Below are 72,089 nucleotides of genomic sequence, written 5' to 3'. Positions count from 1 at the left end.
CCATTTGTTCGGCCATTCATTTATAATACATCAGTATGGTCCCCATTGTCTACACTACGCATTATGTATTACCCTATTGACTGATGTATGTTACTTGTGTGCATACTTACACTCGTGGTATCAGTACAATTGACTATTTTTGCTCTTTAGTGTAACATCACCTCCGTGTGTGGCACTAGTGTCGCCTTTTCATTTTTTTCATTGCATCTTCTTACTTGGTTTCTATTCATATTTTTTGTACTTTTTATATGGTTCTTTAAAAAAATTGTTAAATTTTAAGCTCTAGTGTCCATTTCTCTCTCGGTTGTCTATCATACGTATTATGGCGGAGCATTTACCTCCGGTGCCCTTTTTGTAGGTTTATTGCGTGATGTTGATGCGTTTTTTTCTGGCGCTAGGATTGCTTTATGATGAACCAAATTCCGTGGATCAGGCAGAGAAAATCTTGCTGGCTCTGTGTCAGGGTCAGGATGAGGTAGAGATATATTGTCAGAAGTTTAGAAAGTGGTCTGTACTCACTCAGTGGAATGAATGTGCCCTGGCGGCAATTTTCAGAAAGGGTCTTTCTGAAGCCTTTAAGGATGTCATGGTGGGATTTCCCACGCCTGCTGGTCTGAATGAGTCTATGTCATTGGCCATTCAGATCGATCGGCGCTTGCGTGAGCGCAAAGCTGTGCACCATCTGGCGGGTATTCTCTGAGAATAGGCCTGAGGCTATGCAGTGTGATAGGACTTTGACCAGAGCTGAAAGGCAAGAACACAGACTTCGGAATAGGCTATGTTTTTACTGTGGTGATTCCACTCATGCTATCTCCGATTGTCCTAAGCGCACTAAGCGGTTCGCTAGGTCGGCCACCATTGGTACGGTACAGTCTAAATTTCTTTTGTCCGTTACTCTGATTTGCTCTCTGTCGTCATATTCTGTTATGGCATTTGTGGATTCAGGCGCTGCCCTGAATTTGATGGACTTGGAGTTTGCCAGGCGCTGTGGTTTTTTCTTGGAGCCCTTGCAGTATCCTATTCCATTGAGAGGAATTGATGCTACGTCTTTGGCCAAGAATAAGCCTCAGTACTGGACCCAATTGACCATGTGCATGGCTCCTGCACATCAGGAGGATATTCGCTTTTTGGTGTTGCATAATCTGCATGATGTGGTCGTTTTGGGGTTACCATGGCTACAGGTCCATAATCTAGTGTTGGATTGGAAATCTATGTCTGTGTCCGGCTGGGGTTGTCAAGGGGTACATGGTGATGTTCCATTGTTGTCAATTTCGCCTTCCACTCCTTCTGAAGTCCCTGAATTTTTATCAGATTACCGGGATGTATTTGAGGAGCCTAAATCCGGTGCCCTATCTCCTCATAGGGATTGCGACTGTGCTATTAATTTGATTCCTGGTAGTAAGTTTCCTAAGGGCCGTCTGTTTAATTTATCTGTGCCAGAGCACACCGCTATGCGGAGTTATATAAAGGAATCCTTGGAGAAGGGTCATATTCGCCCGTCGTCGTCACCATTGGGAGCAGGGTTCTTTTTTGTGGCCAAGAAGGATGGCTCTTTGAGACCTTGTATTGATTACCGCCTCCTTAATAAGATCACGGTCAAATTTCAGTACCCTTTGCCGTTGATGTCTGATCTGTTTGCTCGGATTAAGGGGGCTAGTTGGTTCACCTAGATAGATCTTCGAGGGGCGTATAATCTGGTGCGAATTAAACAGGGCGATGAATGGAAAACGGCATTTAATACGCCCGAGGGCCATTTTGAGTACCTGGTTATGCCATTCGGGCTTTCTAATGCTCCATCTGTGTTTCAGTCCTTTATGCATGACATCTTCCGAGAGTACCTGGATAGATTCATGATTGTATATTTGGATGACATTTTGGTCTTTTCGGATGATTGGGAGTCTCATGTGAAGCAGGTCAGAATGGTGTTCCAGGTTCTTCGTGCGAATTCCTTGTTTGTGAAGGGGTCAAAGTGTCTCTTTGGAGTTCAGAAGGTTTCATTTTTGGGTTTCATTTTTTCCCCTTCTACTATCGAGATGGACCCTGTTAAAGTTCAGGCCATTTACGATTGGACTCAGCCGACATCTGTGAAGAGCTTGCAGAAGTTCCTGGGCTTTGCTAATTTTTATCGTCGCTTCATCGCTAATTTTTCCAGTATTGCTAAACCGTTGACTGATTTGACCAAGAAAGGTGCTGATGTGGTCAATTGGTCCTCTGCGGCTGTAGAGGCTTTTCAGGAGTTTAAACGACGTTTTGCTTCTGCCCCTGTGTTGTGCCAGCCAGATGTTTCGCTCCCTTTTCAGGTTGAGGTTGATGCTTCTGAAATTGGAGCAGGGGCTGTTTTGTCGCAAAGAAGTTCTGATGGCTCAGTGATGAAACCCTGTGCCTTCTTTTCTAGAAAATTCCCGCCTGCTGAGCGCAATTATGATGTGGGCAATCGGGAGTTGTTGGCCATGAAGTGGGCATTCGAGGAGTGGCGACATTGGCTTGAAGGAGCTAAACATCGCGTGGTGGTCTTGACGGATCACAAGAATTTAACTTATCTCGAGTCTGCCAAACGGTTGAATCCTAGGCTGGCTTGGTGGTCGCTCTTTTTCTCCCGTTTTGATTTTGTGGTTTCATACCTTCCGGGATCTAAGAATGTGAAGGCTGACACCCTGTCAAGGAGTTTTGTGCCTGACTCTCCGGGTGTTCCGGAGCCGGCGGGTATTCTTAAAGAGAGGGTAATTTTGTCTGCCATTTCCCCTGATTTGCGGCGTATGCTGCAAAAGTTTCAGGCTGATAGACCTGACCGTTGTCCTACGGGGAAACTGTTTGTCCCTGATAGATGGACTAGTAGAGTTATCTCTGAGATTCATTGTTCAGTGTTGGCTGGTCATCCTGGAATCTTTGGTACCAGAGATTTGGTGGCTAGATCCTTTTGGTGGCCTTCTTTGTCACGGGATGTGCGTTCTTTTGTGCAGTCCTGTGGGACTTGTGCTCGGGCTAAGCCCTGCTGTTCTCGTGCCAGTGGGTTGCTTTTGCCCTTGCCGATCCCGAAGAGACCCTGGACACATATTTCTATGGATTTTATTTCAGATCTCCCTGTTTCTCAAAGGATGTCGGTCATTTGGGTGGTTTGTGATCGCTTCTCTAAGATGGTCCATTTGGTACCCTTATCTAAATTGCCTTCCTCCTCTGATTTGGTGCCATTGTTTTTCCAGCATGTGGTTCGTTTGCATGGCATTTCAGAGAACATCGTTTCGGACAGAGGTTCCCAGTTTGTTTCGAGGTTTTGGCGGTCCTTTTGCGCTACGATGGGCATTGATTTGTCTTTTTCTTCGGCTTTCCATCCTCAGACTAATGGCCAAACCGAACGAACTAATCAGACTTTGGAGACATATCTGAGATGCTTTGTTTCTGCTGATCAGGATGATTGGGTGTCCTTCTTGCCTTTGGCTGAGTTCGCCCTCAATAATCGGGCCAGCTCGGCTACTTTAGTTTCTCCTTTTTTCTGTAATTCTGGTTTCCATCCTCGTTTCTCTTCAGGGCAGGTTGAGCCTTCGGACTGTCCTGGTGTGGATGCGGTGGTGGACAGGTTGCAGCAGATTTGGACTCATGTGGTGGACAATTTGACATTGTCCCAGGAGAAGGCTCAACGTTTCGCTAACCACCGGCGTTGTGTTGGTCCCCGACTTCGTGTTGGGGATTTGGTTTGGTTGTCATCTCGTCACGTTCCTATGAAGGTTTCCTCTCCTAAGTTTAAGCCTCGTTTCATTGGGCCTTATAAGATTTCCGAAGTTCTTAATCCTGTGTCATTTCGTTTGGACCTTCCAGCTTCTTTTGCCATCCATAATGTGTTCCATAGGTCGTTGTTGCGGAGATAAGTGGCGCCTATGGTTCCCTCCGTTGATTCCCCTGCCCCGGTGTTGGTTGAGGGGGAGTTGGAGTATGTGGTGGAGAGGATTTTGGATTCTCGTGTTTCGAGACGGAAACTTCAGTACCTGGTCAAGTGGAAGGGTTATGGTCAGGAAGATAATTCCTGGGTTTTTGCCTCTGATGTTCATGCTGCCGATCTTGTTCGTGCCTTTCATCTGGCTCATCCTGATCGGCCTGGGGGCTCTGGTGAGGGTTCGGTGACCCCTCCTCAAGGGGGGGGTACTGTTGTGAATTCTGTTGTCGAGCTCCCTCCTGTGGTCGTGAATGGTACTTCGGCGAGTTCTGTCTATGGGCTCCCTCTGGTGGCTATGAGTGAAGCTGCGGCTTCTGAGGTTCCTTACACAGGTGACGTGGTTTGTTCTTTGGTTGGCTGCTCTATTTAACTCTTCTCAGATCGTTACTCCATGCCAGCTGTCAATGTTTTAGCATTGGTTCAGTTCGCTCCTGGATCTGTCTGGTGTCCTGTCTTCTCCTGCAGAAGCTAAGTTCCTGATTATTATTTTTGCTCATTGTTTCTTGTCCAGCTGGTTATCATGATTTTGTTTTGCTAGCTGGAAGCTCTGGGATGCATAGTGGCCCCGCCGCACTTTGAGCCGGTGCGGAGGTCTTTTTTGCACACTCTGCGTGGTCTTTGTAGGTTTTTGTGCTGACCGCAAAGTTACCTTTCCTATTCTCTGTCTATTTAGTAAGTCTGGCCTCCATTTGCTGAACCTGTCTCATTTCTGAGTTTGTGACTTTCATCTTTACTCACAGTCAATATATGTGGGGGGCTTCCTTTACCTTTGGGGAATTTCTCTGAGGCAAGGTAGGCTTTATTTTCCATCTCTAGGGCTAGATAGTTCTTAGGCTGTGACTTCGGCGAGTTCTGTCCATGGACTCCCTCTGGTGGCTGTGAGTAGAGCTGCTGCTTCTGAGGTTCCTTCCACAGGTGACGTAGTTTATTCTTTGGCTGGCTGCTCTATTTAACTCCACTCAGATCGTTACTCCATGCCAGCTGTCAATGTTCTTGTACTGGTTCAGTTCGCTCTTCAGTTCGGATGTTTCTGGTGACCTGTCTACTCCAGCAGAAGCTAAGTCCCTGCGAGTTAATTATTTGTTCATTGTTTCCTTGTCCAGCTTGCTATTATGATTTCGCCTTGCTAGCTGGAAGCTCTGGGATGCAGAGTGGCACCTCCGCACCGTGAGTCGGTGCGGAGGTCTTTTTGCACACTCTGCGTGGTCTTTTTGTAGTTTTTTGTGCTGACCGCAAAGATACCTTTCCTATCCTCAGTCTGTTTAGTAAGTCTGGCCTCCCTTTGCTGAAACCTGTTTCATTTCTGTGTTTGTGACTTTCATCTTTACTCACAGTCAATATATGTGGGGGGCTGCCTTTTCCTTTGGGGAATTTCTCTGAGGCAAGGTAGGCTTTATTTTCTGTCTCTAGGGCTAGTTAGCTCTTAGGCTGTGAAGAGGCGTCTAGGCATTGTTAGGTACGCTCCACGGCTATTTCTAGTTGTGTGATAGGATTAGGGGTTGTGGTCAGCAGAGCTCCCACATCCCAGAGCTTGTCCTGTGTGAGTTTAACCATTAGGTCGTTCCCGGTGCTCCTAACCACCAGGTCCATAACAGGACTCATAAGGACTGTGCGGGATAACTGCGGGTGAACCCTGCAGGGAATGGACTCATAAGGATGGTGCGGGATAACTGCAGGTAAATCCTGCAGGGAATGGACTCATAAGGCCTGTGCGGCATAACTACAGGTGAACCCTGCAGGGAATGGACTCATAAGGCCTGTGCGGCATAACTACAGGTGAACCCTGCAGGGAGTGGACTCATAAGGACTGTGCGGGATAACTGCAGGTGAACCCTGCAGGGAATGGACTCATAAGGACTGCAGGATAACTGCGGGTGAACCCTGCAGGGAATGGACTCATAAGGATTGTGCAGGATAACTGCGGGTGAACCCTGCAGGGAATGGACTCATAAGGACTGCAGGATAATTGCGGTTGAACCCTGCAGGGAATGGACTCATAAGGACTGTGCAGGATAACTGCGGGTGAACCCTGCAGGGAATGGACTCATAAGGACTGTGCAGGATAACTGCGGGTGAACCCTGCAGGGAGTGGACTCATAAGGACTGTGCGGGATAACTGCAGATGAACCCTGCAGGGAATGGACTCATAAGGACTGTGCAGGATAACTGCGGGTGAACCCTGCAGGGAATGGACTCATAAGGACTGTGCAGGATAACTGTGGGTGAACCCTGCAGGGAATGGACTCATAAGGACTGTGCAGGATAACTGCGGGTGAACCCTGCAGGGAATGGACTGTGTTTTGCTTGTGTTACTGTTGTACCAGCAAGGCTCTGTTCATTTTGCTGAACTCTGCTAAGGTTTCTATCATCCCCAATAAACCAGCAGTTGATTTTCTACCAGAACGGTTCCTGTGTGTACCTGAGGAAGTAGCTAAGTGTATCGACCCCTCACAACACATACAGTGTTTGGTATTGCCGAGTTCAGAGTCGCCCAATCTATCAATATAAAAAAAACTGATCAAGAAACAGCGTAACAAGAAAAAATTTAAAAATGCCAGAGTTACGGTTTTTTTTGGTGACCACTACATTGCAATAAAATGCAATCATAAGATCTTATCTGCACCAAAATGGTAATGTTAAAAACATCAGCTCTGCAAGAAAAAAATAAGCCCTCACCCAACCTGAGATCACGAAAAGTCTCAGAAAATGGCTCCAGGTTGTTTCAGTTGATTTTCAGGACTGAATACAAAGTGGCATGACAGGAATAGAAAAGTGTATTTTTACCACCTAAATGTCGCTATGGCCGGCAGACTCCAAGGCCGCTGATTGGCCGTGAATTGTGATAGCAAACGCCAGGACCTCACAATCAGGGGGCCGATGGGGATAAAGAGGAAGCCCCCACACTCTGTTAACCATTAATATGATGTAGTCACTATTGACAGATATGGATGGTGACAACACTGATCGTGGCTGATGCAGCAAGTTGTCAGCTATCGTGAACAGCCGACTGCTACTGGATTGTCACCTGAGGAGCAGCACTTTTAGACCTAATACTATCTAATAGACCTGACAGAATAACAAATCTGCAGGTGGTTGGGCATTTAGGAAATAGCGACCACAATATTGTACAGTTTCACCTGTCTTTCACTAGGGGGACTTGTCAGGGAGTCACAAAAACACTGAACTTTAGGAAGGCAAAGTTTGACCAGCTTAGAGATGCCCTTAATCTGGTAGACTGGGACAATATCCTCAGAAATGAGAATACAGATAATAAATGGGAAATGTTTAAGAACATCCTAAATAGGCAGTGTAAGCGGTTTATACCTTGTGGGAATAAAAGGACTAGAAATAGGAAAAACCCAATGTGGCTAAACAAAGAAGTAAGACAGGCAATTAACAGTAAAAAGAAAGCATTTGCACTACTAAAGCAGGATGGCACCATTGAAGCTCTAAAAAACTATAGGGAGAAAAATACTTTATCTAAAAAACTAATTAAAGCTGCCAAAAAGGAAACAGAGAAGCACATTGCTAAGGAGAGTAAAACTAATCCCAAACTGTTCTTCAACTATATCAATAGTAAAAGAATAAAAACTGAAAATGTAGGCCCCTTAAAAAATAGTGAGGAAAGAATGGTTGTAGATGACGAGGAAAAAGCTAACATATTAAACACCTTCTTCTCCACGGTATTCACGGTGGAAAATGAAATGCTAGGTGAAATCCCAAGAATCAATGAAAACCCTATATTAAGGGTCACCAATCTAACCCAAGAAGAGGTGCGAAACCGGCTAAATAAGATTAAAATAGATAAATCTCCGGGTCCGGATGGCATACACCCACGAGTACTAAGAGAACTAAGTAATGTAATAAACCATTATTTCTTATTTTTAGTGACTCTATAGCGACAGGGTCTGTTCCGCAGGACTGGCGCATAGCAAATGTGGTGCCAATATTCAAAAAGGGCTCTAAAAGTGAACCTGGAAATTATAGGCCAGTAAGTCTAACCTCTATTGTTGGTAAAATATTTGAAGGGTTTCTGAGGGATGTTATTCTGGATTATCTCAATGAGAACTGTTTAACTCCATATCAGCATGGGTTTATGAGAAATCGCTCCTGTCAAACCAATCTAATCAGTTTTTATGAAGAGGTAAGCTATAGACTGGACCACGGTGAGTCATTGGACGTGGTATATCTCGATTTTTCCAAAGCGTTTGATACCGTGCCGCACAAGAGGTTGGTACAGAAAATGAGAATGCTTGGTCTGGGGGAAAATGTGTGTAAATGGGTTAGTAACTGGCTTAGTGATAGAAAGCAGAGGGTGGTTATAAATGGTATAGTCTCTAACTGGGTCGCTGTGACCAGTGGGGTACCGCAGGGGTCAGTATTGGGACCTGTTCTCTTCAACATATTCATTAATGATCTGGTAGAAGGTTTACACAGTAAAATATCGATATTTGCAGATGATACAAAACTATGTAAAGCAGTTAATACAAGAGAAGATAGTATTCTGCTACAGATGGATCTGGATAAGTTGGAAACTTGGGCTGAAAGGTGGCAGATGAGGTTTAACAATGATAAATGTAAGGTTATACACATGGGAAGAGGGAATCAATATCACCATTACACACTGAATGGGAAACCACTGGGTAAATCTGATAGGGAGAAGGACTTGGGGATCCTAGTTAATGATAAACTTACCTGGAGCAGCCAGTGCCAGGCAGCAGCTGCCAAGGCAAACAGGATCATGGGGTGCATTAAAAGAGGTCTGGATACACATGATGAGAGCATTATACTGCCTCTGTACAAATCCCTAGTTAGACCGCACATGGAGTACTGTGTCCAGTTTTGGGCACCGGTGCTCAGGAAGGATATAATGGAACTAGAGAGAGTACAAAGGAGGGCAACAAAATTAATAAAGGGGATGGGAGAACTACAATACCCAGATAGATTAGCGAAATTAGGATTATTTAGTCTAGAAAAAAGACGACTGAGGGGCGATCTAATAACCATGTATAAGTATATAAGGGGATAATACAAATATCTCGCTGAGGATCTGTTTATACCAAGGAAGGTGACGGGCACAAGGGGGCATTCTTTGCGTCTGGAGGAGAGAAGGTTTTTCCACCAACATAGAAGAGGATTCTTTACTGTTAGGGCAGTGAGAATCTGGAATTGCTTGCCTGAGGAGGTGGTGATGGCGAACTCAGTCGAGGGGTTCAAGAGAGGCCTGGATGTCTTCCTGGAGCAGAACAATATTGTATCATACAATTATTAGGTTCTGTAGAAGGACGTAGATCTGGGGATTTATTATGATGGAATATAGGCTGAACTGGATGGACAAATGTCTTTTTTCGGCCTTACTAACTATGTTACTATGTTACTATGTTACTATGTATGGGGATGATAGTCTCTTATATCTCAGGTCAGTAAAAAGACGTATTGGCGGTCACGTTTGGTGTCTGAACTCGTAATCACCTGGAGAATCATAATGGCAGGTCAGGTTTAGCATTTAGTGAACATGGTAAAAAAAAACTGTGGAATTGCACTTTTTTGCAATTTCACAACACTTGGAATTGTGTTGCTTTTTTTCAGTACATGATATGTTAAAACCAATGATGTCGTTCAAAACTACAACTCGTCCAGCTAAAAACAAGCCCCCACATGGCCACACTGATGGAAAAATAATAAAGTAATGGCTCTGGGAAGAAGGGGAGCAAATCACAGAAATTCAAAAACTGAAATACCACTGGTCCTTAAGGGGTTACAGTCACCTTCTGTGGATGGAGACATGTTTTGGAAGAGGTCAATCATCCGGTGAATGTCCTTATTGACCACAAAAATAGATATGAGGTTGTCTGCGAGACAGGCACATTGGGCCTTATTTTTCTCCAGGTTTAATTCTATAATTTCTTATCGGCCTGGTTCAAGAAATGGCAAGGCTGATGGTCTGTCCAGGATATTTGCTGAACCTGGACCTCAGGAGAGGTCTAACACTAACTGTACCATTCTACGCCAAAAGCTTTTTTTGGGAATTCTGGACTCCAATGAATTTTTGATGAAAATTAAAGAATACCAAACTGACTTTTTTCTTAACCATCCTTCTAAAGACATTGATCTTTCTTTTAAGGAAGGGTTTTGGATGCAGAACCACCAAATATATGTCCCCGAATCTGCTCGACTTGAAGTCCTCAAACGTGTCCATTAGGGTTGAGGGAAACGGATCGTTCATTTTCAAAAGTCGCTGACTTTTGGCAAAGTCGGGTTTCATGAAACCCGACCCGATCCCTGTGTGGGGTCGGCCATGCGGTACGCGACTTTCGCGCCAAAGTCGCGTTTCGTATGACGCGCTTGGCGCCATTTTTTTCAGCCAATGAAGGAGCGTGGGCAGAGTGATGACATAGGTCTTAGGGGCATGGACGCCTATCGCCATGTTGTCGCTTGTGCGCTGTAGCGATTTGCAATGTGTAACACCAGCTTTTCAGTTCAGGGACGGAGGAGAGAGAGAGAGAGAGAGAGAGAGAAAAAATATTCGCATTGGGTTTCGTGTTTCGGTCGATCCTCAACTTTTCGCCATAATCGGCCGATTTCACTCGACTCGACTTTTGAGATAGTCGGGTTTCGCGAAACCCGACTCGACCCTAAAAAAGTCAAGGTCGCTCAACCCTAGTGTCCATGATTTTAAACTTGTAGGACACCCTGGAGTAATGGAAACCCCAGAACTACTGATTCATTCTTTTTTGTGGCCTAATTGTAGGAGGGATGTGAGAAAATTTGTTTCCTCCTGTTTAAAATGTGAACGGAACCAGACGCCACGATCTTCTCCTCTAGGACTCCTTCAACCTCTTCCAGTTCCATCTAGGCCTTGGGGATCAATCTCACTGGATTTTATCGTGGACCTACCTCCATCTAAAGAAATTACTGCTATCCTGGTTGTGGTGGATCGGCTCACAAAGAAGGCCCATTTTATTCCAACTAAGGCTACTTTCACACATCAGATTTTTGCCGTCAGGCACAATCCGGCGAATTTTGAAAAAAAGGATCCGTTTTTTTTCTCATAGAGTTGTATTATCGCCGGATTGCGACAAATGGCCTAACATTTCATCCGTTTTTGCCAGATACTTCAAAAATTAGTTTTCCGGCGGCCGGAGAAAATGTACAGAGGAATGTTTTTTCTGTCTGGCGGAAAAACGCACAGCGACAGTTCTGGAGATAAACGGATGAAACGTGAGGTGAAATGAGTGAATCCGGCTACCGATTCCGTTTTTTTACACCGACCATGCCCCGTAGCTGCATTTTCTATTCTGGAGTCTCTCTCTCCGGACCAGTTGGTGCCCGGATATCAGCTAGTCGGATCTGGCAAAAAAAAAACAGTTTTTCACAATTTGCAACGGATCTGTTTGTTTTTTTCAAAAGTCGACAGATTCAGCCTAACGGCGAAAACCTGATGTGTGAAAGTAGCCTAAAGGGATTCCTATCGCTGAACAAACCGCAGAATTAGTGATCAAGGAGGTATTTAGGCTGCATGGAATTCCTGACAATGTCGGTTCTGATAGAGATGTTCAGTTTACATCAAGATTTTGGAAAACCTTCTGTACAGAATGAGGAGTTAACGTCAATTTGTCTCCTGCCTTCCACCCAGAATCCAATGGACAGACTGAAAGAACTAACCAAACCTTTCAACAATGCCTGCACTGTTTTGTTTCTTACCTACAGGATGACTGGGTGGACCTTTTACCAGCAGCAGAATTGGCCTATAACAACTCCAAGCCCAGTCCTACATCCCAGAGCCCATTTTTTGCTAACTGTGGCTTGCATCTGGTATATTCCTTATCTTCCATTTAAAACCTCAGTTCCTGCTGTTACAAACAGATTTATACAGTTACAGAAAGCTCAGGAAGAACTAACTGAGATGTTACAACAGGCCCAAGAAGATTACAAAGAAACAGCAGATAAACTTCGCAAAGCCCTTCTACCCTTCAGGTCGGTGACAAGGTTTGGCTTTCTACAAAAAATCTGAAGACAAATGTACCATCTTCTAAATTGGGTCCAAAATTCATAGGGCCTTATCAAATTTATGCACAAATTAAACCCAGTTGCTTTCTGTTTAAAACTTCCTAACAGCCTTAAAATTCACCCTGAGTTCCATGTGTCTTTGCTCAAGATATTCAAAGAGAACCCGTTTCCACGAAGATCTCAGCCACCTCTTCCACCAGAAAAAAGTTCATGGTGAAGAGGAGTACATTGTGGATACAATTCTGGACTCCAGAAAATTTAGAGGAAGATTGCAATATTTGGTGCAATGGAGGGGGTTACAGACCAGAAGATAATTCATGGGAGCTGGAGGGCAACGTCCGTGCACCCAGGCTTACAAGATGTTTTTATCTAAGACATCCAGAGAAGCCAGCACCTAAGATGTCCAGAGGCCATCCTGGAAGAAGGGCAGTACTGTCATCCTGATTGGCTTCACCTTGATCAAACACCTTATTTAAACCTGGCATTGCAGGTAGAAGGAGGGAGGAAGAGAGAGAGGAGGAGGAAGGTAAAGATAGAGAAGGACGGAGGTACAGAGAGATAGAAGAAGAGGAGGAGGTATAGAGAGATTGTGGAGGGAGGTGACACCAGACATGGAGGAGTAGGTTGTGATACCATACATATTGGTGACTCTGATCACACATCGGAAAGTTCTCCACTATGAAGGATGCAGGGAACATTCTGGGATCTTACTTTACTGATGAACAAACATGGTGGCTTCTCCAGCACAAACCACAGGACAGCGACATCAATTGCTATAATCTGGTTTATTCTCATCGAGGTGACACCAGAAATTAGTGACAGAAAAATGTGAAAACTCAATGAGAAGCGTGGCTGGTAGGAGAGATAATGCGCTTCCACCTGGAGACGGTAAGAGGGCTGTGTGAGACTGCAGGCTGAAGGTGTCAGAGGGTGGCTGTGCAATAGGGTGGGCGTGGAAGATGCTGGAGTGTAAACGTCTGATAAGGTGAAGGTGTGGGTCAGTGGTGGAGGATGTGCGGGACAGCATAGGGTGGCTGTGCAATAGGGTGGGTGTGGAAGATGCTTGAGTGTAAACGTCTGATAAGGTGGAGGTGTGGGTCAGTGGTGGAGGATGTGCGGGACAGCATAGGGTGGCTGTGCAATAGGGTGGGTGTGGAAGATGCTGGAGTGTAAACGTCTGATAAGGTGAAGGTGTGGGTCAGTGGTGGAGGATGTGCGGGACAGCATAGGGTGGCTGTGCAATAGGGTGGGTGTGGAAGATGCTTGAGTGTAAACGTCTGATAAGGTGGAGGTGTGGGTCAGTGGTGGAGGATGTGCGGGACAGCATAGGGTGGCTGTGCAATAGGGTGGGTGTGGAAGATGCTTGAGTGTAAACGTCTGATAAGGTGGAGGTGTGGGTCACTGGTGGAGGAGGTGCGAGACACCATAGGGTGGCTCTGCAATAGGGTGGACGTGGAAGATGCTGGAGTGTGAACGCATGATAGGGTGGAGATGTGGGTCACTGGTGGAGGAGGTGCGAGACACCATAGGGTTGCTCTGCAATAGGGTGGACGTGGAAGATGCTGGAGTGTGAACGCATGATAGGGTGGAGATGTGGAGGAGGTGCGAGAACGTGGAGGTGAGAGATGCCAGAGATGTGCTGGACACTGGGTGTGCAAGAGCGTGGATCTGAGAGATACTAAAGGGTGGATGTGCAATATACCAAAGCATTGAGGGTGACATCATTCCAGATTCAGACTTGCATATGTCATTTTCTGTATACAGACTTTATGGTCTCCCAATCTGAACTTACAGACTCGCACGTTAGTCCGGGCATGCCTGTCCATAAACAAACCATGAAATATGTCAGTCTGAAAATAGCCTACAGCTGAACTCCATCCTATTTGAATATTCAGGCATTAGCGTTAATCCCCCACCCTCTTCTTCAGGTGACACGGACAGTGGTCTCAGAAGTGAAGAGGTGGGCTGCTGCATGTTGGCAGTCATTGATGATGTTAGCTCCTTGACGGTCGGGATTGTGGCCCAAGAGTCATTTAGAGGAGTTACTTCAATCCTTCAATGAACCCAGCATGCAGCAGCCTAGATCTCAGTTTCTTGGACAGTTTTTTTATTTGGGGGAATAAGTGTACTATATCATGTGGTTGGGATGGTCTGTACGGAACTGTTCTAGTATTGGTCCACTCTTACATCTCATTGACAGCCCCCAGAAAACAATGACACCTCCTGCCCATATTCCTTGCTCAGGATGGCTTGCAGCTCTGGGATGGTCTTGGTCACCACATCGAAGGGACTTGTATTGCGGCCCAGTCTTCCTTCCACCCTCCGACTTCCATCTGACTTCATACAACAGAAGGCGCTCCAGTAGAAGGTGGGCACATTGACGCGCTCCCGAAGCCACTTGCCTTCCCAGGGGTAGGATCCAGAGATGATGACCCCACTTAGGACATGGGTTTGTTGACAGGAGGAGAGAATCTTGTCTTTCAGGAAGGTCTCGTACTGGTTCCAGGTTCCGCTGTTAAATGTGGAGTCCTGGGGTGCCATGTTGGTGTAGGTAAAAGTGGAGAGCTGGGATGCACTACTGTGGTGCCCGCTAGGATTCACGTGACCGCGGCTGTAACCAGAGTTCCTATAGTCATCATTAACCCCTTGACTTTCCAGCACGTCCTCCATGTTCAGCTGCATGACACTATTTGAGGGCTGCAGCATATCTTTCTGGGGGACTCCACCCAACTAGACAGAAGACAATAAAATTAGTGAGATCTCCATCATCCTGATCAATGCCATACACACCATCAATGGAGCACACGATGCCGAGCATCCAATGAAGAGTTTAATGGCACAGATGTTTCCTGTGCAGCAGGGGGCATCACTGTGCAGGGAACAGTGCAGAAAATGCAGTGCTGCAGCCCCTTCATTCTCAACACCAAGGGGCCACAGGGGTCAGACCTCCAGGGCTTTTCTTACCAATACATCACAGAGCCTTGAAATAGTCTTCATACCCCATGAACTTTTCCACATTTTTTCGCATTACACCCACAAAAGTAAATGTATTTTATTGGGATTTTATGTAATACAAGCACAAAGTAGACAGTATTTTTGATGTGTACAGGAAATTATACAAGGCTTTCTAAATACTTCAAAAATATAAATCTGAAAATTGTGAAGTGCATTTTTATTCAGCCCCCTGAAGTCTGATGCCCCTAAATAAAATCCTGAGTGACCAATTACCCCCAGAAATCACATAATTCGACATTGTGGCCACCTGGGTGTATTTTTTTTAGTATAACTAAAGCTGTTCTGTGAAAGCCTCAGAGGTTTGAGTGAGAACAGTAGGGATCAAACAGCATCATAAAAGCCGAAGAGCTCACCAGACAGGTCAGGGATAAAGTTGTGAAGAGGACTAGGGCAGAGTTAGGTTATAAAAGATAGTCACAGAGCACTGATCAATCCACCATCCAAAAATGGAAGGATTGTGGAGCGCCCCATGGGCAGTGGGGTACTTGGTACCGGGTCCTTCGGTTCTCGTGGGGGATGTCACGGTGGCTGACCCGGTCCGTGGCCCTCGGGAGGTCCATTGTAAAGGGGTAAGGTCTTTAAAGGGGAAATGTTCGTGACACCAACTGTGGTATTTGGTCAGGGTGACCGACGCAGCTTAGGGGTCCGCTGGGGTGATGTTATGGCAGCTAGATGGTATACCTTCCCCCAGGTAAAGTGTGTCCCCAGGGCTTCCCAGAGTGTAGATGGTGGATGGTGCAAGGCGCAGTGAAGAACGAGGACACAAGGGTGCAGTCTCTTTACCTTTCTACTGAAGACTTCAGCATCCACAGTCCAGATCACCAGATCACAGGGCAGGCAGAGTCCGGCCGGTTTGGAGGCAAATCCAGAGTCCCCTTATCCAGGTGGAAATTAGTAGCCTTCCTCTAGCGCCTGGGTGTTGTAGTACCTTACTGCTGAGCCTCTCATAAGGCCTCTTTCACACTTCAGTTATTTGGCGTCAGTCTAAAACCGCCATTTTCCTCAAATAACGGATCCGTCATTTTTTTTGACGGATCCGTTATTTTCCCATAGACTTGCATTAGTGACGGATTGTGACGGATGGTCGTCCGTTCCATCCGCCATGCGACGGATCCGTCGACATTTGGCGGACGTTTTCTGAAAATAGACGGACATTGGAACGTTTTTTGTCAACGCCGAAATGGCGGATCGCGACGGATCCGTCACGTCCGCCATTCCATAGAATGGGCGCCTATGGGCGACGGATCCGCCGCAACCGTTTTTTCGGCGGATCCGTCGCCCCAATCCGTTTTTTCAATTGCGCATGCTCCAAAAAGTAGATACTTCTCCCAGACAACCCCCAAGTAACGGATCCGTCAAAAAAACCGATCCGTTAGAACCGTTTTCGCAACAATTGTGACGGATCCGTCAATCCGTCACTATGTCGGTAGTGACTGACGCCAAAAGACTGAAGTGTGAAAGAGGCCTAAGGTGCTCACAACTGTTGTAGATGTTCTAGATGTTATGTCTCTGTCCCCCAGATGGATAGGACAAACCCTTATGACTGGTGGCTTGAGGCTTTTTACAGGGACTCTAGCAAGCCCCGGACCCCGAGGGGTGCCACAGTGTCTCCTGGGTGTAGGGCGGATCAGTAACTTGCAATTAGCTGTCCTGCCGGTCTCTGGAGCAAGGCATAAAGGACTGTTGCTCCCTCGGTGTTCCGGCTACCGGATCCTGAGCCTCAGAAGGAGGCAGCGTGTACAGGGCAGAACTCCTTCTGGTTTCCTCTCCTTTTGCTATGACTTCTTCTCACTCTCTATAATACAGTTCTCTTTCAATGTCTCTTCCTTAGGAAGCTGCCGCACGTGGGGTAGGCGCAGCTCCGTGGCCTTCTGTCTAGGCCTCTGACAGGATCACACCCCTGTCAGGGACCCACTACAATCTGAGCAAAGCTCAGATTGCTTCTGCCTAACTTCCTATCCAGACCACCAGTTTTACCTAATTGTGAAGAGTGCCCTAGTAAATAGCTCCCCCTGGTGGACTGGAGTGTGAAATGTGTTGTGTGTTGAAGTTGGATCGCCCCCACGTTAGGGCAATGGGGTACTCGGTACTGGGCCCTTCTGTTCTCAGTAGGGATGTCATGGTGGCTGACCCGTTCCGTGGCCCTTTGAGGGGTGTCCAATAAAAGGACAAAAGTTTATAGGATAATGTTCATGACGCCACCTGTGGTATTCGGTCAGGGTGACCGACGCTGCTTAGGGGTCCTTTGGGGTGATGTTATGGCAGCTAGATGGTATACCTTCCCACAGGTGAAGTGTGTCCCCAGGGCTTCCCAGAGTGTAGATGGTGGATGATGTAAGGCGCAGTGAATAACGAGGACACGAGTTTGCAGTCTCTTTACCACAGGGTAGGCAGAGTCTGGCCGGTCTGAAGGCAAATCCAGAGTCCCCTTATCCAGGTGGAATTCAATAGCCTTCCTCTAGCGCCTGAGTGTTGTAGTACCTCCCTGCTGAGCTCCTTGGTGAGGTCCTCACAACTATCGTAGGTGTTAAGTCTCTTTCTCTCTGTCCCCCTGATGAATAGGACAAACCCATATGACTGATGGCCTGAGGCTTTTTACAGGGGCCCTAGAGACGCCCCAGCCTCCACAAGTTGCCACCGTGCCTCCTGGGTATATGGTCGGGCAGCCAACGTGGAATGAACTGTCCTGCCAGTCTCTGAAGTAAAGCATAGAGTTCCTTACTCCTTCGGTGTTCTGGCTACCGGTACTGCGCTTCAGAAGGAGGCAGCCTACTTCTAGCTGGTCTCCCCCTGATGTTCCTCTCCTTTTGCTATGACTTCGTTTCTCACTCACTGCAACACAATTCCTTTCAATCTGTCTTTCTTTGGATGCTGCCGCACGTGGGGCAGGCGCAGCTCCGTAACCCTCGTTCTCCCACAGACCTTCCGTCTACTCTCCTCTCGTCCTTCTAACGTTCTGCCCAGACTACCAGTTTTACCTAATTGTGAGAAGTGCCCTAATAGATAGAAGCATGGCTCCCCCTGGTGGCCTGGAGTGTGAAGTGTGTATTTGTGGTTGTGATACCAGGACAGAAGATCTCCCTCATTGCCTTCAGACGTAACATCACTCCCTCTGGTGGAAGAATAACATTACTGCAATGACCAGGACTCTGGGGCGCTGCACCCCCCGTTAAATCCAGTACTCCCGGACTGGGAAAAAGAAAGCAACAACACATCAGCAAAAGACATGCAAAATTTTTGAAATGCTATAAAACAAGTTAATATGTACTAAGCTTCCCTTTATTATGGGAGGTGGACACTTGAACGTTACAAACAGTAACATATTTACATTGCGCGCGCGACTTTTTAAAGGCAAAGGGAAACCAATTACTATCTAACTATAAAACACAATTACCCGTACAGGTATTCTATCTACTTAGTGCTAGTACTCTCTAAGGGTATACTATCATTAACCCTTAAAGTGCAAATCAACATTTTCTTTATCTCTCTTCTACACATACTATCTGTCTACCCCCACGGGCCTACTGCATTTCTTTTCCTAAAACCTATCATTTTTATCTAAAGTACATCATTTAACATTTTATTCTCAAAGTACATCAAATGTGCTACTAGGAGCTATAGACTCTCACACCTGTTCAGCTATTCTCCTTACGTACCAGTTCCGCCTAGCTGATATTCCATGACAAGCTCCATTTATTTTATTCAAAAGTGCCTTATCAAACATTTTACTATTATCTAACTTCCTAGCTACAGTGGGGCAAAAAAGTATTTAGTCAGTCAGCAATAGTGCAAGTTCCACCACTTAAAAAGATGAGAGGCGTCTGTAATTTACATCATAGGTAGACCTCAACTATGGGAGACAAACTGTGAAAAAAAAATCCAGAAAATCACATTGTCTGTTTTTTTATCATTTTTTTTGCATATTATGGTGGAAAATAAGTATTTGGTCAGAAACAAACAATCAAGATTTCTGGCTCTCACAGACCTGTAACTTCTTCTTTAAGAGTCTCCTCTTTCCTCCTCTCATTACCTGTAGTAATGGCACCTGTTTAAACTTGTTATCAGTATAACAAGACACCTGTGCACACCCTCAAACAGTCTGACTCCAAACTCCGCTATGGTGAAGACCAAAGAGCTGTCAAAGGACACCAGAAACAAAATTGTAGCCCTGCACCAGGCTGGGAAGACTGAATCTGCAATAGCCAACCAGCTTGGAGTGAAGAAATCAACAGTGGGAGCAATAATTAGAAAATGGAAGACATACAAGACCACTGATAATCTCCCTCGATCTGGGGCTCCACGCAAAATCCCACCCCGTGGGGTCAGAATGATCATAGGAACGGTGAGCAAAAATCCCAGAACCACGCGGGGGGACCTAGTGAATGAACTGCAGAGAGCTGGGACCAATGTAACAAGGCCTACCATAAGTAACACACTACGCCACCATGGACTCAGATCTTGCAGTGCCAGACGTGTCCCACTGCTTAAGCCAGTACATGTCCTGGCCCGTCTGAAGTTTGCTAGAGAGCATTTGGATGATCCAGAGGAGTTTTGGGAGAATGTCCTATGGTCTGATGAAACCAAACTGGAACTGTTTGGTAGAAACACAACTTGTCGTGTTTGGAGGAAAAAGAATACTGAGTTGCATCCATCAAACACCATACCTACTGTAAAGCATAGTGGTGGAAACATCATGCTTTGGGGCTGTTTCTCTGCAAAGGGGCCAGGACGACTGATCCGGGTACATGAAAGAATGAATGGGGCCATCTATCGTGAGATTTTGAGTGCAAACCTTCTTCCATCAGCAAGGGCATTGAAGATGAAACGTGGCTGGGTCTTTCAACATGACAATGATCCAAAGCACACCGCCAGGGCAACGAAGGAGTGGCTTCGTAAGAAGCATTTCAAGGTCCTGGAGTGGCCTAGCCAGTCTCCAGATCTCAACCCTATAGAAAACCTTTGGAGGGAGTTGAAAGTCCGTGTTGCCAAGCGAAAAGCCAAAAACATCACTGCTCTAGAGGAGATCTGCATGGAGGAATGGGCCAACATACCAACAACAGTGTGTGGCAACCTTGTGAAGACTTACAGAAAACGTTTGACCTCTGTCATTGCCAACAAAGGATATATTACAAAGTATTGAGATGAAATTTTGTTTCTGACCAAATACTTATTTTCCACCATAATATGCAAATAAAATGTTGAAAAAACAGACAATGTGATTTTCTGGATTTTTTTTTCTCAGTTTGTCTCCCATAGTTGAGGTCTACCTATGATGTAAATTACAGACGCCTCTCATCTTTTTAAGTGGTGGAACTTGCACTATTGCTGACTGACTAAATACTTTTTTGCCCCACTGTACATACTATCGGCTATGCAAACATTATTACTATCTAACTCGGGGGTGGGCAATTAATTTTGTCATGGGGCCGCATGAGAAATTGGGATGGTTTTAGAGGGCCGGACTAATATAATTACTGTATTTTTCGGACTATAAGACGCACCCCAAATTTGGAGTGAAAATTGCAGAAAAAAAGATTTTTATAAGATGGGGGTCTGTCTTATTGTCTGAATTTACAGTATCTTACCTGAGGGCTGGCAGTGGCAGAGCAGGGTCACAGGAGGCATGGTGTTGGCAGAGGTGGGGTGATGCGTTGTGGCATGCACCTGAGCAGGGTCCCTTCCTGCTTAGGTGGGTGACGCCACGGCCTGCTGTCCATGGGGGGGTTGTAGCAGTGGTAGTGCGGCAGCAGAGGTGCGGTATGGCGTGCGCAGGGTCCCTTCTACCGGTGAGGTGACGCAGCGGCCCGGAATGCAATGTGAGCAGCAGAGCCGGGTTGAATATCGGTGGCGGCGGCCATCTTCCCGAGGCCGCGCGTGCGCAGATGGAGTGTTCTGCTTCACGGGGCTTCAGGAAAATGGCCGCGGGAGGCCGCACGTGCAAAGGTGGAGATCGCGGCGGCCATTTTCCTGAAGCCGAGATCTAAATCTGCAAACTCTGTTTTAGGAAAATGGCCGCCGGGATCTCCATCTGCGCACGTGCGGCCTCCCGCGGCCATTTTCCTGAAGCCCCGTGAAGCAGAGCACTCCATCTGCGCACGCGCTGCCTCTGGAAGATGGCCGCCGCCGCCACCGATAAACTGTTTAAACTGATCATAAACAGGTGATCAACCCGGCTCTGCTGCTCACATTGCGCGGGCAGTTTAAAATCAGGCGGGCCGGATGTGGCCCGCGGGCCGCATCTTGCCCAGGTCTGATCTAACTCCTTAAAGCAACATTATCAAAATGCAACAGGTAAACATTCCCTTTAAGGGTAAACTCGAGTTTCTTCTGAGGTAGTGCAATGTATCAACAAGTCAATTATCAACGGTGAAGCAAGAACTTTCACGCTGTCATCAGGAACAGTCTCTTCGAAAAGCTCTTCTTGTAAAACCAGTAGAGAGCACCTTTAAGAAGGTGCAAACTATATACAAGCAGTTTGTGATCATGCACAGTTCATGATTCTGCAGTTCTTTGGTGTAAAACAATGATGAAACTTGTGCAAAACTGAGGATCCCTTTAACGCGGGACCCCTTTAACAAATAACCCTAGACGGGTTTTAAAGCAGCAAAAACATGGAAATGTTTTTAAGAACTATATACATTCAGCCAGTGTTCCAAGGCTTTATTTGGATAACTGTAAGGGTTTCACCTGGCACACAACCCTTCTTGGCCTGGGAAGGGCAGGATCCAGGGCCACAATGGAGGTCCGAGTAGCCTGGTCGAGTGTGGCGGCCACAACGGGGGCCGCAGTTACTGTTGCGGCTACGGGTTCGGTTTCCGGGGCCCTGGGTGTCGCAAGAGCTGCACATCTCCGGACATCCCTAGCCCACCAACCGTTTCCCTGTTGGTATCAGATGTAAGTTACAGCATCCCCGGGGCACAGCCTTGGGCCCGCATCGTCCTCTCCGAAGCAGGGCTCCACTTCATCCTGTGTGACGTGAACCATCACTGGCAGCCCGATTTCTTGGATGAACCCCTTTCCCTTCTGAGGGTGGAAAGTCACGACAACACCCCATTTTGGTGGATAGTCATCCTGCAAGTCGTCCTGAACCTCTCGTTCGGCTTCCTCCCTCCACTTGGCTATTAGGTGTCGCCGGTACTCTCCCCAAGGGAGGACCCTAAGGTCATGCTCTCGTGGCTTGGTGGCGGGGAAATGGGATTTCCAGCGGTCGTAGCAGGGGAATAAGCAGGCACGGGGGACACGCGGATCCCCGGGGTGCGCCCATGGCTGGTACCTGCACATGGGCAGGCTCCACAGCTGTCGGTCCACTCAGCGGATGAAAGCACCATAGCCAGTGGCGGTGCGGGCCGCGTCCCCTTTGGAGCGATCCTCCTGCAGAAGGCCAGCCTCCGAGACTCGGCCGCTGCCATCCAGTAGCCCAGAGGCTGGCCGTTAGGCCCCTCCACGAACGACTCCGAGAAGGCCATATTCCCCAGCGATGGTAGGTATAGGTACTCCTCCGGTAATGGGGTCTGTACCGGGTCGGAGCATTTCCACGTGGGGACCTGGGGGTCGCCATGTTTGTTCCTTTCTTGTCCTTTTCCCGCTCTCTCCTCCGTGGGTGGTTTCTGCTTCTTTGTCTTCGCCCGCCATTGAGGATCAGGAGGCGGATCTCAGCTGCTGATGGGCACGGCCTCAAGGTGCAGAGATATTTGGACTGGGCAGCCATTATTTTTCACGCTTCTCAGTTCGTTCACGCCCACAACTCCACCCCCTTCTTCTCCTGCGCTCCTTGTGGCGCGGTAATGGCGGCAGTTTTGGTGGGAATTTTGGCAGTAAATGGCAATACACAGTCTTTAAGCAATTCACAGTTCAACTACGATTCTGGCACAGTTCTTAGGCGCACATGACCCAATTTCCAGGCTTAAGTACATCCTGTTCGTGACGCCAAAGTTGGATCACCCCCACATTAGGGCAATGGGATACTCGGTACTGGGCCCTTCTGTTCTCAGTAGGGATGTCACGGTGGCTGACCCAGTCCGTGGCCCTTTGAGGGGCGTCCAATAAAAGGATAAAAGTTTATAGGATAATGTTCGTGACGCCACCTGTGGTCAGGGTGACCGACGCTGCTTAGGGGTCCTTTGGGGTGATGTTATGGCAGCTAGATGGTATACCTTCCCACAGGTGACGTATGTCCCCAGGGCTTCCCAGAGGTGTAGATGGTGGATGATATAAGGCGCAGTGAATAACGAGGACACGAGGTTGCAGTCTCTTTACCTTTACTGAAGGCTTCAGCATCCACAGTCCAGGGTAGGGACCACAGGGTAGGCAGAGTCCGGCCGGTCTGAAGGCGAATCCAGAGTCCCCTTATCCAGGTGGAATTCAGTAGCCTTCCTCTAGCGCCTGAGTGTTGTAGTCCCTCCCTGCTGAGCTCCTCGGTGAGGTCCTCACAACTATCGTAGGTGTTAAGTCTCTTTCTCTCTGTCCCCCTGATGAATAGGACAAACCCATATGACTGATGGCCTGAGGCTTTTTACAGGGACCCTAGAGATGCCCTAGTCCCCACAAGTTGCCACCGTGCCTCCTGGGATATGGTCAGGCAGCCAACGTGGAATGAACTGTCCTGCCAGTCTCTGAAGTAAAGCATAGAGTTCCTTACTCCTTCGGTGTTCTGGCTACCGGTACTGCGCTTCAGAAGGAGGCAGCCTACTTCTAGCTGGTCTCCCCTGATGTTCCTCTCCTTTTGCTATTACTTCGTTTCTCACTCACTGCAACACAATTCCTTTCAATGTCTCTTTCTTTGGATGCTGCCGCACGTGGGGCAGGCGCAGCTCCGTAACCCTCGTTCTCCCACAGACCTTCCGTCTGCTCTCCTCCTTGTAACCTTCTGCCCAGACTACCAGTTTTACCTAATTGTGAGGAGTGCCCTAATAGATAGAAGCATGGCTCCCCCTGGCGGCCTGGAGTGTGAAGAGTGTATTTGTGGTTGTGATACCTGGACAGAAGATCTCCTTCATTTCCTTCAGACGTAACATCACTCCCCCTGGTGGAAGAATAACATTACTGCAACGACCAGGACTCTGGGGCGCTACAGTGTTACCTTGTAAAGAGATCTCCTTTATTGCCTCCAAACGTAGCATCACTCCCCCCTTAGAGGAGAATGATATTACTGCAACGGCCAGGACCCTGGGGCGCTGCAATGGCACAACTGCAAAACTATCAAAACATGGACGTACCCCTAAACTGACATCCCAAGCAAGGAGAGCAATAATTACAGAAGCAGCCAAGAGTCCAAAGGTCACTTTGGAGGATCTTCAGAGATCCACAGATTAGGGGAGAGAATCTGTTCACAGGACAACTATTAGTTGTGTATGCGACAAATATGGCCTTTAGAGATACAAGAAGAAAGCCATGTTTTAAGACAAGCCACAAAACATCCCATTTGCAGTTTGGAAAAAGCCATTTAGGGGAGAAAGCGAGCATGTGGATGAAGGAGCTCTGGTCAGATGAGATCAAAGGAAAACTAAAATAACACTGCACACCCCCTGAAAACACCATCCCCACCGTCACACATGGTGGTAACAGCATCCTGCTTTGCGGAGGCTTTTCTACAGCGAAAGCTGAAGAGACACACCCCAAAAAACGGCAGAGAATTCTGGGAGAGACAGACCCCAAAAGACTGCAGAGAAAACTGGGAGATACAGACCCCAAAAGACTGCAGAGAAAGGAGGAAAGACAGACCCCAAAAGACTGCAGAGAAAGGAGGAGAGACAGACCCCAAAAGACTGCAGAGAAAGGAGGAGAGACAAATCCCAAAAGACTGCAGAGAAAGGAGGAGAGACAGACCCCAAAAGACTGCAGATAAAGGAGGAGAGACAGACCCCAAAAGACTGCAGAGAAAGGTGGAGAGACAGACCCCAAAAGACTGCAGAGAAAGGAGGAAAGACAGACCCCAAAAGACTGCAGAGAAAGGAGGAGAGACAGACCCCAAAAGACTGCAGAGAAAGGAGGAGAGACAGACCCCAAAAGACTGCAGAGAAAGGAGGAGAGACAAATCCCAAAAGACTGCAGATAAAGGTGGAGAGACAGACCCCAAAAGACTGCAGAGAAAGGAGGAGAGACAAATCCCAAAAGACTGCAGAGAAAGGAGGAGAGACAGACCCCAAAAGACTGCAGATAAAGGTGGAGAGACAGACCCCAAAAGACTGCAGAGAAAGGTGGAGAGACAGACCCCAAAAGACTGAAGAGAAAGGAGGAGAGACAGACCCCAAAAGACTGCAGAGAAAGGAGGAGAGACAGACCCCAGAAGACTGCAGAGAAAGGTGGAGAGACAGACCCCAAAAGACTGCAGAGAAAGGAGGAGAGACAGACCCCAAAAGACTGCAGAGAAAGGAGGAGAGACAGACCCCAGAAGACTGCAGAGAAAGGTGGAGAGACAGACCCCAAAAGACTGCAGAGAAAGGAGGAGAGACAGACCCCAGAAGACTGCAGAGAAAGGAGGAGAGACAGACCCCAAAAGACTGCAGAGAAAGGAGGAGAGACAGACCCCAAAAGACTGCAGAGAAAGGTGGAGAGACAGACCCCAGAAGACTGCAGAGAAAGGTGGAGAGACAGACCCCAAAAGACTGCAGAGAAAGGAGGAGAGACAGACCCCAAAAGACTGCAGAGAAAGGAGGAGAGACAGACCCCAGAAGACTGCAGAGAAAGGTGGAGAGACAGACCCCAAAAGACTGCAGAGAAAGGAGGAGAGACAGACCCCAGAAGACTGCAGAGAAAGGAGGAGAGACAGACCCCAAAAGACTGCAGAGAAAGGAGGAGAGACAGACCCCAAAAGACTGCAGAGAAAGGTGGAGAGACAGACCCCAAAAGACTGCAGAGAAAGGAGGAGAGACAGACCCCAGAAGACTGCAGAGAAAGGAGGAGAGACAGACCCCAGAAGACTGCAGAGAAAGGTGGAGAGACAGACCCCAAAAGACTGCAGAGAAAGGTGGAGACACAGACCCCAAAAGACTGCAGAGAAAGGAGGAGAGACAGACCCCAAAAGACTGCAGAGAAAGGAGAGACAGACCCCAGAAGACTGCAGAGAAAGGTGGAGAGACAGACCCCAAAAGACTGCAGAGAAAGGAGGAGAGACAGACCCCAAAAGACTGCAGAGAAAGGTGGAGAGACAGACCCCAGAAGACTGCAGAGAAAGGAGGAGAGACAGACCCCAAAAGACTGCAGAGAAAGGTGGAGAGACAGACCCCAAAAGACTGCAGAGAAAGGTGGAGAGACAGACCCCAGAAGACTGCAGAGAAAGGAGGAGAGACAGACCCCAAAAGACTGCAGAGAAAGGTGGAGAGACAGACCCCAAAAGACTGCAGAGAAAGGAGGAGAGACAGACCCCAAAAGACTGCAGAGAAAGGTGGAGAGACAGACCCCAGAAGACTGCAGAGAAAGGAGGAGAGACAGACCCCAAAAGACTGCAGAGAAAGGTGGAGAGACAGACCCCAAAAGACTGCAGAGAAAGGAGGGAGAGACAGACCCCAGAAGACTGCAGAGAAAGGAGGAGAGACAGACCCCAGAAGACTGCAGAGAAAGGTGGAGAGACAGACCCCAAAAGACTGCAGAGAAAGGTGGAGAGACAGACCCCAAAAGAATGCAGAGAAAGGAGGAGAGACAGACCCCAAAAGACTGCAGAGAAAGGAGGAGAGACAGACCCCAAAAGACTGCAGAGAAAGGTGGAGAGACAGACCCCAAAAGACTGCAGAGAAAGGTGGAGAGACAGACCCCAAAAGACTGCAGAGAAAGGAGGAGAGACAGACCCCAAAAGACTGCAGAGAAAGGTGGAGAGACAGACCCCAGAAGACTGCAGAGAAAGGAGGAGAGACAGACCCCAAAAGACTGCAGAGAAAGGTGGAGAGACAGACCCCAAAAGACTGCAGAGAAAGGAGGGAGAGACAGACCCCAGAAGACTGCAGAGAAAGGAGGAGAGACAGACCCCAGAAGACTGCAGAGAAAGGTGGAGAGACAGACCCCAAAAGACTGCAGAGAAAGGTGGAGAGACAGACCCCAAAAGACTGCAGAGAAAGGTGGAGAGACAGACCCCAAAAGACTGCAGAGAAAGGTGGAGAGACAGACCCCAAAAGAATGCAGAGAAAGGAGGAGAGACAGACCCCAAAAGACTGCAGAGAAAGGAGGAGAGACAGAGCCCAGAAGACTGCAGAGAAAGGTGGAGAGACAGACCCCAAAAGACTGCAGAGAAAGGAGGAGAGACAGACCCCAAAAGACTGCAGATAAAGGTGGAGAGACAGACCCCAAAAGACTGCAGAGAAAGGTGGAGAGACAGACCCCAAAAGACTGAAGAGAAAGGAGGAGAGACAGACCCCAAAAGACTGCAGAGAAAGGTGGAGAGACAGACCCCAAAAGAATGCAGAGAAAGGAGGAGAGACAGACCCCAAAAGACTGCAGAGAAAGGAGGAGAGACAGACCCCAAAAGACTGCAGATAAAGGTGGAGAGACAGACCCCAAAAGACTGCAGAGAAAGGAGGAGAGACAGACCCCAAAAGACTGCAGAGAAAGGTGGAGAGACAGACCCCAAAAGAATGCAGAGAAAGGAGGAGAGACAGACCCCAAAAGACTGCAGAGAAAGGAGGAGAGACAGACCCCAAAAGACTGCAGATAAAGGTGGAGAGACAGACCCCAAAAGACTGCAGAGAAAGGTGGAGAGACAGACCCCAAAAGACTGAAGAGAAAGGAGGAGAGACAGACCCCAAAAGACTGCAGAGAAAGGAGGAGAGACAGACCCCAAAAGACTGCAGAGAAAGGAGGAGAGACAGACCCCAGAAGACTGCAGAGAAAGGTGGAGAGACAGACCCCAAAAGACTGCAGAGAAAGGAGGAGAGACAGACCCCAGAAGACTGCAGAGAAAGGTGGAGAGACAGACCCCAGAAGACTGCAGAGAAAGGTGGAGAGACAGACCCCAAAAGACTGCAGAGAAAGGAGGAGAGACAGACCCCAAAAGACTGCAGAGAAAGGTGGAGAGACAGACCCCAGAAGACTGCAGAGAAAGGAGGAGAGACAGACCCCAAAAGACTGCAGAGAAAGGAGGAGAGACAGACCCCAAAAGACTGCAGAGAAAGGTGGAGAGACAGACCCCAGAAGACTGCAGAGAAAGGTGGAGAGACAGACCCCAAAAGACTGCAGAGAAAGGAGGAGAGACAGACCCCAGAAGACTGCAGAGAAAGGAGGAGAGACAGACCCCAGAAGACTGCAGAGAAAGGTGGAGAGACAGACCCCAAAAGACTGCAGAGAAAGGTGGAGAGACAGACCCCAAAAGACTGCAGAGAAAGGAGGAGAGACAGACCCCAGAAGACTGCAGAGAAAGGTGGAGAGACAGACCCCAGAAGACTGCAGAGAAAGGAGGAGAGACAGACCCCAAAAGACTGCAGAGAAAGGTGGAGAGACAGACCCCAAAAGACTGCAGAGAAAGGTGGAGACACAGACCCCAGAAGACTGCAGAGAAAGGTGGAGAGACAGACCCCAAAAGACTGCAGAGAAAGGTGGAGAGACAGACCCCAAAAGAATGCAGAGAAAGGAGGAGAGACAGACCCCAAAAGACTGCAGAGAAAGGAGGAGAGACAGACCCCAAAAGACTGCAGAGAAAGGTGGAGAGACAGACCCCAAAAGAATGCAGAGAAAGGAGGAGAGACAGACCCCAAAAGACTGCAGAGAAAGGAGGAGAGACAGACCCCAAAAGACTGCAGAGAAAGGTGGAGAGACAGACCCCAGAAGACTGCAGAGAAAGGTGGAGAGACAGACCCCAAAAGACTGCAGAGAAAGGTGGAGAGACAGACCCCAAAAGACTGCAGAGAAAGGTGGAGACACAGACCCCAAAAGACTGCAGAGAAAGGAGGAGAGAAAGACCCCAAAAGACTGCAGAGAAAGGAGAGACAGACCCCAGAAGACTGCAGAGAAAGGTGGAGAGACAGACCCCAGAAGACTGCAGAGAAAGGAGGAGAGACAGACCCCAAAAGACTGCAGAGAAAGGTGGAGAGACAGACCCCAAAAGACTGCAGAGAAAGGAGAGACAGACCCCAAAAGACTGCAGAGAAAGGTGGAGAGACAGACCCCAGAAGACTGCAGAGAAAGGAGGAGAGACAGACCCCAAAAGACTGCAGAGAAAGGTGGAGAGACAGACCCCAAAAGACTGCAGAGAAAGGTGGAGAGACAGACCCCAAAAGACTGCAGAGAAAGGTGGAGAGACAGACCCCAGAAGACTGCAGAGAAAGGAGGAGAGACAGACCCCAAAAGACTGCAGAGAAAGGAGGAGAGACAGACCCCAAAAGACTGCAGAGAAAGGTGGGGAGACAGACCCCAAAAGACTGCAGAGAAAGGAGGAGAGACAGACCCCAAAAGACTGCAGAGAAAGGTGGAGAGACAGACCCCAGAAGACTGCAGAGAAAGGAGGAGAGACAGACCCCAAAAGACTGCAGAGAAAGGTGGAGAGACAGACCCCAAAAGACTGCAGAGAAAGGAGGGAGAGACAGACCCCAAAAGACTGCAGAGAAAGGAGGAGAGACAGACCCCAGAAGACTGCAGAGAAAGGAGGAGAGACAGACCCCAGAAGACTGCAGAGAAAGGAGGAGAGACAGACCCCAAAAGACTGCAGAGAAAGGAGGAGAGACAGACCCCAGAAGACTGCAGAGAAAGGAGGAGAGACAGACCCCAGAAGACTGCAGAGAAAGGAGGAGAGACAGACCCCAAAAGACTGCAGAGAAAGGTGGAGAGACAGACCCCAAAAGACTGCAGAGAAAGGTGGAGAGACAGACCCCAAAAGACTGCAGAGAAAGGTGGAGAGACAGACCCCAGAAGACTGCAGAGAAAGGAGGAGAGACAGACCCCAAAAGACTGCAGAGAAAGGAGGAGAGACAGACCCCAGAAGACTGCAGAGAAAGGTGGAGAGACAGACCCCAAAAGACTGCAGAGAAAGGAGGAGAGACAGACCCCAAAAGACTGCAGAGAAAGGTGGAGAGACAGACCCCAAAAGACTGCAGAGAAAGGAGGAGAGACAGACCCCAAAAGACTGCAGAGAAAGGTGGAGAGACAGACCCCAGAAGACTGCAGAGAAAGGAGGAGAGACAGACCCCAAAAGACTGCAGAGAAAGGTGGAGAGACAGACCCCAAAAGACTGCAGAGAAAGGAGGGAGAGACAGACCCCAAAAGACTGCAGAGAAAGGAGGAGAGACAGACCCCAGAAGACTGCAGAGAAAGGTGGAGAGACAGACCCCAAAAGACTGCAGAGAAAGGTGGAGAGACAGACCCCAGAAGACTGCAGAGAAAGGTGGAGAGACAGACCCCAAAAGACTGCAGAGAAAGGAGGAGAGACAGACCCCAGAAGACTGCAGAGAAAGGAGGAGAGACAGACCCCAGAAGACTGCAGAGAAAGGTGGAGAGACAGACCCCAAAAGACTGCAGAGAAAGGAGGAGAGACAGACCCCAGAAGACTGCAGAGAAAGGAGGAGAGACAGACCCCAGAAGACTGCAGAGAAAGGTGGAGAGACAGACCCCAAAAGACTGCAGAGAAAGGTGGAGAGACAGACCCCAAAAGACTGCAGAGAAAGGAGGAGAGACAGACCCCAAAAGACTGCAGAGAAAGGAGGAGAGACAGACCCCAAAAGACTGCAGAGAAAGGTGGAGAGACAGACCCCAGAAGACTGCAGAGAAAGGAGGAGAGACAGACCCCAGAAGACTGCAGAGAAAGGTGGAGAGACAGACCCCAAAAGACTGCAGAGAAAGGTGGAGAGACAGACCCCAGAAGACTGCAGAGAAAGGAGGAGAGACAGACCCCAAAGACTGCAGAGAAAGGAGGAGAGACAGACCCCAGAAGACTGCAGAGAAAGGAGGAGAGACAGACCCCAAAAGACTGCAGAGAAAGGAGGAGAGACAGACCCCAAAAGACTGCAGAGAAAGGTGGAGAGACAGACCCCAGAAGACTGCAGAGAAAGGTGGAGAGACAGACCCCAAAAGACTGCAGAGAAAGGTGGAGACACAGACCCCAAAAGACTGCAGAGAAAGGAGGAGAGAAAGACCCCAAAAGACTGCAGAGAAAGGAGAGACAGACCCCAGAAGACTGCAGAGAAAGGTGGAGAGACAGACCCCAAAAGACTGCAGAGAAAGGAGAGACAGACCCCAGAAGACTGCAGAGAAAGGTGGAGAGACAGACCCCAGAAGACTGCAGAGAAAGGAGGAGAGACAGACCCCAAAAGACTGCAGAGAAAGGTGGAGAGACAGACCCCAAAAGACTGCAGAGAAAGGAGAGACAGACCCCAAAAGACTGCAGAGAAAGGTGGAGAGACAGACCCCAGAAGACTGCAGAGAAAGGAGGAGAGACAGACCCCAAAAGACTGCAGAGAAAGGTGGAGAGACAGACCCCAAAAGACTGCAGAGAAAGGTGGAGAGACAGACCCCAAAAGACTGCAGAGAAAGGTGGAGAGACAGACCCCAGAAGACTGCAGAGAAAGGAGGAGAGACAGACCCCAAAAGACTGCAGAGAAAGGAGGAGAGACAGACCCCAAAAGACTGCAGAGAAAGGTGGGGAGACAGACCCCAAAAGACTGCAGAGAAAGGAGGAGAGACAGACCCCAAAAGACTGCAGAGAAAGGTGGAGAGACAGACCCCAGAAGACTGCAGAGAAAGGAGGAGAGACAGACCCCAAAAGACTGCAGAGAAAGGTGGAGAGACAGACCCCAAAAGACTGCAGAGAAAGGAGGGAGAGACAGACCCCAAAAGACTGCAGAGAAAGGAGGAGAGACAGACCCCAGAAGACTGCAGAGAAAGGAGGAGAGACAGACCCCAGAAGACTGCAGAGAAAGGAGGAGAGACAGACCCCAAAAGACTGCAGAGAAAGGAGGAGAGACAGACCCCAGAAGACTGCAGAGAAAGGAGGAGAGACAGACCCCAGAAGACTGCAGAGAAAGGAGGAGAGACAGACCCCAAAAGACTGCAGAGAAAGGTGGAGAGACAGACCCCAAAAGACTGCAGAGAAAGGTGGAGAGACAGACCCCAAAAGACTGCAGAGAAAGGTGGAGAGACAGACCCCAGAAGACTGCAGAGAAAGGAGGAGAGACAGACCCCAAAAGACTGCAGAGAAAGGAGGAGAGACAGACCCCAGAAGACTGCAGAGAAAGGTGGAGAGACAGACCCCAAAAGACTGCAGAGAAAGGAGGAGAGACAGACCCCAAAAGACTGCAGAGAAAGGTGGAGAGACAGACCCCAAAAGACTGCAGAGAAAGGAGGAGAGACAGACCCCAAAAGACTGCAGAGAAAGGTGGAGAGACAGACCCCAGAAGACTGCAGAGAAAGGAGGAGAGACAGACCCCAAAAGACTGCAGAGAAAGGTGGAGAGACAGACCCCAAAAGACTGCAGAGAAAGGAGGGAGAGACAGACCCCAAAAGACTGCAGAGAAAGGAGGAGAGACAGACCCCAGAAGACTGCAGAGAAAGGTGGAGAGACAGACCCCAAAAGACTGCAGAGAAAGGTGGAGAGACAGACCCCAGAAGACTGCAGAGAAAGGTGGAGAGACAGACCCCAAAAGACTGCAGAGAAAGGAGGAGAGACAGACCCCAGAAGACTGCAGAGAAAGGAGGAGAGACAGACCCCAGAAGACTGCAGAGAAAGGTGGAGAGACAGACCCCAAAAGACTGCAGAGAAAGGAGGAGAGACAGACCCCAGAAGACTGCAGAGAAAGGAGGAGAGACAGACCCCAGAAGACTGCAGAGAAAGGTGGAGAGACAGACCCCAAAAGACTGCAGAGAAAGGTGGAGAGACAGACCCCAAAAGACTGCAGAGAAAGGAGGAGAGACAGACCCCAAAAGACTGCAGAGAAAGGAGGAGAGACAGACCCCAAAAGACTGCAGAGAAAGGTGGAGAGACAGACCCCAGAAGACTGCAGAGAAAGGAGGAGAGACAGACCCCAGAAGACTGCAGAGAAAGGTGGAGAGACAGACCCCAAAAGACTGCAGAGAAAGGTGGAGAGACAGACCCCAGAAGACTGCAGAGAAAGGAGGAGAGACAGACCCCAAAGACTGCAGAGAAAGGAGGAGAGACAGACCCCAGAAGACTGCAGAGAAAGGAGGAGAGACAGACCCCAAAAGACTGCAGAGAAAGGAGGAGAGACAGACCCCAAAAGACTGCAGAGAAAGGAGGAGAGACAGACCCCAGAAGACTGCAGAGAAAGGTGGAGAGACAGACCCCAGAAGACTGCAGAGAAAGGAGGAGAGACAGACCCCAAAAGACTGCAGAGAAAGGAGGAGAGACAGACCCCAAAAGACTGCAGAGAAAGGAGGAGAGACAGACCCCAAAAGACTGCAGAGAAAGGAGGAGAGACAGACCCCAAAAGACTGCAGAGAAAGGAGGAGAGACAGACCCCAGAAGACTGCAGAGAAAGGTGGAGAGACAGACCCCAAAAGACTGCAGAGAAAGGTGGAGAGACAGACCCCAAAAGACTGCAGAGAAAGGTGGAGAGACAGACCCCAAAAGACTGCAGAGAAAGGAGGAGAGACAGACCCCAAAAGACTGCAGAGAAAGGAGGAGAGACAGACCCCAAAAGACTGCAGAGAAAGGTGGAGAGACAGACCCCAGAAGACTGCAGAGAAAGGTGGAGAGACAGACCCCAGAAGACTGCAGAGAAAGGAGGGGAGAGAGAGAGACCCCAAAAGACTGCAGAGAAAGGAGGAGAGACAGACCCCAAAAGACTGCAGAGAAAGGTGGAGAGACAGACCCCAAAAGACTGCAGAGAAAGGTGGAGAGACAGACCCCAAAAGACTGCAGAGAAAGGTGGAGAGACAGACCCCAAAAGACTGCAGAGAAAGGAGGAGAGACAGACCCCAAAAGACTGCAGAGAAAGGAGGAGAGACAGACCCCAGAAGACTGCAGAGAAAGGAGGAGAGACAGACCCCAGAAGACTGCAGAGAAAGGTGGAGAGACAGACCCCAGAAGACTGCAGAGAAAGGAGGGGAGAGAGAGAGACCCCAAAAGACTGCAGAGAAAGGAGGAGAGACAGATCCCAAAAGACTGCAGAGAAAGGAGGAGAGAGAGACCCCAAAAGACTGCAGAGAAAGGAGGAGAGACAGACCCCAAAGACTGCAGAGAAAGGAGGAGAGACAGACCCCAGAAGACTGCAGAGAAAGGAGGAGAGACAGACCCCAAAAGACTGCAGAGAAAGGAGGAGAGACAGACCCCAGAAGACTGCAGAGAAAGGAGGAGAGACAGACCCCAGAAGACTGCAGAGAAAGGAGGGGAGAGAGAGAGACCCCAAAAGACTGCAGAGAAAGGAGGAGAGACAGATCCCAAAAGACTGCAGAGAAAGGAGGAGAGAGAGACCCCAAAAGACTGCAGAGAAAGGAGGAGAGACAGACCCCAAAGACTGCAGAGAAAGGAGGAGAGACAGACCCCAGAAGACTGCAGAGAAAGGAGGAGAGACAGACCCCAAAAGACTGCAGAGAAAGGAGGAGAGACAGACCCCAAAAGACTGCAGAGAAAGGTGGAGAGACAGACCCCAGAAGACTGCAGAGAAAGGAGGGGAGAGAGAGAGACCCCAAAAGACTGCAGAGAAAGGAGGAGAGACAGATCCCAAAAGACTGCAGAGAAAGGAGGAGAGAGAGACCCCAAAAGACTGCAGAGAAAGGAGGAGAGACAGACCCCAAAGACTGCAGAGAAAGGAGGAGAGACAGACCCCAGAAGACTGCAGAGAAAGGAGGAGAGACAGACCCCAAAAGACTGCAGAGAAAGGAGGAGAGACAGACCCCAGAAGACTGCAGAGAAAGGAGGAGAGACAGACCCCAGAAGACTGCAGAGAAAGGAGGAGAGACAGACCCCAAAAGACTGCAGAGAAAGGAGGAGAGACAGACCCCAAAAGACTGCAGAGAAAGGAGGAGAGACAGACCCCAAAAGACTGCAGAGAAAGGAGGAGAGACAGACCCCAGAAGACTGCAGAGAAAGGAGGAGAGACAGACCCCAAAAGACTGCAGAGAAAGGTGGAGATACAGACCCCAAAAGACTGCAGAGAAAGGAGGAGAGACAGACCCCAGAAGACTGCAGAGAATGGAGGAGAGACAGACCCCAAAAGACTGCAGAGAAAGGTGGAGAGAGACCGCAAAAGACTGCAGAGAAAGGAGGAGAGACAGACCCCAAAAGACTGCAGAGAAAGGAGGAGAGACAGACCCCAGAAGACTGCAGAGAAAGGTGGAGAGACAGACCCCAGAAGACTGCAGAGAAAGGTGGAGAGACAGACCCCAGAAGACTGCAGAGAAAGGAGGAGAGACAGACCCCAGAAGACTGGAGAGAAAGGAGGAGAGACAGACCCCAGAAGACTGCAGAGAAAGGAGGAGAGACCCCAAAAGACTGCAGAGAAAGGTGGAGACACAGACCCCAAAGACTGCAGAGAAAGGAGGAGAGACAGACCCCAAAAGACTGCAGAGAAAGGAGGAGATACAGACCCCAGAAGACTGCAGAGAAAGGAGGAGAGACAGACCCCAAAAGACTGCAGAGAAAGGAGGAGAGACAGACCCCAGAAGACTGCAGAGAAAGGAGGAGAGACAGACCCCAAAAGACTGCAGAGAAAGGAGGAGAGACAGACCCCAAAAGACTGCAGAGAAAGGAGGAGAGACAGACCCCAAAAGACTGCAGAGAAAGGTGGAGAGACAGACCCCAAAAGACTGCAGAGAAAGGTGGAGATACAGACCCCAGAAGACTGCAGAGAAAGGAGGAGAGACAGACCCCAAAAGACTGCAGAGAAAGGAGGAGAGACAGACCCCAAAAGACTGCAGAGAAAGGTGGAGATACAGACCCCAGAAGACTGCAGAGAAAGGAGGAGAGACAGACCCCAAAAGACTGCAGAGAAAGGTGGAGAGACAGACCCCAAAAGACTGCAGAGAAAGGTGGAGAGACAGACCCCAGAAGACTGCAGAGAAAGGAGGAGAGACAGACCCCAAAAGACTGCAGAGAAAGGAGGAGAGACAGACCCCAAAAGACTGCAGAGAAAGGTGGAGAGACAGACCCCAAAAGACTGCAGAGAAAGGTGGAGAGACAGACCCCAGAAGACTGCAGAGAAAGGAGGAGAGACAGACCCCAAAAGACTGCAGAGAAAGGAGGAGATACAGACCCCAGAAGACTGCAGAGAAAGGAGGAGAGACAGACCCCAAAAGACTGCAGAGAAAGGAGGAGAGACAGACCCCAAAAGACTGCAGAGAAAGGAGAGACAGACCCCAAAAGACTGCAGAGAAAGGAGGAGAGACAGACCCCAAAAGACTGCAGAGAAAGGTGGAGAGACAGACCCCAAAAGACTGCAGAGAAAGGAGGAGAGACAGACCCCAAAAGACTGCAGAGAAAGGAGGAGAGACAGACCCCAAAAGACTGCAGAGAAAGGAGGAGAGACAGACCCCAGAAGACTGCAGAGAAAGGAGAGACAGACCCCAGAAGACTGCAGAGAAAGGAGGAGAGACAGACCCCAAAAGACTGCAGAGAAAGGTGGAGAGACAGACCCCAAAAGACTGCAGAGAAAGGAGAGACAGACCCCAAAAGACTGCAGAGAAAGGAGGAGAGACAGACCCCAAAAGACTGCAGAGAAAGAATGAGACAGACCTCAAAAGACTGCAGAGAAAGGTGGAGAGACAGACCCCAAAAGACTGCAGAGAAAGGAGGAGAGACAGACCCCAAAAGACTGCAGAGAAAGGTGGAGAGACAGACCCCAAAAGACTGCAGAGAAAGGTGGAGAGACAGACCCCAAAAGACTGCAGAGAAAGGTGGAGAGACAGACCCCTAAAGACTGCAGAGAAAGGAGGAGAGACAGACCCCAAAAGACTGCAGAGAAAGGAGGAGAGACAGACCCCAAAAGACTGCAGAGAAAGGAGAGACAGACCCCAAAAGACTGCAGAGAAAGGTGGAGAGACAGACCCCAGAAGACTGCAGAGAAAGGAGGAGAGACAGACCCCAAAAGACTGCAGAGAAAGGTGGAGAGACAGACCCCAAAAGACTGCAGAGAAAGGTGGAGAGACAGACCCCAAAAGACTGCAGAGAAAGGTGGAGAGACAGACCCCAAAAGACTGCAGAGAAAGGAGGAGAGACAGACCCCAAAAGACTGCAGAGAAAGGAGAGACAGACCCCAAAAGACTGCAGAGAAAGGTGGAGAGACAGACCCCAAAAGACTGCAGAGAAAGGTGGAGAGACAGACCCCAAAAGACTGCAGAGAAAGGAGGAGAGACAGACCCCAAAAGACTGCAGAGAAAGGAGAGACAGACCCCAAAAGACTGCAGAGAAAGGTGGAGAGACAGACCCCAAAAGACTGCAGAGAAAGGTGGAGAGACAGACCCCAGAAGACTGCAGAGAAAGGAGGAGAGACAGACCCCAAAAGACTGCAGAGAAAGGTGGAGAGACAGACCCCAAAAGACTGCAGAGAAAGGTGGAGAGACAGACCCCAGAAGACTGCAGAGAAAGGAGGAGAGACAGACCCCAAAAGACTGCAGAGAAAGGTGGAGAGACAGACCCCAGAAGACTGCAGAGAAAGGAGAGACAGACCCCAAAAGACTGCAGAGAAAGGAGGAGAGACAGACCCCAAAAGACTGCAGAGAAAGGTGGAGAGACAGACCCCAAAAGACTGCAGAGAAAGGTGGAGAGACAGACCCCAAAAGACTGCAGAGAAAGGAGGAGAGACAGACCCCAAAAGACTGCAGAGAAAGGAGAGACAGACCCCAAAAGACTGCAGAGAAAGGTGGAGAGACAGACCCCAAAAGACTGCAGAGAAAGGTGGAGAGACAGACCCCAGAAGACTGCAGAGAAAGGAGGAGAGACAGACCCCAAAAGACTGCAGAGAAAGGTGGAGAGACAGACCCCAAAAGACTGCAGAGAAAGGTGGAGAGACAGACCCCAAAAGACTGCAGAGAAAGGTGGAGAGACAGACCCCAAAAGACTGCAGAGAAAGGAGGAGAGACAGACCCCAAAAGACTGCAGAGAAAGGAGAGACAGACCCCAAAAGACTGCAGAGAAAGGTGGAGAGACAGACCCCAAAAGACTGCAGAGAAAGGTGGAGAGACAGACCCCAAAAGACTGCAGAGAAAGGAGGAGAGACAGACCCCAAAAGACTGCAGAGAAAGGAGAGACAGACCCCAAAAGACTGCAGAGAAAGGTGGAGAGACAGACCCCAAAAGACTGCAGAGAAAGGTGGAGAGACAGACCCCAAAAGACTGCAGAGAAAGGAGGAGAGACAGACCCCAGAAGACTGCAGAGAAAGGAGGAGAGACAGACCCCAAAAGACTGCAGAGAAAGGAGGAGAGACAGACCCCAAAAGACTGCAGAGAAAGGTGGAGAGACAGACCCCAAAAGACTGCAGAGAAAGGTGGAGAGACAGACCCCAAAAGACTGCAGAGAAAGGAGGAGAGACAGACCCCAAAAGACAGCAGAGAAAGGAGGAGAGACAGACCCCAGAAGACTGCAGAGAAAGGAGGAGAGACAGACCCCAGAAGACTGCAGAGAAAGGAGAGACAGACCCCAAAAGACTGCAGAGAAAGGAGGAGAGACAGACCCCAAAAGACTGCAGAGAAAGGTGGAGAGACAGACCCCAAAAGACAGCAGAGAAAGGAGGAGAGACAGACCCCAGAAGACTGCAGAGAAAGGAGGAGAGACAGACCCCAGAAGACAGCAGCCATAACTGCAGGGACAGATGGTCGTACAAAGTCCTGCCTCGGGGGCTGATTATAAATTCATCGCTCGATGTTCTGATTTATATTTTTGCATCTTTTCCTTTACACATCACAAATATTTCTAACTTTGTATCACAGAAAATCCCAATAAAATATATTTACATTTGTAGGAGTGATGTGAAAACATCTGGGAAAGTTCACAGAGTGGGAAGACTTCTTCACGTCACTGTATAGTGGACACATTCTGCTTTCCGGACCCTCGGGCCGGACCCTCAGGCTCAGTCTGGCAGGTTCATTGGTCAAGAGATGTCCAGGATTAAATAAACATAGCTGCTGTCTTACCGAAACAGCGCCACCTTGGTCTTCAGGTCGCGTCAGGAACTGCAGCATCGCTCCATGGAAAGTGAGTGGGGCTGAGCTACAATGCCGCACACAACCTGTGTACCTCTCTGAATATGATGATATCCCCCAATGTCCCGGGGTGAGGACATTATTGTCTAATGATGGCAGCCATGTACGTTCAGATACAAAGATACACCAGCTGGTCGGATGCATTCCCATAGAGTCCTGCTCTTACCATTGGCTCCAAGTACCAGCTGCTGGAGGAGAGATCGGGGCGAGACGTTGTGGACACCTCTAAGATGTATGCCGAGTAGATGGGCACACGGGCCAGGCGGTGGTAGAGGGTAGCATAGTGGTAAGCCCCCTGCAAGCGCTGACATATGTTAGCAGTAGTATTGGAGGCCAGACCCAGTGGCTCCTGCCCTTTGTAGAAGAACTTCTGACAATCAGGGACATCGGTGAAGCGTTGTAGGACCTCACAGAAGACCCCGGAGCAAAAAACCAGGAGGACGAGAGCCTTCCACATAGATTCCATGGTGGAATACGAAGACTCAGGGGTCTCAAAGGTCATTGATATACAGACCGATAGCTGACGTCATGGGACAAAACAGCAGATGATCAAACACCAAAAATTCTCACCATCGAAGAGTTCGAGCAAAGAAGAAAAACATTTTACCCCTCAAATTAGAAAGTACACGTGTAAAGCCATGGCCACTGATATAGGAAACACGCACTTTATGTGTGATACTGTCTATCTAGGACTGATGATACCAGGACTGACGATACACTTATTACACGGTGTGATACCAGGACTGACGATTCACTTATTACACGGTGTGATACCAGGACTGACGATTCACTTATTACACGGTGTGATACCAGGACTGACGATACACTGACTACACGGTGTGATACCAGGACTGACGATACAATTATTACACGGTGTGATACCAGGACTGACGATACAATTATTACACTGTGTGATACCAGGACTGACGATACACTTATTACACGGTGTGATACCAGGACTGACGATACACTTATTACACTGTGTGATACCAGGACAGACGATACAATTATTACATAGTGTGATAACAGGACTGATGATACACTTACTACACAGTGTGATAACAGGACAGACGATACAATTATTACATGGTGTGATACCAGGACTGACGATACAATTATTACACGGTGTGATACCAGGACTGACGATACAATTATTACACTGTGTGATACCAGGACTGACGATACACTGACTACACGGTGTGATACCAGGACGGACGATACACTTATTACATGGTGTGATACCAGGACTGATGATATACTTATTACATGGTGTGATACCAGGACTGATGATACACTAACTACACGGTGTGATACCAGGACTGACGATACAATTATTACACGGTGTGATACCAGGACTGATGATACAATTATTACATAGTGTGATAACAGGACTGATGATATACTTATTACACAGTGTGATAACAGGACAGACGATACAATTATTACATGGTGTGATACCAGGACTGACGATACAATTATTACACGGTGTGATACCAGGACTGACGATACACTTATTACATGGTGCGATACCAGGACTGATGATACAATTATTACACGGTGTGATACCAGGTCAGACGATACAATTATTACATGGTGTGATACCAGGACTGATGATACACTGACTACACGGTGTGATACCAGGACTGACGATACAATTATTACACGGTGTGATACCAGGTCAGACGATACAATTATTACATGGTGCGATACCAGGACTGACGATACACTTATTACACGGTGTGATGCCAGGACTGATGATACAATTATTACACGGTGTGATACCAGGTCAGACGATACAATTATTACATGGTGTGATACCAGGACTGATGATACACTAACTACACGGTGTGATACCAGGACTGACGACACACTGACTACACGGTGTGATACCAGGACGGACGATACAATTATTACATGGTGTCATGCCAGGACTGATGATACACTTACTACACAGTGTGATACCAGGACTGATGATACACTTATTACACGGTGTGATACCAGGACGGACGATACACTTATTACACGGTGTGATACCAGGACGGACGATACACTTATTACACGGTGTGATACCAGGTCACACGATACAATTATTACACGGTGTGATACCAGGACTGACGACACACTGACTACACGGTGTGATACCAGGACTGATGATACAATTATTACACGGTGTGATACCAGGACGGACGATACACTTATTACATGGTGTGATGCCAGGACTGATGATACACTTACTACACAGTGTGATTCCAGGACTGATGATACAATTATTACATGGTGTGATACCAGGACTGACGATACAATTATTACACAGTGTGATGCCAGGACTGACGATACACTTACTGCACGGTGTGATATCAGGACTGATGATACAATTATTACACTGTGTGATACCAGGACTGACGATACACTGACTACACGGTGTGATACCAGGACGGACGATACACTTATTACATGGTGTGATACCAGGACTGATGATATACTTATTACATGGTGTGATACCAGGACTGATGATACACTAACTACACGGTGTGATACCAGGACTGACGATACAATTATTACACGGTGTGATACCAGGACTGATGATACAATTATTACATAGTGTGATAACAGGACTGATGATATACTTATTACACAGTGTGATAACAGGACAGACGATACAATTATTACATGGTGTGATACCAGGACTGACGATACAATTATTACACGGTGTGATACCAGGTCAGACGATACAATTATTACATGGTGTGATACCAGGACTGATGATACACTGACTACACGGTGTGATACCAGGACTGACGATACAATTATTACACGGTGTGATACCAGGTCAGACGATACAATTATTACATGGTGCGATACCAGGACTGACGATACACTTATTACACGGTGTGATGCCAGGACTGATGATACAATTATTACACGGTGTGATACCAGGTCAGACGATACAATTATTACATGGTGTGATACCAGGACTGATGATACACTAACTACACGGTGTGATACCAGGACTGACGACACACTGACTACACGGTGTGATACCAGGACGGACGATACAATTATTACATCGTGTCATGCCAGGACTGATGATACACTTACTACACAGTGTGATACCAGGACTGATGATACAATTATTACACGGTGTGATACCAGGTCAGACAATACAATTATTACACGGTGTGATACCAGGACTGACGACACACTGACTACACGGTGTGATACCAGGACTGATGATACAATTATTACACGGTGTGATACCAGGACGGACGATACACTTATTACATGGTGTGATGCCAGGACTGATGATACACTTACTACACAGTGTGATTCCAGGACTGATGATACAATTATTACATGGTGTGATACCAGGACTGACGATACAATTATTACACAGTGTGATACCAGGACTGACGATACACTTACTGCACGGTGTGATATCAGGACTGACAATACACTTATTACATGGTGTGATGCCAGGACTGATGATACACTTACTACACAGTGTGATTCCAGGACTGATGATACAATTATTACACTGTGTGATACCAGGACGGACGATAAAATTATTACACGGTGTGATACCAGGACTGACAATACACTTATTACATGGTGTAATACCATGACTGACAATACACTTATTACACAGTGTGATACCAGGACAGATGATACACTTATTACACGGTGTGATACCAGGACTGACGATACACTTATTGCACGGTGTGATACCAGGACTGACAATACACTTATTGCATGGTGTGATACCAGGACGGACAATACACTTATTACATGGTGTGATACCAGGACTGATGATACACTTATTACATGGTGAGATACCAGGACTGATGATACACTTATTACATGGTGTGATACCAGGACTGATGGGCAGCACGGTGGTGCAGTGGTTAGCACAGCAGCCTTGCAGCACTGGAGTCCTGGGTTCAAACCCCACCAAGGACAACATCTGCAAAGAGTTTGTATTTTTTCTCTCCGTGTTTGCGTGGGTTTCCTCCGGGTACTCCGGTTTCCTCCCACATTCCAAAGACATACTGATAGGGAATTTAGATTGTGAGCCCCAACAGGGACAGCGATGATAATGTGTGCAACCTGTAAAGCGCTGCGGAATATGTTAGCGCTATATAAAAATAAAGATTATTATTATGATACACTTATTACACGGTGTGATGCCAGGACTAATGATACACTTACTACACGGTGTGATACCAGGACGGACGATACACTTATTACATGGTGTGATACCAGGACTGATGATACACTTATTACACGGTGTGATACCAGGATGGACGATACACTTATTACATGGTGTGATACCAGGACTGATGATACACTTACTACACGGTGTGATACAATGATTGATGATACACTTATTACACGGTGTGATACCAGGACTGACAATACACTTAATACACGGTGTGATACCAGGACTGATGATACACTTATTACATGGTGTGAAACCAGGGCAGACAATACACTTACTACACGGTGTGATACCAGGACTGACGATACAATTATTACATGGTGTGACACCAGGACGGACAATACACTTATTACACAGTGTGATACCAGGACTGACGATACAATTATTACATGGTGCGATACCAGGACTGACGATACAATTATTACATGGTGTGACACCAGGACTGACGATACACTTATTACACAGTGTGACACCAGGACTGATGATACACTTATTACACAGTGTGATACCAGGACGGACGATACACTTATTACACGGTGCGATACCATGACTGACAATACACTTACTACACGGTGTGATACCAGGATGGACGATACACTTGTTACATGGTGTGATACCAGGACTGATGATACACTTATTACACGGTGTGATACCAGGACTGACGATACACTTACTACACGGTGCGATACCAGGATGGACGATACACTTGTTACATGGTGTGATACCAGGACTGATGATACAATTATTACATGGTGTGATACCAGGACAGACGATACACTTACTACACGGTGTGATACAATGATTGATGATACACTTATTACACGGTGTGATACCAGGACGGACGATCCACTTACTACACGGTGTGATACCAGGACTGACAATACACTTATTACACAGTGTGATACCAGGACGGACGATACACTTATTACATGGTGTGATACCAGGACTGATGATACACTTATTACATGGTGTGATACCAGGACTGATGATACACTTATTACACAGTGTGATACCAGGACGGACAATACACTTATTACATGGTGTGATACCAGGACTGATGATACACTTATTACACTGTATGATACCAGATATGATGATACTCTTATTACAGGGTGTGATACCAGGACTGACGATACACTTATTACCCGGTGTGATACCATGACTGATGATACACTTACCACATACTGTAGTGTGATACCAGGACTGATGATACACTTACTACATGGTGTGAAACCAGCAGAGCCGCCATCAGGGCATTACTGCCCTGACTGGTGTACGGGGCCCAATCAGCAGGGGGGGCCGGCATCGGGCCCTGTCTCTTCTGCTCCGGACCCTAGTGGCAGGACTCTGTCGGTGCAGTATCTGAACCTGCGTCCGAGACACAGGTTCAGTTACTCTACTGCAGTGCGGGCCTGTCCGGCAATAGTTAAAGCTAATCTGAGGCTGACAGCTGACGTCAGTGTGCACGCTGCCGGCATATGACGTCATTTTCATTCGCCGGCAAGTGCTTGAAACGCCAGGAGGGAGCATCATCGCCGCAGGAACGCGGCCAGGTAAGGAAAGTTTTTTTTTTTTTATTGAAAGCGACAAACCGCAATATGTTTCACGGCAGGATGGAGACATATGTACCCCATGTGTCTCCATCCTGCCCGGGGCAGAATGGAGACATGGGGCAGAATGGAGACAAGGGGCAGAATGGAGACATGGGGCAGAATGGAGACATGGGGCAGAATGGAGACAAGGGGCAGAATGGAGACAAGGGGCAGAATGGAGACATGGGGCAGAATGGAGACATGGGGCAGAATGGAGACAAGGGGCAGAATGGAGACATGGGGCAGAATGGAGACATGGGGCAGAATGGAGACTGTGGGGCAGAATGGAGACTGTGGGGCAGAATGGAGACAAGGGGCAGAATGGAGACATGGGGCAGAATGGAGACAAGGGGCAGAATGGAGACTGTGGGGCAGAATGGAGACTGTGGGGCAGAATGGAGACATGGGGCAGAATGGAGACATGGGGCAGAATGGAGACTGTGGGGCAGAATGGAGACTGTGGGGCAGAATGGAGACTGTGGGGCAGAATGGAGACATGGGGCAGAATGGAGACATGGGGCAGAATGGAGACAAGGGGCAGAATGGAGACATGGGGCAGAATGGAGACATGGGGCAGAATGGAGACTGTGGGGCAGAATGGAGACTGTGGGGCAGAATGGAGACATGGGGCAGAATGGAGACATGGGGCAGAATGGAGACTGTGGGGCAGAATGGAGACTGTGGGGCAGAATGGAGACATGGGGCAGAATGGAGACACGGAGGCTCGATGGGAGACACGGAGGCAGGTTGGGAGACGGAGGCAGGATGAGAGACACGGGGCAGAATGGAGAGAAGGGGCAGAATGGAGACTGTGGGGCAGAATGTAGACATGGGGGCAGGATGGGAGACAAGGGGCAGAATGGAGACAAGGGGCAGAATGGAGACAAGGGGCAGAATGGAGACACGGAGGCTCGATGGGAGACATGGAGGCAGGTTGGGAGACATGGAGGCAGGATGAGAGACATGGGGCAGAATGGAGACAAGGGGCAGAATGGAGACAAGGGGCAGAATGTAGACACGGAGGCTCGATGGGAGACACGGAGGCAGGATGGAGACATGGAGGCAGAATGGAGAGAAGGGGCAGAATGGAGACACGGCGGCAGGGTGGAGACACGGAAGCAGGATGAGGGACACGGGGCAGAATGCAAACAAGGAACAGAATGTAGACATGGAGGCAGGATGGGAGACACGGAGGCAGGATGGGAGACAGGGGCAGGATGGAGACACGGAGGCAGAAAGGAGACACGGGCAGAATGGGAGACATGGGGCAGAATGGAGACATGGGGCAGAAAGGAGACACGGGCAGAATGGGAGACATGGGGGCAGGATGGGAGACACGGAGGCAGGATGGGAGACACGGGCAGGATGGAGACACGGAGGCAGGATGGGAGACACGGGGAAGAATGGAGACACGGGGCAGAATGGAGACAAGGGGCAGAATTGTGACACAAGGACAAGATGGGAGACACGGGGGCAGGATGGGAGACACAGTGGCAGGATGGGAGGCACAGGCAGGATGGGAGACAGGGGGCATAATTGTGACATGGGGCAGGATGGGAGACCTGGGGGCAGGATGGGAGACACGGGGCAGAAGGGAGACACGGAGGCAGGATGGGAGACACGGGGCAGAAGGGAGACAAGGGGCACAATGGAGACAAGGGGCATAATTGTGACAAGGGGCAGGATGGGAGACCTGGGGGCAGGATGGGAGACATGAAGGCAGGATGGGAGACATGGAGACAGGATGGGAGACACGGGGCAGAAGGGAGACACGGAGGCAGGATGGGAGACACGGGGCAGAAGGGAGACAAGGGGCACAATGGAGACAAGGGGCATAATTGTGACAAGGGGCAGGATGGGAGACCTGGGGGCAGGATGGGAGACATGAAGGCAGGATGGGAAACATGGAGACAGGATGGGAGACACGGGGCAGAAGGGAGACACGGAGGCAGGATGGGAGACACGGGGCAGAAGGGAGACAAGGGACAGAATGGAGACGGGGCACAATGGAGACAAGGGGCATAATTGTGACATGGGGCAGGATGGGAGACCTGGGGGCAGGATGGGAGATATGGAGGCAGGATAGGAGACAGGAAGGCAGGATGGAGACACGGGGCAGGATGGGAGACACGGGGGCAGGATTGAAGACATGGGGGCAGGATGGGAGACACGGGGGCAGGATGCAGTCACGGGCAGGATGGGAGACACGGGGCAGGATGGAAAACACGGACTGGATGGGAGACACGGGGGCAGGATGGGAGTCACGGGGGCAGGATGGGAGACACAGAGGCAGGTTGGAGACACGGAGGCAGGATGGGAGACCTGGGGGCAGGATGGGAGACAGGGAGGCAGGATGGAGACATGGAGGCAGGATGGGAGACACGGGGCAGAATGGAGACAAGGGACAGAATGGAGACAGGGGGCACAATGGAGACAAGGGGGATAATTGTGACATGGGGGCAGGATGGGAGACCTGGGGGCAGGATGGGAGACATGGAGGCAGGATGGGAGACATGGAGGCAGGATGGGAGACACGGGGGCAGGATGGAGACACCGGGACAGGATGGAGACAGGATGGGAGACACGGGAGTAGGATGGGAGACATGGGGGCAGGATGGAGACATGGGGGCAGGATGGAGACAAGGGGCAGAATGTAGACAGGGGTAGGATGGGGGACATGGGGGCAGGATGGGAGACACGGAGTAGTCTGTAGTATTCAGTCACTATGTTGTGGTAATATGTTGTCCAGCCATGGTGTGGTGGTATTTGATCCTTGTATGTGCTATTATTTGGTCACTATGTGGTGGTAATATATGGTCTGGTCATGGTGTGGTGGTATTTGTTCCTTGTATATGTTATTATTGGTCACCATGTGGTGGTAATATGTGGTCTGGACATGGTGTGGCAGTATTTGTTCCTTGGATGTGGTATTATAGATCACTATGTGGTGGTAATATGTTGTCTGGTCAAGGTGCTCTGGTATTTGCCCTCTGAATGTGATATTATTGGTCCTTTTAAAAATTGAAAAACAAAAAATATATACCTAAATAGTATTGATTATTTCATCAAATGTTTAATAGGTTAGAGTAGAGTAGGGCCCGGCCAAAAGAGTCTACCTTGTCGTGGTGGCAGATTAGAAAATCTTTTAGCCAAAACAAAAGCTGCTGGCTATATGTGTGACCTGGTAATGGGAACTTAGTTTGATTGGTGAGAAGTGGAGTTTTTCCAAGAGAGAGCGTTGGAATTGTGGACAGTTTGAGGGGTGGAGCATGGGAAGAGTCTCAAGGGGGCCCCGAAAATGTTGCCAGTATGGGGCCCCAAAATTCCTATTGGCAGCACTGGATACCAGAATGGATGATACACTTACTACACGGTGCGATACCAGGACTGATTATATTACCAGAATGGATGATACACTTACTACACGGTGCGATACCAGGACTGATTATACAATTACTACATAGTGTGATACTAGTGCTGATGATACACTTACTACACGGTGTGATACCATGACTGGTGATACCAGGACTGATGATGCCAGGACTGATGATACACTTATTACACAGTGTGATACCAGGACTGATCATACCAGAACTGATGATACTTATTACATGGTGCGATACCAGGACTGATGATACCAGGACTGACGATACACTTATTACACAGTATGATACCAGGACTGATGATTCACTTACTATACTGTCACGATAATGTAAAAAATGCCATAATGTGAGTTTAGTTCTAGAAGGTACAATGGCACAGGCCCCCCCTGCCGATTCAACCCCCCCTTCTTTTCTCTGCCTGTTAACAAGGCTGGAATTCTAAGCCACCCCTCCCTCCCCCGTTGCTATATAGTGTAATGTGAGCCCAGTGTGCTAGCAACCCTCACTAGAATCACTGAAGTCGTTTTATGGCTGTTATCTGCAGCAGCAAAGTCTTCCTACTCTACTCATTCCCTCTCCCAACTGGTACTGGTTGAAACTGGTATATAGAAACCATGAGCTTCTATTGTTCTCTTAAAGTGATATATAGGGGCACCGATCTGGGCTAGAGATATAAGAATTATATATTCCAGATGTCCCTTGATAGATCCATCACTCACTGAAACCGCTAGCAGCTAAACGCAAGCGGTTGAGGTAATAACTCTGTGTTTACACTTAAAAGAATCCCCATGATGTGGGGCGCATTCTGATCATCGTTTATTTCATATACGAGACTCATACAGCGAGCTAGGCATAAAAATAGTTTTGATAATGCTAAGTAAAGGGGAGGTTTCAGCCTCTAAGTGAGGTCACCACAGGGGGAGGGCTTTGGTTTTAGGCTAGGAATAACTGTGTGAAGCAGGAGTCTTCAGTGTCTTTTGTCCCGGGTCTAGCTGCTATTCAGAGGGGTGCTATGCATCTGGATATATGCTCGCCCTTCCCCCAGCCCACGATCAGCCATGATGATGCAATGACATAACGACCTGTAAGAGTTCTTTTCAATTTTAATCCCTTTTTATTTGTAATTGTATTGTACATATGTTTTGCCTCCTTTATAATATCTTTTCATACTTTGCAAACACTGCCTACCTTTTTTTGGAGTAAAATATAAAATTACTAGCTTGTTGCTCCCTGCTCTTTAACGAACTGTCACGTCCTCTGTGGTGAATTATGCTACTGATTTGGGTTGGCTCCGGACCCGTTAATACTTGTAAAATCAGAGCTGGTGGCAGCAGAATTTGCACTGTGCGGTCGGGAGTCTTTGTAGCGACTGGTGGCATTGATTATTATTGTTCCCGCCTGAGTGGGAGTAGTTATATCGCCCTCACTGCAGCGCTCCCAATGGCCAATACATAGCAGGCAGCCTTTCTGGCCACTAATTACGCTAGGTGCAGTACCCTGACTGACCTGAGGGTAAGGGGGCACCAGAGAGCTGCACGTTCAAAACTGGAACTGGCAAGTGGGATAAAGATAATTCCCCTACAGAAGGAACCAGGGGCAACCAAACAACCCCGGTTCGTGACAAGTTGGTGTTAGTGGTGAGTAGGGTTGAGCGGAACGGATCAGACAAATTAAAAAATAGCCGACTTTCGGCAAAGTCGGGTTTCATGGAACCCGACCCGATCCTAGTGTGGGATCGGCCATGAGGTCGGCGATCTGCGCGCAAAAGTCGCGTTTCGTATGACGCTTTCAGCGCCATTTTTTCAGTCAATGAAGGAGGACGCTGAGTGTGGGCAGCGTGATGACATAGCTCTCGGTCCCCACCATCTTAGAGAAGGGCATTGCAGTGATTGGCTTGCTTTCTGCGGCATTACAGGGGCTATAAAGGGGCGTTCCCGCCGACCGCCATCTTACTTCTGCCGATCTGAGTATAGAGAGAGGTTGCTGCAGCTTCATCAGAGGCAGGGATATCGTTAGGGAGGGAAGATTAACCCCCAAACTGCTCGTGCTGTAGCGATTTCCACTGTCCAACACCACCTTTTCTTTGCAGGGACAGTGGAGTTTATATTTTTGTGCATCAGCTCTGTAGCTTATTAGGCTGCCTTATAAGGCTCCCTGATAGCTGCATTGCTGTTTGCACGCTGCTGTGCAAACCAACTGCTTTTTTAAGAGCAAAAATCCTGTTGCTCCTTTCTGCACAGTTATCTTGTTTATTTGTCCACACTTTTGTGTGCAGCAGTCCTTTTTATTGCTGCCATACTTGTCCTGAGATCATTGTAGGGAAATTTAAATTGTACTACAGTCCTTGTATTTTTTCATATATCTTCCAGCCACTTTCTGCCACTTACATTGTGTTGTTTTATGCACTGGGCCTGAGTGTTGGTTTAGTCTCCCCCCAAAAAAGGGAGATTTAAATTCTCAACAAGTTTATATACACCTTATACCTTGTTTTACAGTACCATATAATGGTTGTTATTTTGGTTAGATTTTCCAAAAAATGAGGAATTCTGGTAGAAGAGCACGTGGGAGGAGGTTGCCAGCTGGTACTGATGTTGGTGGTGGTGGTGAGGCATCTGGTGGTAGTGGCAAAAGGACAATAGCACCTGAGGCTGGAGGTGTTGAGCCAGCGTCATCGTCTGGCTACACAAAGCCTCGAAGGCTCCCTTATCTGGGAGTAGGAAAACAGCTTTTAAAGCCTCAACCCAGCACAAGCAGTGAATTGACACCTGGAACATTGGCCCACATGGCAGAGTATGCCTTGCGTATCCTAAAAAGGGACCCCCGCATTATCAAAATGATGATCGATGACGATTACTGGTTGGCCTGCCTCCTGGATCCACTATACAAAGGCAAATTACAAAATATCATGCCACATGAGAACCTTGAGCAAATATTGGCTACCAAACAAGCAACTCTTGTAGACCGTTTGATTCAGGCATTCCCAGCACACAGCGGCAGTGATGGTTCTCACACGAGCTGTAGGGGGCAACAGGGCAGAGGTGTTAGAGGTGCACAAATCAGAAGTGGCGTTGGACAGAGGGGTTTTCTGACCAGGTTGTGGAGTGATTTCGCAATGACTGCAGACACGACAGGTAGTGCTGCATCGATTCAAAGTGACAGGAGACAACATTTGTACAGTATGGTTACAAACTATTTTTCCTCCCTTATCGATGTTCTCCCTCACAGGTCATTCACCTTTGATTACTGGGCATCTAAAATAGACACCTGGCCTGAATTGGCAGAATATGCATTGCAGGAGCTTGCTTGCCCTGCTGCTAGTGTGCTATCAGAAAGAGTCTTCAGTGCTGCTGGTTCAATACTGACCGAAAAAAGGACTCGTCTGGCTACCCAAAATGTTGATGATCTAACCTTCATTAAAATGAACCAATCATGGATTTCAAATTATTTTGCCCCACCTTCCCTTGCTGACATGTAGCTTGCCTGAAAAATGTCTTGCTTTTGGCCTCCTCTTACTGACTTCTCCAATTCCTCCATTTGCAGTTGCTGAATGTCCACCATAGGCCATTTTTATACCTCCCTAAATGGGCTGACTCCCCCCCACAGGGCCGTGGTCACCGTTTGCCTGGACAGGTGGGTGCACCCACTCTTGGGCGACGGCACTGGCACAGGGTCCCTCATAGTACAATGAAGTGTCTCTGACAGTGGTGGTGCACACCCAACGTCAGACATACCGTCTGTTACAGAACCCCCAGCACCAAGAATATGTTATGCAGTATATATTATGTATAATAGGTTCCATGTGAAATGCATCAGTCCACAGGCTGCGCCCCTGGGCAGAGAGGACACGATATCCCCCTTCTGTCCTCCCCCACCTTTGTAATTCCCACAGTAAATATCAGCAGGCTCCGGCCCCCTGCGGCTATTGTAATGTATGTCTGGCCTGCTTTTTCTATTGGCCTGCCCTGTGTATCTGTGTTATATATTCTGTGTGCTGTGAATAAAGTGGGTTCTTTTAGACTGGAAATACGTGGAGTAGCAGTCAGCTTTTATATGTAATCAAGGAATTCCAGCCAGCGTCCTTCATTCAGAATCCAGCAAAAGCAGAGTGGACCTCCTGAAACACGGGGGTTGCTGAAAGAGGTACTACAGCACAGTAGACCCCGTTACACTGGTGGCAGACAGCGGGATGTGACACCCCTTCTACAGGAGGAAAGGAATGAATGGAAGACAACTACCAGAAGTTAAAGAGGACTACATTAAAAAATCTCGTGGAAGCCCGAGGGTTAATCGCCAGCAACAAAGCAAAAGCGGATTTGATAGCAGCCATCATGGAACACGACAGTGCAGCGCCCCCCAATGTGAACGTGGAGGAGACTGAATTCCAGAGGGAGGTAAAGAACAGACTAGCGTTCTATGGCCCAAACCCTCAGTAGAGATCATACGAGAGGTGATAGCTGATGTGCATACTGATCTGAAGGAAGAGATGGCAGAGCGGAACAAAGTGGAGCTGGCCAAGATGGAGATGGCAGGGCGGAGAGAGGAGAGTCAGTGAGCAAGGGGAGCTCTGGCCTCCACCCAGGTACCTTCAACAGTAAGCCACAAAAAGATCCAGTATAATGCCTTCCGACAGTTGGGGGAGGCAGAGGAAGACATTGATGGCTTTCTGCAGGACTTTGAGCGGCAGTGTGCCCTTCATCAAGTGAAGCCGGAGGAACGGGTTCAGATTCTGGCCAGCAAGCTGACAGGCTGGGCAGCGGACGCCTATCGCACGGTACCTGATGAGGACTGTATGGACTATGAGTGGATCAAAGAAGTGATCTTGGCCCGGTATGCGCTGACACTAGAGGCATACCGCCAAAAGTTCCGCGGACTTATAAAACGAGTAACCGATACCCACGCTGAATGGGCCTGTAAATTACGGCGGTCACTGCTACAGTGGGTACAAGGGAGCCAAGCAACCACTAAGGAGGACGTCCTCCAGCTCTTCTTGTTAGAACGATTCTTTAATGGACTAAACCCCGAGACACAGGAATGTGTTATGAAGGCAATCCAGTAACACAGTGTGCCAGTAATCAGAGCACATACAGTGATCTGACAATAACCCCAAAACAATAGAACGAGCTCTGAGACGTGGAATCTCTGTAGACCGCAATACCTGAACCTATCCTAAGCACAACTAAAGGCAGCTGTGGATTGCGCCTGACACTACCTATGCAACTCGGCACAGCCTAAGGAACTGACTAGCCTGAAGATAGAAAAACAAGCCTGACTTGCCTCAGAGAAATACCCCAAAGGAAAAGGCAGCCCCCCACATATAATGACTGTTAGCAAGATGAAAAGACAAACGTAGGGATGAAATAGATTCAGCAAAGTGAGGCCCGATATTCTAGATAGAGCAAGGATAGCAAAGAGAACTTTGCAGTCTACAAAAAACCCTAAAGCAAAAAACCACGCAAAGGGGGCAAAAAGACCCACCGTGCCAAACTAACGGCACGGCGGTACACCCTTTGCGTCTCAGAGCTTCCAGCAAAACGAATAGACAAGCTGGACAGAAAAAGTAGCAACAAAAGCAAAGAAGCACTTATCTAAGCAGAGCAGCAGGCCACAGGAAAGATCCAGAAGCTCAGATCCAACACTGGAACATTGACAAGGAGCAAGGAAGACAGAATCAGGCGGAGTTAAATAACAAAGCAGCCAACGAGCTCACCAGAACACCTGAGGGAGGAAGCTCAGAAGCTGCAGTACCACTTGTGACCACAGGAGTGAATTCAGCCACAGAATTCACAACAGTACCCCCCCCCCTTGAGGAGGGGTCACCGAACCCTCACCAGAGCCCCCAGGCCGACCAGGATGAGCCACATGAAAGGCACGAACAAGATCTGGAGCATGGACATCAGAGGCAAAAACCCAGGAATTATCTTCCTGAGCATAACCCTTCCATTTAACCAGATACTGGAGTTTCCGTCTAGAAACACGAGAATCCAAAATTTTCTCCACAATATACTCCAATTCCCCCTCCACCAAAACCGGGGCAGGAGGCTCAACAGATGGAACCATAGGTGCCACGTATCTCCGCAACAACGACCTATGGAATACATTATGTATGGAAAAGGAGTCTGGGAGGGTCAGACGAAAAGACACAGGATTGAGAATCTCAGAAATCCTATACGGACCAATAAAACGAGGTTTAAATTTAGGAGAGGAAACCTTCATAGGAATATGACGCGAAGATAACCAAACCAGATCCCCAACATGAAGTCGGGGACCCACACGGCGTCTGCGATTAGCGAAAAGTTGAGCCTTCTCCTGGGACAAGGTCAAATTGTCCACTACCTGAGTCCAGATCTGCTGCAACCTGTCCACCACAGAATCCACACCAGGACAGTCCGAAGACTCAACCTGTCCTGAAGAGAAACGAGGATGGAACCCAGAATTGCAGAAAAATGGAGAGACCAAGGTAGCCGAGCTGGCCCGATTATTAAGGGCGAACTCAGCCAACGGCAAAAAGGACACCCAATCATCCTGGTCTGCAGAAACAAAACATCTCAGATATGTTTCCAAGGTCTGATTGGTTCGTTCGGTCTGGCCATTAGTCTGAGGATGGAAAGCCGAGGAAAAAGATAGGTCAATGCCCATCCTACCACAAAAGGCTCGCCAAAACCTCGAAACAAACTGGGAACCTCTGTCAGAAACAATATTCTCAGGAATGCCATGCAAACGAACCACATGCTGGAAAAACAAAGGCACCAAATCAGAGGAGGAAGGCAATTTAACCAAGGGCACCAGATGAACCATTTTAGAAAAGCGATCACAGACCACCCAAATGACTGACATCTTTTGAGAAACGGGAAGGTCAGAAATGAAATCCATCGAAATATGTGTCCAAGGCCTCTTTGGGACCGGCAAGGGCAAAAGCAACCCACTGGCACGTGAACAGCAGGGCTTAGCCCTAGCACAAATCCAACAGGACTGCACAAAAGTACGTACATCCCGTGACACCAGAAGGATCTAGCCACTAACTCTCTGGTACCAAAGATTCCAGGATGACCAGCCAACACCGAACAATGAAGTTCAGAGATAACTTTACTAGTCCACCTATCAGGGACGAACAGTTTCTCCGCCGGACAACGATCAGGTTTATTCGCCTGAAACTTCTGCAACACTCGCCGTAAATCAGGGGAGATGGCAGACACAATGACTCCTTCCTTGAGGATACTCGCCGGCTCAGATGAACCTGGAGAGTCGGGCACAAAACTCCTAGACAGAGCATCCACCTTCACATTTTTAGAGCCCGGAAGGTACGAAATCACAAAATCGAAGCGGGCAAAAAACAACGACCAACGGGCCTGTCTAGGATTCAAGCGCTTGGCAGACTCGAGATAAGTAAGGTTCTTATGATCAGTCAATACCACCACGCGATGCTTAGCTCCTTCAAGCCAATGACGCCACTCCTCGAATGCCCACTTCATGGCCAGCAACTCTCGGTTGCCCACATCATAATTACGCTCAGCAGCCGAAAACTTCCTGGAAAAGAAAGCACATGGTTTCAACACTGAGCAACCAGAACCTCTCTGTGACAAAACCGCCCCTGCTCCAATCTCAGAAGCATCAACCTCGACCTGGAACGGAAGAGAAACATCTGGTTGACACAACACAGGAGCAGAACAAAAACGATGCTTCAACTCCTGAAAAGCTTCCACAGCAGCAGAAGACCAATTAACCAAATCAGCACCCTTCTTGGTCAAATCGGTCAATGGTTTGGCAATGCTAGAAAAATTACAGATGAAGCGACGATAAAAATTAGCAAAGCCCAGGAATTTTTGCAGACTTTTCAGAGATGTCGGCTGAGTCCAATCCTGGATGGCTTGGACCTTAACCGGATCCATCTCGATAGTAGAAGGGGAAAAGATGAACCCCAAAAATGAAACTTTCTGCACACCGAAGAGACACTTTGATCCCTTCACAAACAAAGAATTAGCACGCAGGACCTGGAAAACCATTCTGACCTGCTTCACATGAGAGTCCCAATCATCTGAGAAGATCAAAATGTCATCCAAGTAAACAATCATGAATTTATCCAGATACTCACGGAAGATGTCATGCATAAAAGACTGAAACACAGATGGAGCATTGGCAAGTCCGAACGGCATCACTAGATACTCAAAATGACCCTCGGGCGTATAAAATGCAGTTTTCCATTCATCTCCTTGCCTGATTCTCACCAGATTATACGCACCACGAAGATCTATCTTAGTGAACCAACTAGCCCCCTTAATCCGAGCAAACAAGTCAGATAACAATGGCAAGGGATACTGAAATTTAACAGTGATCTTATTAAGAAGGCGGTAATCAATACACGGTCTCAGCGAACCATCCTTCTTGGCTACAAAAAAGAACCCTGCTCCCAGTGGTGATGACGATGGGCGAATATGTCCCTTCTCCAGGGATTCCTTCACATAACTGCGCATAGCGGCGTGTTCAGGCACGGATAAATTAAATAATCGACCTTTAGGGAATTTACTACCAGGAATCAAATTGATAGCACAATCACAATCCCTATGCGGAGGTAGGGCATCGGACTTGGGCTCTTCAAATACATCCTGATAATCAGACAAGAACTCTGGGACCTCAGAAGGAGTGGATGACGAAATAGACAAAAATGGAACATCACCATGTACCCCCTGACAACCCCAGCTGGATACCGACATAGAGTTCCAATCCAATACTGGATTATGGGTTTGCAGCCATGGCAACCCCAACACGACCACATCATGCAGATTATGTAGCACCAGAAAGCGAATAACTTCCTGATGTGCAGGAGCCATGCACATGGTCAGCTGGGTCCAGTAGTGAGGTTTATTCTTGGCCAAAGGTGTAGCATCAATTCCTCTCAACGGAATAGGACACCGCAAAGGCTCCAAGAAAAAGCCACAACGTTTAGCATAATCCAAATCCATCAGATTCAGGGCAGTGCCTGAATCCACAAACGCCATGACAGAATACGATGACAAAGAGCATATCAAGGTAATGGACAGAAGGAATTTGGATTGTACAGTACCAATGACGGCAGACCTATCGAACCGCTTAGTGCGCTTAGGACAATCAGAAATAGCATGAGTGGAATCACCACAGTAGAAACACATCCCATTCAGACGTCTGTGTTCTTGCCGTTCAACTCTGGTCATAGTCCTATCGCACTGCATAGGCTCAGGTTTAATCTTAGACAATACCGCCAAATGGTGCACAGATTTACGCTCGCGCAAACGTCGACCGATCTGAATGGCCAAAGACATAGACTCATTCAAACCAGCAGGCATAGGAAAACCCACCATGACATCCTTAAGAGCCTCAGAGAGACCCTTTCTGAACAAAGCTGCCAGCGCAGATTCATTCCACAGAGTGAGTACGGACCACTTCCTAAATTTCTGACAATATACTTCTATATCATCCTGACCCTGGCACAAAGCTAGCAAATTTTTCTCAGCCTGATCCACTGAATTAGGCTCATCGTAAAGTAATCCGAGCGCCAGGAAAAACGCATTGACATTACTCAATGCAGGGTCTCCTGGCGCAAGAGAAAATGCCCAGTCCTGAGGGTCGCCGCGCAAAAAAGAAATAATAATCAAAACCTGTTGAATAGGATTACCAGAAGAATGAGCTTTCAAGGCCAGAAATAGCTTACAATTATTTTTGAAATTAAGAAACTTAGTTCTATCACCAAAAAACAAATCAGGAATATGAATTCTTGGTTCTAACATAGATTTCTGATCAATAGTATCTTGAATCCTTTGTACATTTGTAACGAGATTATCCATTGAAGAGCACAGACCCTGAGTATCCATGTCCACACCTGTGTCCTGAAACACCCAAATGTCTAGGGGAAAAAAAAGACTGAACACAGAGCTGAGAAAAAAAATGATGTCAGAACTTCTTTTTTCCCCTCTATTGAGAATCATTAGGTTGGCTCCTTGTACTGTTATGAAGGCAATCCAGTAACACAGTGTGCCAGTAATCAGAGCACATACAGTGATCTGACAATAACCCCAAAACAATAGAACGAGCTCTGAGACGTGGAATCTCTGTAGACCGCAATACCTGAACCTATCCTAAGCACAACTAAAGGCAGCTGTGGATTGCGCCTGACACTACCTATGCAACTCGGCACAGCCTAAGGAACTGACTAGCCTGAAGATAGAAAAACAAGCCTGACTTGCCTCAGAGAAATACCCCAAAGGAAAAGGCAGCCCCCCACATATAATGACTGTTAGCAAGATGAAAAGACAAACGTAGGGATGAAATAGATTCAGCAAAGTGAGGCCCGATATTCTAGATAGAGCGAGGATAGCAAAGAGAACTTTGCAGTCTACAAAAAACCCTAAAGCAAAAAACCACGCAAAGGGGGCAAAAAGACCCACCGTGCCGAACTAACGGCACGGCGGTACACCCTTTGCGTCTCAGAGCTTCCAGCAAAACGAATAGACAAGCTGGACAGAAAAAGTAGCAACAAAAGCAAAGAAGCACTTATCTAAGCAGAGCAGCAGGCCACAGGAAAGATCCAGAAGCTCAGATCCAACACTGGAACATTGACAAGGAGCAAGGAAGACAGAATCAGGCGGAGTTAAATAACAAAGCAGCCAACGAGCTCACCAGAACACCTGAGGGAGGAAGCTCAGAAGCTGCAGTACCACTTGTGACCACAGGAGTGAATTCAGCCACAGAATTCACAACAGGAATGGCTTTGGGACAGGCGGCCAATGACTCTTGAGGAAGCCGCTCATCTGGCCGATGAACATCATGACGCCAGGAGGCCTCAGTTGTCCGGATCAAAGATGGTCACTAGGAGTCTGCCCATGGACCTGGAGGGCCCCAAACCACCAAAGATTGTAGGGGAACCAGCTAGAAACCCGGCCTACCACAGTTCCCCTGGGGCGCGATGCCACACCTGCCGTCAGCTGGGCCACCTGCAAAGACAATGTCCCAACCGGACTCAGCATACCCAGTGGCCAAAGGCGGGAACAGCTACCTTCCGCCGGGCCGCTGTACACTGCTACCAAGGCGAAGCTGACCCGGCATTGGGAGCTACAACTAACCAAGGGGTGGAAGACATGGAGGAAGTGCTGCATGAAGTAGACCCCGTGCAGGCAGCCCGGGCAGATAATCAACAACAGCATCGACAGGTCGTGTGGGTTAATGGGAAACGCATGCAGGGACAAAGAGATTCCAGAGCAACTTTGACCCTTGTGAAGCCTCATTTCGTCTGGGACGAAGAGAAGACGGACCGGACAGTGGCAGTCCGTGTAGCAGGGGGAGCCATATATCAACTGCCCACTGCCAGGATTCACCTGAACTGGGGAGTTGGGGATGGCCTTGTTGAGGTCGGCTTGATGGAGGATTTGCCTGCAGATGTTTTGCTGGGAAATGACTTGGGGCCCATGTTGTCTGCCTTCTCGGTTGCCCCTCTGGCTGGGACATATCCTGTGACCACCCGGAGACAAGCTCGAGCTGCGGAGGCGGAATCACACTCAGAGGAGGCCCAGGTAAGACATCCCAGCCCTACACGTATTCCCATAGCCAGACACATTTCTTGGGCCACCCCAGATGAATTTAAGAGGGAGTTACTTGAGGATCCTTGATTGGAGGGATATCGGGGGAAGGCACAGGAGGGGAGAGGGGTACTGGAAGGGGAACAGTCTATATGGAAGCAGGGACTCCTCTACCGGATCACAGAGCAGCACCACACAGGGACGAGCCCCACTATAAAACGACAGCTGGTAGTTCCCAAGAAGTATAGGCAGGAGATACTGCGAATCTCTCATGACATACCCTTGGCCGGGCACTTCGGCGTCAGTCGCACCAGGCATCGTCTGACACAAAACTTCTTTTGGCCGGGGGTAACCTATGATGTTCGTCAATACTGCCAGACCTGTGACAGTTGCCAGCGCATTGGCAAGAGGGGAGATCGATGCAAGGCCAAATTACGCCCCCTCCCCATTGTGGAGGAACCATTTAGCCGAGTAGCGGTCGATCTGATAGAGCAGTTAGCCAAACCCAGTCCGTCAGGGAAAAGGTATATATTGACAGTGGTAGATTATGCCACACGGTATCCAGAGGCGGTTGCGTTACCTAACATACTGGCAGAGACGGTGGCGGCTGCCTTGCTCCAGGTTTTCTCACGGGTTGGATTTCCCCGGGAGATTATCTCAGACCAGGGTACCCAGTTTACAGCAGAGGTGACCAACCAACTGTGGAAGCTGTGCGGCGTAAAGTCCATTAGAAGCGCCCCGTACCACCCGCAAACCAATGGGTTGTGTGAACGCTTTAACGGGACGTTAAAACAGCTCATTGGACTTTTACCAGGACCTACAGGGACTGGGAGAAATTCTTGCCTCACCTCCTGTTTGCCTATCGAGAGGTGCCCCAAGAATCCACGGGGTTCTCCCCATTTGAACTGGTATACGGGAGACTGGTAAGGGGACCCCTAGACTTAGTGCTAGAACACTGGGAAGGGGAAGGCATCATAGAAGGGGTACCTATTGTACCCTATGTGCTGGAATTCCGGGACCGCCTACAGGAGCTGACCCAGGCTGTACGTGAGAATATGCAGGTGGCCCAGCGGTGCCAGCGCGTATGATACCATCGGAGGGCCAGAGAGCGCACCTTGGAAATAGGGCAGAAGGTCCTGGTGTTAGAGCCCACTAGGCAGAACAAGTTCCAAGCTGCATGGCCGGGGCCCTACCAGGTAGTGGGGAAAATAGCCGACACCACCTATAATGTCGCCGATTGTGACGACCCCAGGGTTATCCGCATGTTCCACGTGAATATGCTGAAGCCCTATCGGGAGCGCCCTGAAGAGGTAGTGGCCATCTGTGCACCTGAAGCAGAGGATTTAGCCAGACTTCCCTTGCCTGATGTCTTAGGGGAGAGTACTCAGTCTAAAACATGGGACCAGGTACACTGGGGTGAAGACTTAGGTCCCCGGGAGAGACAGCAGGCGGAGGAGTTGTTGAGGCAGCGACAGAGGATGTTTTCGGGGAAACCCGGGTACACTCACCTGGCACAACACAAGGTTGAGACCCAGGATCAGACCCCCCTGCGACAACCCCCCTTCCGCGTCCCTGAGTCTGTACGAGAAGGGATGCGACAAGAGATACAAGAGATGTTGCGTTTAGGGGTCATTGAAGAGTCAGATAGTCCCTGGGCATCCCCCGTAGTGTTAGTGTTAGTGGATGGTCTCCAGGACTATGCGTGTGCCTACCTGGATGACATCGCCATCTACAGCGCGACATGGGAAGAGCATCTAAATCACCTAGAGACAGTATTAGATAGAATCCAGAAGGCCGGAATCACCCTGAAACCAAACAAGTTTCACGTGGGCAAAGCAGAGGTTCAGTATTTAGGGCATTGGGTGGGAAGTGGGAAACAGAGACCAGAACCAGCCAAGATTGAGGCCATAGCCAAATGGCCCACCCCACGCACTAAAACCCAGGTCATGGCGTTTCTAGGGACAGCGGGGTATTACAGGAAATTCGTTCCCAATTACAGCAGCGTAGCCAAGCCCCTCACTGATCTGACCCGTAAGAACCAACCCCGCCAGGTAACCTGGACCCCAGAGTGTGAGGAAGCCTTCCGCCAGCTAAAGGACGCCCTCACCAATACCCCTGTATTGGCCGCACCCGATCCAACTAAACGTTTCCTTGTTCACACAGACGCTTCTATGTTTGGATTGGGGGCAGTACTAAGCCAAGTCGGGCCGGACGGCCAAGAACACCCGGTAGCTTACCTGAGTCGGAAACTACTGCCCCGTGAAGTGAGCTATGCGGCCATCGAGAAGGAGTGCCTGGCAATAGTATGGGCACTCAAAAAGTTACAACCATATTTGTATGGACGACAGTTTTCCCTCCTAGTGGACCATAATCCCCTAGTCTGGCTTAATCGGGTCTCCGGAGACAATGCCAGATTACTGCGGTGAAGTTTAGCCCTACAACCTCTGGACTTCACCATCCACTACCGACCCGGCAAACAAAACGGTAATGCCGATGGACTAAGTCGACAAATGGAACTCGTACCAACCCCATAAACTTCGGTCATCCCCAAACCGATCCGTTAAGGATCAGACTGTGTATGCCAATCGCGTCGCTGAAAAGGGGAGCCGTGTTACAGAACCCCCAGCACCAATAATATGTTATGCAGTATATATTATGTATAATAGGTTCCATGTGAAATGCATCAGTCCACAGGCTGCGCCCCTGGGCAGAGAGGACACGATATTCTCCTTCTGACCTCCCCCACCTTTGTAATTCCCACAGTAAATATCAGCAGGCTCCGGCCCCCTGCGGCTATTGTAATGTATGTCTGGCCTGCTTTTTCTATTGGCCTGCCCTGTGTATCTGTGTTATATATTCTGTGTGCTGTGAATAAAGTGGGTTCTTTTAGACTGGAAATACCTGGAGTAGCAGTCAGCTTTTATATGCTCCCATGTAATCAAGGAATTCCAGCCAGCGTCCTTCATTCAAAATCCAGCAAAAGCAGAATGGACCTCCTGAAACACGGGGGGTGCTGAAAGAGGTACTACAGCACAGTAGACCCCGTTACACCGTCGTAATATGAGGGACCCTGTGCCAGTACCGCCGCCCTCGAGAGAGTGTTCCCCCCCAGCTCAAACAGTGCTCTACCACTTGCAATACTTACCTCTCCCTGCTCCACCACTGTGTAGTCTGTGCTGTTAAATCCTTCAATGGCACTGCCAATACAAATTTGTTGAAATGATAGTTAAAATATACAGGGGCCCTGGCCTCCATTTAGACCAGTTAATACTTTGCGCCTACTACCACTGTCTGCTACTCAGCAGAGGAGCCCACCCCAGTACCTAGCAATGCCACCTGTCTATTTATGAACTATTTTTTTGGCAGACATTTAGCCCACTTTATTACTTGGGCCTACTAACGGTGTCTGCCTCTCATTAGAGTTGTCCTCCACTGAACAAAGCAATGCCGCCTGTTTAGTCCTGTTACCAATTTTGAACTGCATTTAGCCCACTTTATTATTTGGGACTATATCTGTGTTTCCTCCTCATCCTGCCCATTGCCCAGCCAGTGCTAGATGAGTCTGCTGGTACATTGACCCAGACCGCTACATTCCCCGTGCACGCTACACAGCCAGGATCTGACCCTGCTGAAAGTCAGGTTCCCCTTCCCGCATACTATACCACCTTACACGGGGACAAAGAGGAAGGTGCAGATGAAAGTGCAGGTTCCTTCATCAGGTGGGGGGGGCATACTTGTTGGCGACATCACTGGCACAGGGCCCCTCATAGTACGCAAGAGTGTCTCTGGCAGTTGGAGGCGCCACCCGCCGTCAAACACACCACCGTACTATTAGGGGCCCTGTGTCAATGCCAACGAGTGCCCTCCCCCCCCCCCCCCCCCCCCCCCCCCCGCTTGCTCAGGATCACAGCACTTGCAAAGTTGAAATACTTACCACTCCCTGCTCCACCGCTGTGACGTATTCCGCGTTTCCTGGGCCCACGAAAATCTTGAGCCAGCCCTACCCCCCCCACAACTTTAGCCAAATGAGCCCCTGTTTTCAATGCCTTACTATTATTATAAAGTAAATTAAGATTGACAAGCTTCAGTAATAGGAATTGATGTTTTTGGCATTAAAATGGGCACTGTAGGTGTTTTCCTGTCCTCCACTCACTGCCGACTTTGATTCCCTATTGACTTGCATTGGGTTTTATGTTTCAGTCGGCCCCCGACTTTTCGCAATAATCGGCCGGTTTCACCCGACCCGACTTTTGAAAAAATCGGTTTCGCGAAACCCGACTCGATCAGAAAAAAAGTAAAAGTCGCTCAACTCTAGTGGTGAGGAAGATAAAGGTATTTTCCCCATGAACTGTGACAGATTGGTGGGATCCCTGACATAGCATGGTGTGATTCCAGGACTGATGATACCAGGACTGATGATACACTTTCTACACAATGTGATACTAGAAGACACAAAAGAGCACAGTGAGGCCAAAAATACACTGTTGTAAAAAAAATCCCAGTAATAAGCAAGTGCTAGTCAAAAGATGGGAAAAAAAAAACACAGGGTATTTAGTTGATACGTTTTTTTGCAAAATATTGTATACTAAGCTGCTCCACCAATCGTCAAGGTATACCCATATAGAGTAGTCCTATCTAATGTACATAATCCCTATCTGATGTATTTAAAAACCTGATCATCTGTATAGTACCTGTATAAGCAGGGTTCAGAGAGGGAATATCCATGTGGACATGCTGGATGGAACAGCTTTAGTGCAAATGACCCAAGAGGAGTGGTGGACTCCCCAATCTTGTAGAAACAAGAGAACAATTATAGAACCAGAAACACATGGGCTATTGCACATTGAACAAGTCTGTAGGAACATGTTCACACACCACCAAGAAACTTGAAGACCCGCTATAAAAGAAAAATCAAACCCCCCTTCATCACCCCATTAGTTGGGGAAAAATAAAAAAATTAATTTTTTTTTATTTATTTCCATTTTCCCATTAGGGTTAGGGCTAAGTTTAGGGCTAGGGTTAGGATTTGGGCTAGGGTTGGGGCTAGGGTTAGGGTTTAGATTACATTTATGGTTGGGATTAGGGTTAGGGGTGTGTCAGGGTTAGGGGTATGGTTAGGGTTATGGTTGGGATAAGGGTTAGGGGTGTGTTGGAGTTAGGGGTGTGGATAGGGTTGGGGTTAAGGGTGTGGTTGGGATTAGGGGTGTGTATGGGTTATGGTTTCAGTTAGAATTGGTGGTTTCCACTGTTTAGGCACATCAGGGCTCTCCAAACGTGACATGGCGTCCGATCTCAATTCCAGCCAATTCTGCATTGAAAAAGTAAAACAGTGCTCCTTCCCTTTCAAGCTCTCCCGTGCGCCCAAACAGGAGTTTACCCCAACATATGGGGTATCAGCGTACTCAGGACAAATTGGATAACAACTTTGGGGACTAATTTCTCCTGTTACCCTTGGGAAAATACAAAACTGGGTGTTAAAAATATTTTTTGAGGAAAAAAATGATTTTTTATTTTCACGGCTCTGCGTTATTTACTGTAGTGAAACACTTGGGGGATCAAAGTTCTCACAACACATTTAGATAAGTTCCTTGGGGGGGTCTAGTTTCCAATATGGGGTCACTTGTGGGGGTTTTCTACTGTTTAGGTACATTAGGGGCTCTGCAAATGCAATGTGACGCCTGCAGACTAATCCATCTAAGTCTGCATTCCAAATGGCACTCCTTCCCTTCCGAGCTCTGCCATGCGCCCACACGGTGGTTACCCCCCACATATGGGGTATCAGCGTACTCAGGACAAATTGCACAACAACTTTTGCGGTCCAATTTCTCCTGTTACCCTTGGGAAAATACAAAACTGGGGGCTAAAAAAGAATTTTTGTGGAAAAAAAAAAGAATTTTTATTTCCACGGCTCTACGTTATAAACTGTAGTGAAACACTTGGGGGTTCAAAGCTCTCACAACATCTAGATAAGATCCTTAGGGGGTCTACTTTGCAAAATGGTGTCACTTGTGGGGGGTTTCAATGTTTAGGCACATCAGGGGCTCCCCAACGCAACATGGCATCCCATCTCAATTCCAGCCAATTTTGCATTGAAAAGTCAAACGGCGCTCCTTCGCTTCCGAGCTCTGCCATGCACCCAGAGGTTTACCCCCATATATGGGATATCAGCGTACTCAAGACAAATTGCAAAACAATGTTTGGGTAACAATTTCTTCTGGTAACCTTGCATTGGGATATTTGGGCTCTGCCTACCAGCATGGTTAGCTGACATGATCTAAGCAAATGTGAGTTTTATCTTTCTTTAATCCCTGTTTATTTTATAATTGCTGTACATACTTTGTCTCATATTGTAATATCTTTCTATTTCTTTTATAAACACTGCCTAATCTTTTGGAGTAAACTATAAATTTACTAGTTTCGTCTTCTCCATGCTCTGTCCGAATTTTCACTACCTGAAGTAATTACGCTACTAATTTGGGTTGGCTCGAACCCCTCTCTGTGAGATATCTGAGCTGGTGGCAGGGCTAGGCAGGTGAGCTGGCAGTGACGGAATGGGGTTTTATAAGCTATTGTCTGGCTGCGGCCTGAGCATTTATAATTCCCTCGCTGCAGCGTGCCTGCTAGCCAGTCCACAGTGAAGTGGCCCGTCCGGCGACTAATTATTCCAGGTGTAGTTCCCTGACTGACCTGGGGGTAATGGGGGCGCCGGAGAGCTGCAAGTTCCAAAGCGGAACTGGAAAGCGGGATATACATAAATCCTTACAGTTTGTGATATTGTAGCAGCAGTGGGATAACTAAAATAAGCCCCGGTGGTAAATTCATAGGTCAATAGCCTTGTTTGCGTTTTCATCACATTGTAGCAGTGGAGGGATAACTAAGATAAGCCCCCCTGCACGTGATAGCTGTGTGCTGGCCAAAGGTCACCACGATCCGTGACCTATTGGTGTCAGCACAGTGGGATTCGTGACAGGCAGTGAAATTAAGCTGTCTGCAGAGGTCACGCACAGTAAAAAAATAAATACATTTCTGTTGCTAAACATGACAGTATGCCTAATCCCATGTTGTAATTTTGTGGCAGTGAAATTAAGTTGTCTGTAGACCTCACACACATAAAAACAAAATTCTGTTGCTAAGCGTGATACAGTCTGCCATATCCCATGTTATAATTTTGTGGTGGTGAAATTGTTCTATGTGTTGTACAGTACAGAGCTGTTGTACATGTAATAAAGCCTTTTTTTCGGTAGTTGTTAACGTGATTCAGCACGCCATATATAACCTTGTCATTTAGTGGCGGTGAAATTGCTCATGCAGAATTGCAGATAAAAAAAAAAATTCTGTTGCTAAGCATGATACAGCCCGCCATATCCCACATTGTAATTTGTGCCGGTGATATGGAGTGGTCTGCAGACCTCACGCACATTAAAATATATTTTTTTATGTTGCTAAACGTGATTCAGCCCACCGTATCCAACCTTGTAATTTAGTGGCATTGAACTTGTTCTGTGTGCAGAGCTGTTGCATATAATTATTTTTTTTTTTACAAATGTGATACAGCAGGCTAGATCCGAGTGTGAAATTGTTTTTAGTCTGTCGTTTAGATTATACAGGCCTCATCCATACTAAAAACAAATTTGTTCTGTTACTAACGTGATACAGTAGGGGAGATCTCATTTTTAAATGGTTTGGAGCATATATTCCTCATCCACACAAACAATTCTTTCTTCTGTGAAAAACGTGATTCTGAATGCTATATTTCACCTCATTTTGTGCCGCTGAAATTCATCTGTGTGCAGAGGTTGTGCAGAGTAAAAAATCAACTTTATTGTTGCTAAAACTGTGCTCCTACCACACTGTTATGAAACGTAATTCAGTACCACAATGGACATAGAGATCAGGGCACATACAGTGACCTGGCAATAACCCAAAAAACAAGAACAAGCTCTGAGACGTGGGAACTCTGTTGACCGCAATCCCTAATCCTCTCCAACCACACTAAAGGCAGCCGTGGATTGCGCCTAACGCTCCCTATGCAACTCGGCACGGCCTGAGAAACTAGCTAGCCTGAAGATAGAAAATAAGCCTACCTTGCCTCAGAGAAATACCCCAAAGGAAAAGGCAGCCCCCACATATAATGACTGTGAGTTAAGATGAAAAGACAAACGTAGAGATGAAATAGATTTAGCAAAGTGAGGCCCAACTTTCTGAACAGAGCGAGGATAGGAAAGGTAACTTTGCGGTCAACACAAAACCCTACAAACACCACGCAAAGGGGGCAAAAAGACCCTCCGTACCGAACTAACGGCACGGAGGTACACCCTCTGCGTCCCAGAGCTACCAGCAAGCAGTAAAAACAAATTGACAAGCTGGACAGAAAAAAACACCAAACAAAAAGCAAAGAGGAACTTAGCTATGCAGAGCAGCAGGCCACAGGAACGATCCAGGAGGAAACAGGTCCAATACTAGAACATTGACTGGAGGCCAGGATCAAAGCACTAGGTGGAGTTAAATAGAGCAGCACCTAACGACTTCACCAACACACCTGAGGAAGGAAACTCAGAAGCCGCAGTACCACTTTCCTCCACCAACGGAAGCTCACAGAGAGAACCAGCCGAAGTACCACTTGTGACCACAGGAGGGAGCTCCGCCACAGAATTCACAACAGTACCCCCCCCTTGAGGAGGGGTCACCGAACCCTCACCAGAGCTCCCAGGACGACCAGGATGAGCCATATGAAAGGCACGAACAAGATCGGGAGCATGGACATCAGAGGCAAAGACCCAGGAATTATCTTCCTGAGCATAACCCTTCCACTTAACCATAGTAACATAGTAACATAGTAACATAGTTAGTAAGGCCGAAAAAAGACATTTGTCCATCCAGTTCAGCCTATATTCCATCATAATAAATACCCAGATCTACGTCCTTCTACAGAACCTAATAATTGTATGATACAATATTGTTCTGCTCCAGGAAGACATCCAGGCCTCTCTTGAACCCCTCGACTGAGTTCGCCATCACCACCTCCTCAGGCAAGCAATTCCAGATTCTCACTGCCCTAACAGTAAAGAATCCTCTTCTATGTTGGTGGAAAAACCTTCTCTCCTCCAGACGCAAAGAATGCCCCCTTGTGCCCGTCACCTTCCTTGGTATAAACAGATCCTCAGCGAGATATTTGTATTGTCCCCTTATATACTTATACATGGTTATTAGATCGCCCCTCAGTCGTCTTTTTTCTAGACTAAATAATCCTAATTTCGCTAATCTATCTGGGTATTGTAGTTCTCCCATCCCCTTTATTAATTTTGTTGCCCTCCTTTGTACTCGCTCTAGTTCCATTATATCCTTCCTGAGCACCGGTGCCCAAAACTGGACACAGTACTCCATGTGCGGTCTAACTAGGGATTTGTACAGAGGCAGTATAATGCTCTCATCATGTGTATCCAGACCTCTTTTAATGCACCCCATGATCCTGTTTGCCTTGGCAGCTGCTGCCTGGCACTGGCTGCTCCAGGTAAGTTTATCATTAACTAGGATCCCCAAGTCCTTCTCCCTGTCAGATTTACCCAGTGGTTTCCCGTTCAGTGTGTAATGGTGATATTGATTCCCTCTTCCCATGTGTATAACCTTACATTTATCATTGTTAAACCTCATCTGCCACCTTTCAGCCCAAGTTTCCAACTTATCCAGATCCATCTGTAGCAGAATACTATCTTCTCTTGTATTAACTGCTTTACATAGTTTTGTATCATCTGCAAATATCGATATTTTACTGTGTAAACCTTCTACCAGATCATTAATGAATATGTTGAAGAGAACAGGTCCCAATACTGACCCCTGCGGTACCCCACTGGTCACAGCGACCCAGTTAGAGACTATACCATTTATAACCACCCTCTGCTTTCTATCACTAAGCCAGTTACTAACCCATTTACACACATTTTCCCCCAGACCAAGCATTCTCATTTTGTGTACCAACCTCTTGTGCGGCACGGTATCAAACGCTTTGGAAAAATCGAGATATACCACGTCCAATGACTCACCGTGGTCCAGTCTATAGCTTACCTCTTCATAAAAACTGATTAGATTGGTTTGACAGGAGCGATTTCTCATAAACCCATGCTGATATGGAGTTAAACAGTTATTCTCATTGAGATAATCCAGAATAACATCCCTCAGAAACCCTTCAAATATTTTACCAACAATAGAGGTTAGACTTACTGGCCTATAATTTCCAGGTTCACTTTTAGAGCCCTTTTTGAATATTGGCACCACATTTGCTATGCGCCAATCCTGCGGAACAGACCCTGTCTCTATAGAGTCCCTAAAAATAAGAAATAATGGTTTATCTATTACATTACTTAGTTCTCTTAGTACTCGTGGGTGTATGCCATCCGGACCCGGAGATTTATCTATTTTAATCTTATTTAGCCGGTTTCGCACCTCTTCTTGGGTTAGATTGGTGACCCTTAATATAGGGTTTTCATTGTTTCTTGGGATTTCACCTAGCATTTCATTTTCCACCGTGAATACCGTGGAGAAGAAGGTGTTTAATATGTTAGCTTTTTCCTCGTCATCTACAACCATTCTTTCCTCACTATTTTTTAAGGGGCCTACATTTTCAGTTTTTATTCTTTTACTATTGATATAGTTGAAGAACAGTTTGGGATTAGTTTTACTCTCCTTAGCAATGTGCTTCTCTGTTTCCTTTTTGGCAGCTTTAATTAGTTTTTTAGATAAAGTATTTTTCTCCCTATAGTTTTTTAGAGCTTCAATGGTGCCATCCTGCTTTAATAGTGCAAATGCTTTCTTTTTACTGTTAATTGCCTGTCTTACTTCTTTGTTTAGCCACATTGGGTTTTTCCTATTTCTAGTCCTTTTATTCCCACAAGGTATAAACCGCTTACACTGCCTATTTAGGATGTTCTTAAACATTTCCCATTTATTATCTGTATTCTCATTTCTGAGGATATTGTCCCAGTCTACCAGATTAAGGGCATCTCTAAGCTGTTCAAACTTTGCCTTCCTAAAGTTCAATGTTTTTGTGACTCCCTGACAAGTCCCCCTAGTGAAAGACAGGTGAAACTGCACAATATTGTGGTCGCTATTTCCTAAATGCCCGACCACCTGCAGATTTGTTATTCTGTCAGGTCTATTAGATAGTATTAGGTCTAAAAGTGCTGCTCCTCTGGTTGGATTCTGCACCAATTGTGAAAGATAATTTTTCTTGGTTATTAGCAGAAACCTGTTGCCTTTATGGGTTTCACAGGTTTCTGTTTCCCAGTTAATATCCGGGTAGTTAAAGCAGATACTGGAGCGGAAACCAGATACTGGAGTTTCCGTCTCGAAACACGAGAATCCAAAATCTTCTCCACAATATACTCCAACTCCCCCTCCACCAAAACCGGGGCAGGAGGATCAACAGATGGAACCATAGGTGCCCACGTATCTCCGCAACAATGACCTATGGAATACGTTATGTATGGAAAAAGATTCTGGAAGGGTCAGACGAAAAGACACAGGATTAAGAACCTCAGAAATCCTATACGGACCAATAAAACGAGGTTTAAACTTAGGAGAGGAAACCTTCATAGGAATATAACGAGAAGATAACCAAACCAAGTCCCCAACCCGAAGTCGGGAACCCACACAGCGTCTGCGATTAGCGAAACGTTGAGCCTTCTCCTGGGACAAAGTCAAATTGTCCACTACATGAGTCCAAATCTGCTGCAACCTGTCCACCAGAGTATCCACACCAGGAGAGTCCGAAGACTCAACCTGCCCTGAAGAGAAACGAGGATGGAACCCAGAGTTGCAGAAAAACGGTGAAACCAAGGTAGCCGAGCTGGCCCGATTATTAAGGGCGAACTCAGCCAAAGGCAAAAAGGACACCCAGTCATCCTGATCAGCAGAAACAAAGCATCTCAGATATGTTTCCAAGGTCTGATTGGTTCGTTCGGTCTGGCCATTAGTCTGAGGATGGAAAGCCGAGGAAAAAGACAAGTCAATGCCCATCCTACCACAAAAGGCTCGCCAAAACCTAGAAACAAACTGGGAACCTCTGTCAGAAACTATATTCTCTGGAATGCCATGTAAACGAACCACATGCTGGAAAAACAATGGCACCAAATCAGAGGAGGAAGGCAATTTAGACAAGGGTACCAAATGGACCATCTTAGAGAAGCGATCACAGACCACCCAAATGACTGACATCTTTTGAGAGACGGGAAGATCTGAAATAAAATCCATAGAGATATGTGTCCAAGGCCTCTTCGGGACCGGCAAGGGCAAAAGCAACCCACTGGCACGAGAACAGCAGGGCTTAGCCCGAGCACAAAT

General features: G+C 48.0%; 1 protein-coding gene across 1 annotated transcript; it reads right to left on the bottom strand.

Annotated features, from left to right (window-relative positions):
- Positions 1-12,704: 12,704 nt before the first annotated feature.
- Positions 12,705-39,521, bottom strand: LOC138657647 (endonuclease domain-containing 1 protein-like). The gene is made up of 2 exons (XM_069745374.1): positions 39,186-39,521; positions 12,705-14,668 (listed from the first exon to the last, which is right to left on the bottom strand). Exons 1-2 carry the CDS (start codon positions 39,519-39,521, stop codon positions 14,129-14,131), a joined length of 876 nt encoding a protein of 291 aa, XP_069601475.1. The 3' UTR covers positions 12,705-14,128.
- Between the last annotated feature and the right edge of the window lie 32,568 nt (positions 39,522-72,089).

Source organism: Ranitomeya imitator, chromosome 1 (genome assembly GCF_032444005.1).
Source record: "Ranitomeya imitator isolate aRanImi1 chromosome 1, aRanImi1.pri, whole genome shotgun sequence".
NCBI lineage: Eukaryota > Metazoa > Chordata > Amphibia > Anura > Dendrobatidae > Ranitomeya > Ranitomeya imitator.
This window is presented reverse-complemented; position numbering and strand designations above follow the sequence as displayed.

Excerpts from the sequence above, each read along its gene's own strand:
- LOC138657647 (XM_069745374.1), bottom strand. The coding sequence starts at position 39,521 with ATGACCTTTGAGACCCCTGAGTCTTCGTATTCCACCATGGAATCTATG. Across the intron at positions 14,669-39,185 it reads GCTGGTACTTGGAGCCAATG|TTGGGTGGAGTCCCCCAGAA; the intron begins GTAAGAGCAGGA and ends TCTTCTGTCTAG.